Source organism: Propithecus coquereli, unplaced genomic scaffold, assembly GCF_000956105.1.
Source record: "Propithecus coquereli isolate 6110/MARCELLA unplaced genomic scaffold, Pcoq_1.0 Scaffold469, whole genome shotgun sequence".
NCBI classification, from domain to species: domain Eukaryota; kingdom Metazoa; phylum Chordata; class Mammalia; order Primates; family Indriidae; genus Propithecus; species Propithecus coquereli.
Genome location: NW_012150496.1, coordinates 666,754 through 736,159, shown reverse-complemented (window position 1 = coordinate 736,159; position 69,406 = coordinate 666,754). Strand labels below are relative to the sequence as shown.

General features: G+C 56.6%; 1 protein-coding gene across 5 annotated transcripts; it reads left to right on the top strand.

Moving 5' to 3' along the window:
* The first annotated feature begins 14,969 nt into the window (after positions 1–14,969).
* CRHR1 (corticotropin releasing hormone receptor 1) lies at positions 14,970–60,405 on the top strand. Of its 5 annotated transcripts, XM_012655233.1 has the most exons (13): positions 14,970–15,293; positions 34,768–34,855; positions 43,807–43,926; positions 48,655–48,740; positions 54,957–55,063; positions 55,805–55,925; positions 56,124–56,277; positions 56,542–56,602; positions 58,597–58,669; positions 58,924–59,009; positions 59,229–59,364; positions 59,534–59,575; positions 60,068–60,405. In XM_012655233.1, exons 1-13 carry the CDS (start codon positions 15,261–15,263, stop codon positions 60,206–60,208), a joined length of 1,248 nt encoding a protein of 415 aa, XP_012510687.1. In that variant the 5' UTR covers positions 14,970–15,260; the 3' UTR covers positions 60,209–60,405. The 5 variants fall into 5 exon arrangements, with proteins under 5 accessions (XP_012510687.1, XP_012510689.1, XP_012510688.1 ...); XM_012655235.1 differs by lacking the exon at positions 43,807–43,926; XM_012655234.1 differs by lacking the exon at positions 59,534–59,575.
* Positions 60,406–69,406: the final 9,001 nt, after the last annotated feature.

Sequence of the window (69,406 nt, the reverse complement as noted above, 5' to 3'; positions counted from 1 at the left end):
TCAGCAGCAGCATCTGCAGGGCAGGCAGGGGTGGCAGCCAGGCCAGGCCTGTGTGCCCAAGGCCTGGGGAGGGGTTGGAGCTGCCAGACCCACACCGAGCTGGTAGTCCCCTTCTCTACCGGACCACATGGAACTCTCCCAGATGAGAAGAGGGAGGAAGGGAAGGCCTTATTCTCTGGCCCCCTCCTAGACATTCACAGTGCGATGGGCACAGTGAAGGCTCTGAGCAGTCCTGCAGCAAGGGAGGCCTGTTTAATTTTAACTCACTGTTTCCCAAACCTCTACTGTCATGTAGCTTTTTTTTCCTTGAGGGCACTTAACTTATATCTTGGAGATATTAGAGTTTTGTGGGGTGCAGTTAGAAATGCTGAGGTGGACTAGGGAGTAGAGTTTTGGCACTGGAAGGTACTGAAGAAGTCAGTGAGGTCCCTCTGGAAAACTCCTACTCACTCTTTGAAGCCCACTTCAAATGCCCCCAATTCTCAGTACTGTTTCCCTACTCCTCCCTCAGGGGGAATTAACTAGTCCTTTATTTGTGTCTCCATAACCCTTAGATACCACTTTAGTCCATTTCTTTCACATGGAGTTGGTTGGTTGTGCCTGTCTCCGCTGGACAGAACGCTCCCTGAGGGCAGGAACTCTGTCTCCCTGGCACCTGGCATGCCATAGGTGCTCAGTGCACATTTATCGATTGAATTTAGTCCAACACCCTTATTTTACAAAGAAGTAAGCTGGGATTTAGGGAGGAGCCAGGCCTTGTTCTTGTGTTCCACAGCTGGAGGTCCTCAGTGGGATTAAGCTTGCTCGGCTTCCTTCCCTCCCCCATCTCACTTCCCCTACTGGCACTTCCTGGGATCACCTCCCAGATAAACTCCCTGCCCTTGAATCTTCATCCCAGGGTCTGCTTCTGGGGAAACCCAACTCAAGGTGGGGTGAATTGGTGCAATCTATCCGGAGAAAGATTCGGCAGTAAGCATCAAAATTATAAAAGTACATGTTCATGGGCCAGCAGTTCCACTTTTGAGAATTTATCCTATTGATACACTTTTTTTTATTATTAGATGGGGTCTCCCTATGTTGTCCAGGTTGGTTTCGAACTCCTGGGCTCAAATGATCCTCCTGCCTCAGCCTCCCTAGTAGCTGGGACTATAGGGTCGTGTCACCACGCCTGGCTTAGGTATACTCTCTAATATGTCAAATCAGCCATGAACAAGGTTATTTATTGCAGCACTGCTTATAAGAGCCAAAGATTGGAAACACCTAAATGCCCATCATTGAGGATGAGGTAAGCAGACCATGGTTCATCCAATCAGTGGAATATTATGCAGCCATTACAAAGGAATGAATGGGGATACCCTTTATGGGCTGATTTGGAGCAATCTCCAAAATAAATTGTTAAGTGGGAAAAAAAGCAAGGTATAGAAGAGCGTGGTTGTGCAAAACAAAAAGAATATACAGCCACAATTGCTTGTTTGTGTGCATAGACTATCTCTGCGAACGTACCAAGAAACTGACAACCCTGGAACCTGTGGAGAGAGGAATTAGGTGGTTGAGAGCAGGGCAGGGAGGGAGATTTTCAGGATATATCCTGTGCACATTTTGATTTTTGCATCCTGTACAAGTTCCGCATTATCTATTTAAAAACACAGTATATACGACTTAAAAATAATTATAAAGAATAGCCATATACCTGGGTGCCCGCTGTAACTATCAATCCAAATTTAGCTTGTCTCAGGAAAGTTGAACCCGTGGCCAGCGGCGTTCAACCTTCTATTTCTCATTTAGCATTCCCATAAGGTGGTTCTGCATCATTACTCCGGGTTTCTAAATAAGGAAAGTAGGCCTGAGTCCAGCCTTCCCCCAAGATGCTAAGAGTCCAGGCCGTCCTTCCCCTAACCCTTACCTGAGACATCAGAAGTTTCCTGCATCTTCCTGACACAGAGAAGGTTGCAGCCCTTCCCTGACTGAGTGTTTGAAACCCAGACCACTGTTTTTGTAGAGGAGGAGTCGAGGTGGGGGCTGGATGAGACGACCTCTCCACGTGAGCTCTTTGTGGGTGGGCACCGTGTTCTATTTCTGTTTTCCAGGGGCCTGGCGCAGCACCTGGCACATTCGTTGGCTGGCTGGCTGGCCAGATGGATGGATGAATGTGTTTTTGCCCCAGAATTCCAGGCACGGAGGAACAAAGGGAAGTGGGCCCCCTCCTTCCAGCTCCTGGGGTCCCAGTCAATGAGGATTGGCGAGCAGAGCTCTGGAGTTGGACACATTCAGCTTAAAATCGCAGTTCTGCCCTCCTTGCTGCCGTGCGACCTTAGGTGAATCTCTTTACCTGAATCTCAGTTTCCTCATCTATGCAATGGGCACAGAGACACCCCCCAACCCCAGCAGAGGATTAAATAAGATCCTGTGCCTGACACACAGTGGGCTCTGCTGGGTGTCTGCTCACCACCCCGCTTCTTTGGGAAGAATGACCATTGAGACCAGACATTGTGCCCTCTTTGCCTGCAATGCCCTCACATCAAGAAGGTCCTCCTAACTGGAAATGCTCCTGCTGCAACCCAAGCCCCTGGCCTCCTATGCTATTGTCCCGGACTAGAGGAAAAGCTGCTTGGTCCCCGTAGGAGCCTTTTCCAGATCTGAAGCCCCAAGGAAAGTCAAGGTTGAACCTTGTCAACTGCGGGGCAGCCTCCTCAGCCTCCATCCCCTCCCTCCTCTCTGCCTTCTGCTGGGTGCAGGCACCATGGCGAAAGGTCAGCTGTGAGCTGTCCAGGGTCCCAGGGCACAGTCCTGCCTCTTCTCCACCCGACTCCCTCTCCCTCCACCCAAGGAGTTGGGGAAACAGCTCAGGATCAGATGACAAGCAGATTGAGCCCCAGGCACCACAGCAGCTGACAAGTTGCGTTTTACCATAAATCCCCACAATTAGACCCTGCAAACAGCGTGGTGGCTTCCCTGATATACGGCAGGGAGTTAGCTTACTGTTCCGGGCAACCAGTTGTTGGGCTAAAAATGGTTGGCTTGTAGCTTCACCTTTCCCTCCCCAGCATCCGTCCTCCACCGTGCAGGGAGGGAGTGACCCTGGCGTCCAGGTCCTGCCCTGGCGCTGGGGGCATCAGGAGTTAACCTGGCCTTTGCTGCTAAGTGACTGTCAAGGAATTATCCCGCAGGACAGGGCTGGGGGCGGGGGGAGGCACCTCTGTGGGGGAGGAGAGCCAGCTTGAGCTGTTTTATTTTAAGTGAAGAAGAGTAAGTAAGAGGCTTTTTGAGTAGGCAGCCACCTTCTCAGAGGACTCCCAGGTTCACCTCCTGAAATATTACCTCTTCCCCACCCGCTCGTGCCACGCTCACCCCGCGGCGGCACACAGGAGCCCCCACCTTGCACTAGGAAGTATGACGGTCGAAGAGATCAGTTCTAGCCCACTGTGCCACCTTGGGCTGTCGCTTCTCTGCACATTTCTGTTTCCTCCTCTGCAAAAGGAGAGAGTAGATAGATCGATCTGTTTATGTCCTGGATTCTCAGACGTGTGCACTCTTACCATTGCAAGTCTCTGTCCCAGATGTGCTCACAAACGTCAGTCTCTGAAATGCCTACACATCGGTGTGCAAACCCCCTCACAGCCCTTGGGCAGCACATGCAGAGCGACAGTCCTTTGTCAGCCCCTGGGCGCTAATTTTTCCCCTGAAAAATAATCAATTTAATGTTACCTTTAAAGTCCTGTCTAGCTCTAAAACTTCCCAAATTCCTTTGCCTTAGAGCCACTTGCCAAAAATAAAACACCAACTATCCCTATAAAACAAGTCATTCACAAAATCTTGTCAGTCAGTCACACCTTAGTATAAATAAGTCTAAAAGTCCTTTCCAGGAAGAGAGAGAAGCATGGAGTTGGTGGTCCCTCATGGGGCTGTTGGGTTATTGAAAGCCTTACCTGGCTCCCCGTCATCCCTGTGGAAACCTCCCAAGTGGAAGCCAAAGACCTGTACACGATGTCCCCAGCCCACATTTCCAACGTCAGAATGTCCCAGTACATCCTCTGTCCCAGGCTCATAGGACTTCTCCCCGTTCCCCAATCAGATCAAGCACCTTGGGCCTTTGCTCTCAATGGTGCCTCGCCTGAAATGCTATTTCTCCTTCTCCCCTCTGCCCCCGCTACGTTTCTCTGTTGGTGGAAACCCTACTCAGCCTTAAGAGTGCAAATACTACCATCTCTTTGATGAAGTCGACCCTATTCCATGGCTAGAATGAGTCCCTCGTGTTCACCCATCTAATGGTATTTGAAACTATATGGCGTTAAAGCCGGAAGAACTTTAGGGGCCTTCTACACCAGCGTTCCCCAAGATATTTTGACTGTGACCCACAGTAGGAAATCCACTCTGTTGTCACCCAGCATATTCACACAGAGACACACACATGCACGAAACACACGTAAACACACATGTACACACCCACACACATGAATAGACACGCACATACGCATACATGCTAACACACATGGATACACATATATATACACAGACCCCACAACTGAAAGAAGTTTCTTCACGGAATACTCGCCTCTACTCTGTGCGGTGCTCTGATTCGGTCACTCTGTTTCGGTTTTCTTTTCTTGAACGCTGGTTCTAACTCACTAGCTGTACTTCCCCATCCTGTAATGGGCTGCAAACACAGTTTGGAAAGTACTGACCTAGTTCAACCCCCTATTTGCAGAGAGAAGCACCAAGGTGCAGAGAGAGAAGGGACTGGCCCGAGCTCTTGCAGCAGCTCGTGGAAAGAGTTCACTTCTGTCGCTTCGGGGGCGACCTCCCCTCTTTCGCACACAGACTTGTGACGCTGCGGCCGCTCCCACAGTGTTGTGGCTCCACAAGTGCCCAGCACCCTCCACCCACCCCAGGGCCCCGCCTATGGTAGGTGCCCAATAAACGCTCCATCTGGTGACTGCATGACAAGGAGAAATGTTTTGGAAGTCAATGAGCGCTCTGCCACAGGGAACGTTCCTACATTCAGCCGCTGCAGCCTGCAGACAGGTCGGCTGGAGCTCATTAGTGGGGCTGGGCTTTCCCAGGGCTTAGGAATTCTGAAATTCACAGCGGAGCAGAACCCCTGCAGCTGAGTGGAAGGGGAGGGGCGGGGCGGGGAGGCGGGAGGCTGGAAGAGAGCGGGTCGGCAGGGAGGGCTGTTGTGGGGAAGGCAGGTAGGCAGGGTGATGGCGATGGTGACTGTGAGTGTCAGGACGTAAGGGGAGCTGCGGCTCATTGAAAATCTGAACAAGCCGCAAAGAGCACGGAGCTCCGTCTCCTCCTGTCTTTCTCGGAGAAGTGGCAGGGAGGTCGGGGCGGGGCGGGGACGTGCTGATATACACAGGGAGAGAGGAGAGGCGGTGGAGATGCAGAAATGAGCAATTTCAACACAGCTCTGTCGAGTTAATATCAGGGGTGGTGCTGCTCAGAGATGGCCAGGGAGCCACTTGAGGCCTCTACGACCCCCTCCCGCCCCACCGCCGCCCCCTCCACCCATCAGAGCCCAGTCGCCCAGGAGTGGCACCTCAGCATGGGGGCCAGGCCCCCTCAGGTCCCAGGGCCTTGTGGGAGATCAGAGCCGGGGTGACAGGCTGCCCCGAGGGCCAAACACCCATTCATTAAGAGGATGGGCAGCTGGTTTGCCACGCTGTGTCCTGGGACAGAGAAGGACTTGGAGTGGCAGGCACAGACTCCACAGGGGGTTGGGGAGTGCTGGTCCCATCCCCCGTGGCCACCCCTCTGCTCCCCCATGACGAGTGTGATTGGCACAGACACAGGACGTAGCAAGGGAGACAAGGAGGGTGGCCTGCCAGGAGCAGCGGGCCTGGCCGTTGTACTCATTCATTTGACAAGTGTCCACTGAGCTCCTGCTACGTGCCGGGCCCAGAGCAAGGTGTGCGACAGTGTTGCTGCGAACAAGACAGGGCTTAGGGTGCGGGGGGCTGGACAAGGGTGTTTTGAGTGGCAAAGGAGAAGCCCACAGAGCTAGCCTGGGGGCACTGGTGAAGGCTTCCTAGAGGGAGCGAGTTTTAAGGCAAAATATCCAAAGATGAAGTCGAGGGGTCTAGAGTCCAAGTGAGGAATTGGGATGTGACAGGTGGCCAGGGAAGCCCCTCGACTCTGTGGTTCGGTGGGGTCTCTTCAGCCCCGTGTCTGGGCCTCAGCTTGACAGCATCAGGAACTCCATTGTTTCAGCTGCCTCTAATGGGAGGCTGACTCAATAAACAAACTTTCCAGAGCCTGAGTCATACATCAAAATGCCAATTTGTTTTTCTGTAATGGAAGTATATTTGGCAAGCCAAGCCTTGTCAGCAGCCTGCTTTAAGATCGGAAACCCAGAGTGTGAGCCTCCGTGTCACTTCCCACCAGCTGAGGAACTCAGGCAGACCTAATCGTCCATATGCTTCAGGTTCCTCATCTGAAATAAGGATAATGATGGCTACTTAACTACAGAGCTATTGCATGCAAAAGTGCTTCATTTATCTGAAAGAACTGTACACATTAGTGATTTCTGAAATTTGTGTTTATGTTTTATAGATGCTCAATGCATAAAGGACAAAATTCCGAAGGATGCAAGTTGACCAGGGAGTCTCTGCCCTGCTCCTCACCCTGCCTCAACCCTCAGCTACTCCATTCCCCTCCTTGGAAGCCACCACAATTCTCAGCCTCTGTGTATGAATTTTTTTCACAAAGATCCTTTTATGTTATAGCAGTAACTTGCAATGTGAAAAAAAAACCTGAAGAGAACAATAGGGAATCCAATGAACACGTTTTCTTTCTCCCAAGCCCCAGAGGTCACTGTGGTCCGTGGTCTCTCATTTAGAGGATGACTATTGTCGCTGGTTCTGGAGGTACCTTTCAGGGGCCTCCACAGCCCTGCAGTTCTCCGGGCTCACAGGCAGAGAGAGCCTCCCTGTGTACCCACATCCGCAGACACCAAGGACTTAGTGGGGACGATGGCCCACTCCCACTTGTGGCCAGATAATTCAAGAAGGGCTGACTACAGCGACTGTTGACAAGTATATGCACAGGGTGGGGAGACCTCAAGGGACCATGCAACACCTTGAGCTAAAGAGAGCTGAGCTGTTAGCATCCTTAGGTCCAACAGAACAGGGGAAGAAGAGGTTACCAGAACCCTGAAGGACAGTCGTGGGGAGACGCTGCCATGGGAGCTGCAGGGACCTCAGTCAAGGTCCACAGCCAACCCATGGCCAAGCCGCAGGGAGAGAGGGGAGTGGGGTAAATACCCAACCTGGCCCTCCTCCCCCAGCCTGGCTTCCTATTGGCCCAGCTCTGCTGGAGTGGGAGGTGAGGAGGCCCATTGGTGCCGCTCACCAGTCAGCCCTGGGCACAGAGCGGATAGGAGGCGGAGGGCGGAAGTGGAGGGGCAAATGGGCAACCCCTACACGGGCTCCTGACCTCCTCTGTCACCAGCTAATGCCCATCCTCCCTTTGCGTCCTCCTGCATCCCACCAGGCTGTTTCCGGCCAATGGGCCCCTGCTGCAGTCTCACACTAATGCCTCCTTTTCCTCCCCCTGGCCTCAGGTGCTCCTGGCCTGCAGGTGGGACCCGCAACTTCAGCCTTTGTCACCCCCAGGCCCTGCTCACATGGGGATGGAACTGTCCTGCTGGCCCCAGGCCAGTCCTGTCATGCAGGAGGGACCCGGGAAGGGGTGAGCACGAGGCCTTTCTCTTCTGGAATGAGCTGCCACTGTGTGGCCAGCGGGCTGGGCTCTGGTCAGCACTTCTCTGGCTCAGGCGTGCCTGGGAGGTGCTGGCCTCCGTCCAGCAGAGCTACCGGGGCCTGGCCAGATGGCAGGCAGCACAACCGAGGCTGGCTCTGAGCCACAGGCCTGGCTGTGGACATTGGGCCATGGGTGGCCCAAGGGAGGCAGCCTGCATGCCCTCAGCCACCTAGGGTGGGGGCGGCACGCCCAGCCCCACCCCAGTACAGCTCCCTGGACCTAGGCCTCAGGTCCACTGAGTCTGGCAGGGGCGATGGGCAGCAGCCATGCCTGAGGAAGCCAGAGTGGACAGCAGGAAGCTGACAGACAGGAGCCTGGGCTCAGCCTGGCTCTGTCCCCAACACACCTGGTCTTGGGAAAAATAGCTCCATCCTCTGAGCGGAGCCCTTTTTCCAAAATGAGTTCTCCTATGGAACTCCGCCATATAAAACTGGCGGAAACAGAAGTGCAGCCCATCGCCCCCTCCTCCAGCTCCCCATCCTCTCCTCTTCCCCTCCTGCCATCTCCAATATCAGTTCCCGAGCCATCTCCTTGGAATCTTGGGGTTCCACAGAAAATGATCTGGAAACTGTGGTCTGTGTGCTCCCTAAGTGGTCCCAGGCAGCTCCCACATGCCATAAATTTTTTAAATGCATATAAAAATAGACAAAACGTTATCATAAACCACCATGTACCCATCACTCAGATTCAACAATTAACAACTCACGGCCAATCTGGTTTCACCAATATCCTCGCCCACTTCCTCCCTTCCTGTATTATTGAAAGCAAATCCCAGACATGGTGTCATTGCATCTGTAAATATTTCAGTTTGTGTCTCTAAAAGATAAGGACTCATTTGAAATGCATAATCACAATGCCATCATCACACTTTTAAAAATTAACAACCGTTCCTGAAATCATTAAATATCTAATCGGAATTCATATTTCCAATTTTCTATTTATAGGTTTTCAGCGTTTTTTTAATTTGCTAGAATCAAGGTCCAAATGAGGTCCACATAACATTTGTAGGTGGGTGATATGTCTCTTCCATCCCTCTTTGTCCTGTTCTGTGAGTCAGAAGTGGCCGGTGAAGGTCAGAGCGGCCCTTTGTGTGGGCTTCCTTGGGGGCAGTGGAGACATTCCCAAGAGCCTGGAGGGGGAAGTTGTTCCGCCCTGAGCCCTTTTTCAGGCCAGTGGGGTTGGGGAGGGAAGGAGTGGAAGGCTGGGCTGAGGCTGGTGCTGTGGGTCCCCACCAGGAAGCTGTAACTGCCTGCCTGGGGTGGGGAGGTGTGTCTTCAATCCAGGTCCGGGGTGACATCGAACCCCAGAAAAGGGAGGTGCCTTACCGGTAGTGAGAAGGACCCAAAAGAGGATGGGTCATAGAGAGTGGGCTGCCCTGGAAGCAGGAGCTGTGGGCCTAAGCGCCCGAAAAACTGCACATTGACTGGGAACACTTCGTGGGGCACCTACCAAGACATGGCTTTGCCAGAGGCTGGGACGGAGGAGATGAGCAGGAAGCAGTCTCTGCCCTCCAGGAGCTTGTAGCTCTTGTGAGCAACAGGTAAGCACATTGCATATTTAACCTCTGGACTTCAGTATACCTATATACCTCTCCATAATAATGGAAATAATAGCACCTTACCTGTTAGAGCAGCTGGTTTCTGTGAGAACCCTTCTAGCTCTAAAATGGGATTTTATGAATAAGAAAAAAATGGACAAACTCTACCCATAAAAGAGGTGACGGGGAGAGCTGGGCACTAACATGGGGGGGGGTGAGGAACATTCACTGAAGGCCCCAGAGTCTGAAGTCCTGGTGCCACCAACTATCCCCACCACAGGGATTACCCCAGTGCCTGCCCTGGGGCCCGGTGTTTTAAAAATGGTGGAGTTCAGGAAATACAGAGTGGGCCCCCTGGCCTTTTTGTGATTTTCAGACAGAATGGGGTGTCTAGGTTGGGATCATAACCTCATAAACTCACAGCCTGAGTGAGTTTCTGCTGTCCATGTTACCAAACTACCGGCCAAGCCGGGTTTCCTCAACAGCAGCACTGTGGATATTTTGAGCCAGATAATCCTTGTTAGGGGGGCTGTCTTGTGCATTGTAGGATGTTGCAGCACCCCTCCCCTCTACCCACTAAATGCCAGTAGCACTTCCCCAGCTGTGGCAACCAACCCCCCTGGAGGGGGCACCAAATCACCCCAGGGTGAGAACCACTGGTTTAGGCTAGAGGGATGCTACTCTTCTGTAAAGATAAGTAGATTTGTGCCCTTCCTTTCTACTCTGCACTTCTGGCTGGCACTTCTAATCTGTTTTCACTTCCAAAATGTTCCGAAGGTGCCTTCCTATTCACTCAACCCTTCTTATTTCAATGCACCTTTAAAATGCTTTCTTAAAAAATAAACAAGCCAACTTCAATGGCCCTCTTGGCCATGCTTAATAAATGCAGAAATATGGTAATTGTGCCAAGGGTAAGCACACTGCCCTTGATTGATACAGATGCAGACTGGGGGAGAGGAGGAGAAGGAGCCCTCGGTGGTGGCTGGGCAGCCCGCCCTTGCCTGCTGTCACTGCCAAGCTCTGTCCCATGGCTGGTCTCCACTCCTCTATTTTGCCCATCCACTGAGAAAAGAAAAAAAGAAAGACTAGTCTTAGAGCATCATTTTCCTGGAGCCAGGGCCTCCTGTGGGTGATATCCCAGCTCCCTGGAGGGCTAGGCTCAGGTCGCCTCTCTACGCTACACTGGAAAAAGTCCAGAGCAGGAGCTGGGGACGGGGGGCTCCAAGCCTGTCTGTGCTGAAGCCAGCTGTGGGAGCTTGGGCAAGGTACCATCTGAGCTCAGCGTTCTCACCTGTAAAGCGAAGCTGTTACTATCTCCTTCATGGGATTGTTACAAGGATTGAGAAAATGTAAAAGAGCTATGTAGCACAAACTGTCATGAAAATTCTTATTATTAATATTATTATTATCTGTTGTTCCAAATGAAAGAATGAATAACATCATGCCCCTTATCCAAGGGCCTGGAAAATCCACAGCCCGCCTCCCCACAACCCCGCCCAGCCCCATCTCTGCTCCCATCAGACCAGTACGTATTCATGTATTCTTCCAACTGTGTCTCCGAGGGACCCTCCTTCCTTAAAACTCTCCCTCTCCGGTCTTCTCCTGTCCACACCTCCTTCCTTCAATACCCAACTCCCAACCCGCCTCTTCCAGACAAACCTTTCCTCTGACAAAAGGGGTGGGATCGAATCCAGATCGCCCCGGAGCAGAGTTACCTGTTGTGACCTCCACAACCCTATATGGAAGTTAAGCACAGTGCCAAGTAGATCTAGGTAGATAATAATAATGACAATGATAATGATTTTAATATTTAATAATAAAAACACCAAACATGCTTGAAGCACTTACTACATGCGAGGGATGGTGCTAAACCCTTTAATATTTTAATTCATTTATCGAGTGCTGGCTGGCCACGTGGGATTGAACAGCTGCCTTTCTGCCTCCAGACCCCAGCACAAGCACCGCCTCCTTGGTAGACTCGTCCGGTTGGTCTCAGGCAGGATTCATATTCCTGCCTCCATGCCCACAGTGCCTGGTCTATTGTTGACCTAATTTCACTAGCTCTTAATTATTTATCAAAGTGGCTGTCTCCCATTGCAGCCTGTGAACACCGTGAGGGCCGGGGCCCCATTATATTAATCTTTATTAGCCTTGGTATCCAACAGTGATTGGTACACAGTTGCTCCTCATTAAATATTTGTTGAATGAATGCACAGATGAATGGGGTAATTAACACCACATCCCCCAATGTTCCTGGGATTTTAAAAACTGCTCCCTCCGTGAGGCCATTTTCTTGGCCTCATACTTGGGGAACATTCTAGACCAATGCTACTCCAAGCACGATCTACAGACTGGCACTTGTCTGCAAAGTATTTGTTGCCAGTCTGTGATGAGGTAAGAAATTGAGAGCAAGCATTTAGAAATTTTAAGCCATTTGACAGAGTAGTTTTTATGTCCACTGGATCTACTAGTGTTTAAAACTGGGCTTTCATTTTGCATGTCTATTTTCTTTTCATTTTTCTAATAATTGATCCCTGCTATATTTTGCAACACATTAGAAATTTAACAATAAACAACTGGTTCTTTGCCACAAGTAGTTGGAGAAGGATGGTTCCAGACCAATGGTCCCCACAGGCAGGAGGTGTCTACTCAGCCCTCCCTCCCCGGGTCCCACCCGTCATGGCATCATTACATCCTGACATCATTACGTCATTCCATCAAATCAGTCTCTCCTGCTGTTGGAAGGATATGCGAGTGTCTTTTATTCCTGTTTGAATTCCTCACATTTCTCCTTTCTTCCAAATCTAGCAGGTTAAATGAATGAGTGCTGACTTTGCTCTGGGCCTAGACAAGAAGAAAAGAGGGCAAAGGAAGGCTTGGGTCGGAAGAGAGTTTGAGAAGGGGAAAGAATGCTGCGCCGGGGCAGGAGCCTGTCCCCAGGAGGGTGCAGAGGCTGCCTGGGAGACACCCGAGCTCAGGGGGCTGTGGGGAAGGAAGGGCATGACAGGCCTCGGGAAGGGAGGGACAGGACAGACTCTGGCATCTTCTTCAAGCCCAGCGGAAGACAGCTGAGCCCTAGAAGGTGAAAGGAAGTAGTTTTAGGACAAATGAAAGGGGATATTACATCTTTTTACAGAGGGAATATTACACACCAGACTCTCATAACCCCCTGAGGCCGTCAAGGCCAAAACTATAAATGCATAGGTCTAGGAGTTAGGCAGAAGCCCCTGTCCCTCCACAGGGGGTGGGGCGTGGAGGAGGGGAGTGGAGGTTAAGTCAATGGAATCAACACAGACAGGATGAAATGTGCTAACTGTAGATGCCACTTCAGAAAGCGAGGTCTGACTCCCAGGCCAAAAAGCAGAAAGAGCAAGACTTGGTTACGGTTGGATCGATGGTATTAGCATATTTAAAGATCATGTCAAGGGGAGGATGACGGGGCTCAGAGAGACAAAATCTGATGGTGTTTATTACGAAGAGAGAAACACGGAATCTGAAAGAAACACAGAAGCTGGTGCTATCTGGTCCCTAGAGAGCCCCTCCAAGGTGGGGCTGGGGAGGCCTGGCCTAGCCTGGGCAAACCTCCCTAAGGACCAGCCAGCTTCCTGCCCTCCCACTGCACAATCCACCACTGCTAGTGACCTTTTAGTCAGGAATTCTGCTTCCCACAAAGAATTTGCCTAGAGGGAGGGACCAAGCCCCCACACCACTTGATCATCTGCTCCAATGAGGATAAGGATAGTGGTGGTGACCATAGCTAACCCCCATTAAGCTCTTGCTATATGCCTGGCTTTATTTCCAGCCCTTTACAAATATCAACTTGTTTAAACCCCCCAACAATCCTAGGAGGTGTTGTTCCTACCCCATTTTACAGATGAGAAAATTAAGGCACTGTTCAATAATCTTACAGGTTTATACAGCACGTAAAAGCCAGGATTCAAAGCCAGGCTGTCTGACTGTAGAACCTGTGCTAATCGGACTACCCTGCATGTGACTTTTGTTGAGAACAGTAAGTTGGCAATCTGGCTGGTATGTCCATCACTTCTGGGGTTGGTTGGGGTGAGTCGGTGCCCGACTCAGCAAGACCAGCTCTGGAGCACTAACCTCTAGGGGTTTTGCAAGACACAGGACTGTGTGCTTCACCTAGAGAGCACCACCTGGTATGGCTAAGCCAATGTGACCAGCTGGCTTCCAGGGCAGTGCCCCTCCCCACTTCGGTGGTGCTGCAAACCCCATTAGGGTCCAGCCCTGCAGGCACTGCGAGCTGGGAATCAGGAGGGAGAGGACTATACTCGCCAGCTGTGGGACTTTGGATAGGTCACCATCCCTCTGTGTGCCTCAGTTTCCTCATCAGTGAACTGTGAGGGGGGGGGATTATACGGCCTACTACAATAACTTCAGCTCCAAATGAGAACCAGTTGGACCCATGAACGCACTGAGTCTTGCCCCATGTGCTGAGAAGCGGGTGGAAGGGAGGGGGTGGGGCGTGCGGGACAAGGAATCCCGGGCAGCTGGGTTCAGTTGATTTCAAAGCTGGCTGACCGCCACCCTGGGGCCTTGCTCCGCACACAGTGCTCTGGCCTACTCTGGTGGGGCTGCCATTGGCGCTGGGGGCCTAGGCTCTGCAGGGTGGAGTGAAGATTTCTCTACTTCCCTGTAACTCTTTTTCCTTTTCAGCCCCGGCGGGAGGAAAGAAGAGGGAGGAGACAGTCCAAAGTTCTGTCCACCTGGAAGGGCTGGTGGAGGTAGGGGCTGCTTCCCAGAGCTGCTGCGGGTTGGGGAGCTAGAGAGCCAGCCCCAGGAAGATCCCATGGTCTGGCGGGGCGGCCAACCCCCGCCCTGAGGGATCGGCCGAGAGGGGGCGCTGCGGCCTCCTGCACGCCCTGCCCGCCGGTCCTGAGCTGCGTTTGCTCCGCTGTAGCGCAATGCGCGCTCCGCTGTCCCTTCGGCGGCTCCCAGGGCAGCGCCGTCTCGCCTTTCATCTCGGGGTTCCCAGGTGCAGCCCCTTGCCTGGACTACACTGGGCAGGCCCTCAGTTTGTAAAATGAATGAATGAATGAATAAATGAATGAACAAATGCTTCTGCAGAGCTTTCGCGTCTCAGCGCCCACCGGGCGTGTCAATACCAAAGGCGCTGGGGGTCGGACCCAACACCCGGCCCGACTGAAGTTGGGGCGAAGGGAACCTCTGGCCGGCAGCGGGGCGGAAACTGCCCAAACGCAGGTCCCAGCTTCACCCGGTTTCGGCGGCAGCTCCGCTCAGTCGGGGTCGCCCTATTCCCCAGCCCCCAATAGCTTCGCTCTCATAAATTCACCTGAGCCCCTCCAAGTCCCCCCAGATCCCTTGGACTTCCTGGGCCCGGACCTCCAGCTGGGAGGGAGGCTGGAGGCTGCATCCTCTCCCGCCGCTCCCTCCCCCCATCCCCGGCTTCTCCCCGGGCTGCAGGGGCCGCCACCGCCGCCAGCGCGCCCCGCGGACTGCCGCAAACACGGGCGCAGGGACAGGGATCGGCGCCGCGAGGGTGTGGGGAGCGGGCCGGGGAAGGGGAGGGAACGAGGAGGCGAGGAGCGGGAGGCAGCCGAAGGGCGAGGCGCGGAGGAGGGATCGAAGGGGAGGGGAGAGGGAAGGAGGGAGGGGACGCGCTCGGCGAGGGGGCGGGGAGCCGAGGCGGGGAGCCGCGCGGACAGCCGGGGAGGCGGCGGGGGCGAGCCCGGCCAGAGGCGGCCGCGGGCCCGGCCGAGTCGGGAAACGGCGGCCAGACTTCCCTGGGAAGGGGCGAGCGACAGCCAGGCCGGGCCGGGCTTCGGGCCGGGGAGCGCGGAGCTGGGCACCTCCGCACCGGGCGGCTACAGAGGAGCCCGGCCGCCCACCCCGTGCCGCCCGAGCCCGCGACCGCCGGCTGGCCCCTCTGAGATGTCCGAGGGACCCAGGCATCCAGGACAGTAACCGAGCGAGCCCGAGGATGGGACGGCACCCGCAGCTCTGTCTCGTCAAGGTAAGAGCGAAGCGGTCAGCCCTCGAGCGCGAGCGCCCCAGCCCTGGCGGGCGCGGGACAGGGGTGGGCTGTGGGTGTGATGGGGGAGGGGACGCCGGGGAGGGCCATGCGCGGGTCCGGCGGAGGCGGGGGTATAAGGGACAGCCTAACTGCCTCTCTTGGGACCTTTGCAGCCAAGGTTGGGTGGGTAGGGGGAAACTCAGGTGGAAAAAACATCGTCGTGGCGAAGCTGCCGGGATGTTGGCGGAGGAGGGGTCCGCCCACCGGTGGCCGGCTCTGTGCCGAGGATCGCTCTAGGCTTTGGGGCCGAAGCTTGGTTCCAACCCCCTCTCCCTGCAGACCCTGGCCCCGGGACCGGAGGCTATAAAGGTGGGTTCCCCACCCAGCCCCGGCACCCTCTTGTCGGCTCCCCGACTCCGCACGCCCCGCCCCAACCCCACGGTCCTGGGAGCTCCTTCCCGCCCCTTCCTCTCCACCGCAAGCTGCAAGTCCAGGGAGATTAATGCCGCCCGCGCCTCTGAGCCCTTGATCAATATCGCAATCTCCGGGGAGGAGACGGTGCATCCGGCGGTGGTTGCGGTCGCCCCGCCGCGGCCGGCCCGCCCGCGACGCGCCGCAGCCCAGGAGCGCAACGCCGCTCTCCAAGCCCCGGCACCTGCGGGTCCCCGCGCCGCGCAGCCGGCCGGCTCGCTCCTGCCGGGGTCCGGCGACTAGGATCGGCGCCGGAGTTTAGGAAAGTCGCCAGACCGCACGTCCAGTGTCTGCCGGCCCAAGTTCGGGGGCTGTTGGGGGCTGCCCGCCGGCAGTGTGAGCCCCGCCCGGGGTCTACAGTCCGGCCCGCCGCTGGTGCCAGCCGCCACTTGCCAGCCTCGGCCGCTTCCCGGCGCGCTGGGGTTTGCTGGGTGCAGGCGCGTCAGCAGCGGCCGCGGGAGAGGCGGGGGCCTCGCGTGGCTGCGGGGGAACCCCTCGCCGCGCCGGCCCGGGGACCGCGTGGCCCGCGTCTCGGGACTCCGCAGGCTCGGTGTGGACGGCCTGAGCCACAAACATAGACACCAGCTTGACCCGGTTCAGGGCATTGAAAGCGATTACATTCGAAGACTTGAGTGGATTTGGGGGAGGGGCGCGGATTGACTGAATTTCATTTTTCCGTCAGTTATTAAACCAACCGTGCGTACGCCGGCTCGGCTCGCAGAGTGGTTTGAGTTAAACCAAGATTTGAAAATGCAGCTGCAGCTGGTGGGTCAGTTGAGACGTTACAAGTTCCTGAGGCTCTCCCCATCCTCGCTCTCCCCGGGTATTTATAAGTTGCTTTTGAAATAACTAAGGATTGGTCCCATCAACCCCATACCCCCTTCCCCACCCATTACCCCAGGGCTGGGGGCGAACCCAGAGATTATTTTCTGGGTGGTCAAGAGACAGGCTCGGAAAGTGAGAAGAAAAACATCTACAGAGACTGAATAGATGGCATTGAATGGGAATATTTTCCAAAAGGCTCGTGTGCACCGAACCTCGGTCTAAATTCACAAACCAGTTAGACCGAATTCAGTCTTTTAAATGGATTCAAAGGATTGAACTGTGGGTGTTTGGGGTTTTTATTTTATTTTTTTCAGGTTTACGTGGAAATAGATCAATGTTCTTTCTCTGGCCTTTCTTAGAATTGTGTGCAAATCTCTGTTTAGAATTACCGCGTTTTCCTAAAAAAAGAAAAAGTCCTTTTTTTCTGTTGTTCTTACTAGATGGTGGGGTGCATGCCTTTTATGTCTGACCTAATAAACTCAGTAAGTGCTTAATAAATATCAAATGAGTGAGGCGCAGTGAGTGAGTGGACAGCTAATGCTGGTTTAAATAGTTGCTTTTTATTTATGTAGCATGTACAATTTGGTAAGCATTGTTCTGCAGGCTTTGCAAATATTAAGTTATTTAGTCCTAATAACAGCCCCAGGAAGTAGGAATTATTCCTGAGGCACAGAGAGGCTCAGTAACTTGTTCAAGGTCACACAGCCAGTGAGTGGTAGAGCCAGATTTCAAACCTAGGTACTTCAGCCTAGGCTTTATTTCCTAAGGCTTTTACCAGGAACTGTTCTAAGTCACTTAAATCTCACCCTAAAGTTATGCCAGATGAGACTCGGGTAGTTTTGTCAGTGTGAGAGTATGAATGTAGGGGGTTAGGGTTGATCCAAAATTCAGTTCTGTCCTCAGCCAGTGTTGGGAAAGGATCACACTGTTCTGGTGCAGGGTTCTGGGGCAAAGTGTGTGAGAGAGAGATGGGTCTGTGTATGTGCACGAGTGCACGCATTCATGAGTGGAGAGGGGGCAGATGAGACAGTATCTCTATCCCCAGGGGAAGGGCAGGGGGTTGAGCACCTGGGCCACCCACCTACCAGCGACCAGTCCTCTTAGGGAGATTGAGTGTGGCTGAAAACGGTGGGTGTGGTATCTGTGATGGGTGGAGGAGGCAAGGCCTCGAAGTTTCTTACAGAGTGAGTTCTGAGGAGGAAGCCAGTTTTTATCGCTATTATTATTCTTATACAAGCAATTTAACAGCATTAGGCAAAGTTTGGAAACCAGAAGGGAAAATTATTACAACCTCACTCTCCTAATCCAGCTACTGTATAATTCAATTTTAAAATAACCCCTTGCAGGTCTTTTTCTTAAGTGAAGATCTGGGCACAGCTGTGGCCAGTGGGCAACCCTCTGCCCTGTGTCACAGCCCAGGTCTGTCCCTTGTTATTCCTGAGCCCCAGGAGGGAGATTAGCAATGCCTGCGTGTTGCCCGTGAGTGGATGCACTTTGCCATCTCTATATCGGTGCATATTTGGGCCATTTCCAAGTTGTTTCTTTGATTAAATAATATGGAGCCAGGTTTTCGAGAGGAGCCTTGGCAGGAGGCATGAGGAGGGCAAAACAGTGAGCCCAGGGTTGAGCTGTGGGCTGCTGTGGCAGGTGGGGGACAACTGGCTTGGTGACAGACCAGGAGCAAGATGGGGAGAGGGGCTGAAAGCCAGGCCAAGCGCTTGGGATTTGAAATCCCCAGCCACAGGGAGGGGCAGGACTTGGTCGGTCTAGATCTCAAGGAGTGTATCGATTATGGAAAAGCAGAACACTGACCCAGAGCCAGTGAGGACAAGCTCAAGTGGAAAATCCACTTCTCACCCTCTCTAACTTTTGGCTCCTTGGAGAGCATCAGCCTCCGGCTGAGTTCAGCCACACAGAAGGAGTCTGGGGGTCAAAGGTGCTCCTTGACCCCACCCGGAGCGCCCATGAGCTCTGGCCATGGTGTGACCTAGAAAAGGGGCTTAGGCACAGGGCCGATAACTTCAGCAGCTATTGGAGCAGAAAGACCATCAGCCTGGGAGTGGGCAAACCCAGCTTTGTCCCAGCTCTGCTTCTAATCCGCTGTGTGACTTCAGGAAGGTCACCTTTCTCTCTGAGCCACAGTTTCTCTGTAAACAGGGGCATGGCACTAGATTCCCTGTTACCTATTATGTCTCCGTGAAAGCTCTGTGTTTTCAAATACTCCTTAGGGCCCACCTCACAGATTTGGTTCCCAGCTCTGCCCAAGCTGAGGGACCTTGGGATATGGTACTCAGACCTAAGTACTCTCTCTGGGCTTCTGTCTTCTCCGCGATGACATGGGGGCAGTACCTAACTCGTAAGGTTGAGGGAAGGACAAAATGAATTAATACGTGGAAAGTGCCTGGAACAGCACCTGGCACAGTTTGCCTTCAGAAAAAGTTGCAAGGTGGCTGCTCTTCAGAAGAAATGAGATAATGCCGCAAAAGCGACGAGCTGTTCTTGGACCCTCCATACATGCATTTTTGCATTTTTTTACCCTTTATAGCCCTGGGCCTAATAATCCATTGTACACAGTAGGTGCTTAACAATTGTTTGTTGACTGGATGGGTGGTTTTATTGGTGCTTCCTCCATTAATATTTTATAATTGGAGAGAACTCATTCCCACAGGATGCCGATGTCTTGTCAAAACAGAAGGCTGAGAGATGCTCAAACCACCCTAGCAGAACAGCCATCTCTGTCACAGAAAAGACTAGAACTCCCCCTTAAGCCCACTGTGGTTATTAAAAAAGAAAAAAAGAAAGCAACACGCAGCCAATGCAGCACCTCAGTGATTTGGAGAATCCCGTGAGAGTGGGGCCTCAGCCTATGGCCCTCCAGCCCTGTGTATCGCTGTGTGACCCGGTGCCTTTCTTGTTTCTCCCTCAGTGAGAAGTGGGGTGGCGTGATCTCTCCCAGCTCTGGCTGTACCCTAACCACTCCACATATCAACAAAAGGAAGGGTGAGCCCTTGAAAGTTAAGGCCAGGTCGAGATTTTAGCTGCAGCGTTAAAGTCAAAGAATGAATTTGTTAATTACGGATGATTCCTGTCCACTTAGCTTCAGAGAGGTCCCTGTCAGCAGAGTCCCTTGGAAATAATGCTATTGGGTCTTTTTAAATGCTGTCTTTGGACTTGCTCTCAGCCAGCCAGCCCTCGCCCCACCCAGTGGGATGGTCAGCGTCTCCAGGTACGGATGGGAGCAGCAAGTGAAGCAAACATGGGCTCGAATCCGGACTCTGCTCTGAAGCTCTGGGCAAGTTAGGTTATCACTCTGAACCTCAGTGTCTTCATCTGTCAAAAGGGGGGCGGGTGGGAAATAGTACCTACTTTAAGGGATAATCATAATGACTTCATGAGATGTCAAGTGTGAAATTAAGCACAATCACATAATGTCTGGCACATAATAAGTGCTTAATAAATATTAGCTAGAGTAGTCACTTAATAAATCTTACCAACTTTCTCAGCCTAAGAAGGACCATCAACAGGAGGGGTGGTGAGGAGATGGGGTGGAGGAAGGGTGCCTGGTAGTATAGATGCTCCTCCTGCCCTGGGTGCTTCTCACAGGCCCTGGGGGAAAGGGCTAGAGCCACCAGCCATCAGCTGAGCTCAGAGGTCAAAGGACAGAGGGACTTGTGACATCTGTGACATGTGAAAACATTTGACAGTGAAAGTAGAGACATGTCGGGAGGAAGATACAAAACCATTGTCTCACGGATGTGAACAATTATTTTGAAAACAACCAGCAGGATTCTATTAGGGCCACGGATTATTAACCGCTTGTTTGCAGAGTGAGTGATGCCTTCTTCGACCAAATTAAAAGGCAGGGAGGGAGGAAGACATCGGAAATAGGGACAGGCACCTCCCTCTCTGTGAAATGGATGTGTCAGGATCTGGTTCTGGAAGACAGGTCTCTGCACACAGAACCACTGATTCGAATGCTTTAGCCAAACGTGTTCTTTGGCAACGGCCCACCCGGCAGCCATAAAACTGTTTCTGGGATGAATGAAGACGTTTGTGGATGCGCTTTCTGCCCTGTAAACGCAGGCAATGTCGCCATCTCCCCCGCCCCACCCCGGTGCTGCCTCAGGGAGGTGCTGCGAGGTGGGGGGTGTGGAACGTGCACCTGCCCCGTCCACCTGTCCACCGTTTCCAACCTCCAGCCAGTCTGGTCGGGAGCCAGTGTGCCTAGGTCAGAGCCCAGAAGACAAGCTGGCCAGACTTGCCCGGCTGCTTCCGTGGCGCAGAACCAGGGAGGCTGGCGTTGTTCTAGGCTGGCCAACTACAGAGTTTCAATAGGAGTGGGGCTAGCCTGAGGCACAGTGGGACCTTAGTTAAACGTTTAGGCGCAGGGAGGTCAGGGCCTTTAGGAGAATGTGGACAACTGATTGGTTAGTATCCCTGGTAGGTACATAGAGCCAAAGAGCTGGAAGGCAGCCTGCTGGGGCCAAGGGCTGGGGCGAGAGGTGGCTGCCATTTGCAGTGGGGATTTTGCTCCCCTTCCATCCACCCCCTCTTCCTTGTTTTCCCAGCCTCCTCGGCAGGGTGGGTGAAGGGCTCGTGGGTTTCTGGAAGGCCCTTCCTAGCTCAGGGGAACCCAGAGGTCTCAGCCATTCCTGGAGCAGCCCCTCCCGCTGTGGGAACAGAGCTGGGTGGGCAGCCTGGGGCAGAGACGGGGACAAGGAGTGTGGCCCGGGGTCAAGGAGTTGGGCTGTGCAGGTTGGAAAAGAAAACTGGGTCCAGGAGGGGTTTGGCTCCCTGGGGGAAGGGTGGAAGGAGAATCCTGGGCCATCGGAGGACTGTCCTCACAGGGGGCGTCCCCCATGCAGGGGAGCCCCCAACTCTGCTGTCAGGGCAAAGGCGTGGCTGGGTGCCCAGGGGCCTGCTCAGGGCGGGTGATTTTATTATAGAAGATACAGGCATGTAGGGAGACAGACAGACAGACAGTGAGACAGAGGCAGAGAGAGAAAGTGATAGGAAGCAAAAAGCCCTGCACCTTTCTCCGTCATTCTTGCCTTTTCTTTCTCCCTAGTGCCCAAGAGACCACGCGCCCCTGGTTCGGAGGCCAGAAATGGCATTTTCTGGAATCCTCTCTCTCCCTTTCTCACAAGAATTCCCCCCACTCAGCCTGTCCTTCCTGGAGCCTTCCTCAGCTGTCAGGAGAGCCCTGGGGAGCAGGGATGTTCTGAGGCCCCGCTGTGTGGCAGCTGCTGACGCCTGTCCGGGGAAGGAGCCCCCCACCCCACGCCCTCCCGCCACCCCAGGGCTGGGCACCCCTCCCCAGCAGCAGAGTACAGCAGGGACAGAGCCTGGTGCCTTTGTGGTCCTAACTGTTCCCCAGTGAGCATTTTGTCTGTCTGTCTGTCTCTCTTACACACACACACACACACACACACACACACACACACACAGACACTGGGGCTCCTGGGGAGTGAGCTCCTGTTGCAGTGTTCGTAATAGTGTCCCCTACCCGCCACCTCCTCGGAGGCTGCCATGCAGCCACCACCTCTCCTCTCCTCTCAGCACAGTCAGACCCGCGAGGCAGGTGTGCAGCGCCTGCTAGCTCGAGGCCGGGGCTGGAGGACTGACTCCCACAGTGTAGCTGGGCACCCAGGGGCCGTGGGCTCAGCAGTGCAGGTGGATGGCAGGTTGGACAGCCTCCATGGCCTTCCCCTGCCACCTGTGCCTGGCTGGAAGCCTGAAAGGCTCGGCCACCCCTTCCTCTCCCAGGGCAGGCAGGGTGGGCGAGGCTGGTCTTTGGAGGGAGTCTGGTCCTGGCATCCTGACCTCGGTCTGAGCCCCGCCTTCCCCCTCCCTCCTTCCGCCCAGCCCCTCCTGCCTCCTTGGCCCCCAGCTTCTCTTGGCCAGATGCACCATTTACTGAGCTGCTTCCACACCAGAGCCCGCACATGCCACCCCATTGAGTCCTCCTGTCCTGTTCTAGAGGTGAAAGACCCAGATGCTCGCAGAATCTCTTGCTCCTCCCCTCTGGCCCTCAGCCTCAGTCACACTGTTCTCCTCCCTGCCCTGCCCACCCCGCAATAGAATGCTCATGTTGGCCACTCCTCCTGCAGGGGCTTCTGTCCCCCAGGCTCCCCGTGACTGTCCACACCAATCCTCTTCTGTCATGTCCACCAAAGTCTTCCTGAACCATCCCCACCCCCTCCTCCAGGAAGCCCTCCAGTCTAAGTCCATCTCTCACTGGTTCTTCCTTTGCTCTCTCCTCGTCCCTTCCCCCTGGCATGAGCCCCTACCTCATGGTGGAGCCTGGACTCTCCAGCAACATGGGCCCTTCCAGCTCCTCAGTGTGTCCCCCAACAGGGGCTCAAACACTTACTAATCAGATCCCACACGGACCCCTGGTGACCCGCATCCAACTCGAGCCCTTGTTCCCACCATAGATTCTGAGCTCTGCCTGGGCTAGGAGGATTCCCTTACAAAACAAAAAATAAAAACTCTGTGTGCCCAGCACCTAGTTTAGAACTGTGCACACAGTAGGTGCACAATAGATGCTGAATTTAATGGAGGGCCTCTCCCTGTTCCTGCTCCCCACTCAATGACTGTCTGAGCACATGGAGGTGCTATGGCGACAGGAGACACAAATGAAAAGCTAGATGGGTCCCTCTTCCTCCGTGTGTGGATTTGTGACTCAATCGCTTATCGAGGGCTACGCTGCCGGCACCACGTGGTAACACTGAGAGATTCCGGCGCTGCCCTGCGTTCTGCACCACCCGCCAGCCCTGTCCCCATAGCACTGAGGGCATTTGTCCGTGTGCACACAAGGGCAGCGTTTTGCTTCACGAGGGGGTCTAGGCAGGGCTGGTGGGAGATGTCACGGGGGAAGTGTGGAGCTGGGCTCAGAGACAAAGGGGTAAGAAGCTTCTCGGAAGCTGGGGTCTCCGGAGAGCAGGCCCAGGGCACTTTAGTCCCCAAGCAGGGCCTGGGGGGGCCTTGGCAGCTGGGATTCCCTCCCCGTCACTGCCTGGTTCTGCCGCTTACGAGGCAGGAGTGGCCAGGCAAGGCAGAGGTGCCGAGAGGCCTGCATTCCTGCTGCCTCGTGGGACCCTGTCCCTCCACCCCCATCCCACCCCTCCAGCTCACCATGGGTGGTGGGGACAGGGGAGGGGTGGCCTGTGTCGTTCTTTCCCAACTGCTGGCCCTTGTGGCCTGACTGCGAACGCTGCCGTAAGGGAAACGCAGGGCCTGGGAGTGGCAGGGCTTGTGTTCGCCCCGAGGGGCAGGGCACCCCTGAGGAAGGAGCACTGTCCCGAAAGCTGACAGGGCTAACCCCAGGCAGGAGGCCTGGGGTTAGAGCCGGCTCTGCCACTTGCTGACTGGGTGATCTTGGAAAAGTCACACGACTTCTCTGGGTCTCCATGTCCTCTTTACTGGACCTTGATGCAGATGGCTGGCCCCACTGAAGCTCCATGAGGGGACTTCCTGCTTTCATGGGTGGGAGTCCCCAAGCCTCCCCTTGGCACTAAGCCCAACCATCACTCAAGACCCTCCTCCTCCAGGAGGCCTTCCTGGATGAGCCAGCCGTCCTGCTCTCCTCCAGCTAAAGCAGGGCTCTCGGACCGCTGCGTGGAGAGACATGTGGATTTTTCCAGCCCGTGGCAGCCTGGCGTGTAGTCCGGACAGTGCAGATTCACCTGGCGAGTCTGACAGCGTCTGGGTTGGTCTAGACCCTGTTCAACAAGACGAGTCTATTGACAACTTACTTGGATGTCACAGCAAGGACAAATTCACATCAAAGTTTCCAAATGCTTACTTTCTGTTTTTGCACTTGGCGAGTTGTAGACCAGTAACAGTTTGTGACTGGCAAACGTGACCAGTTGGACCAGTCCCCACTACCCTGTGAATAGCGTTGGTCTAAAGCCGTCCTGTGGGGCCAGAATTCCCTGCCTGGCCCCGTCCCTGGTTCACTCTCCACGGGAGCCTGGTGTGCTCTGCACAACCAGGACGTCTCCATGGCAGGATGTGACGTGGCTGATGTTTCTGGCAGCCCAGGCTGGGCTGACTGAAGTGGGAGCAACCCATGGCCATGAGGGAAGAAACCCCCACCTGATGGCAGGCTCTGGGCCGGCCCCTTCCCCCCTTCTCATCAACCGCACCTTGGCACCAAGGTGAGGGGAGGACTCTTGACCTTCGGTGGGTGGCAGGCCCTAGGGAGGGGAATTGGGCCCTGGGGGCAGGTGGCTCCAGTGGAACCTCGGCTGGGTGAGCTCTGCTCGCCGTGGGAAGAGGCTGCTGTTCGAGCTCTTTCTGTGCTGCCTGGCTCCGCACTTTGGCTGCATCACCTTCCTGCACTGCCAGCATCTCCCGTGTACACCCCCCGGGGGGAGGCCTGGAGGAGCTGACCCGGCAGGACCAGGACAGCAGCGAGGGATGGAGCCCCCATCTGTTCAGCTGGCCGGGAGAGAAGTCATCCCCACCAGTCCCCTGCCTTCAGACTGTGGGCAAATGACTGGTCCAAGGGCATCTGCCAGACAGAGTGTGATCCAGGGGCTCTTCCTGTCTTGAAGGCTCCTCCCTCTTGTTCTCCCATTCTTTCTAAGCCCCCCCACTCCCCCACCAGCTTCCTTCCCCCACCCCCATAATGGGCAGGCAGGTGGATGTCTTCAGAGCTGAGAGGGAGCTTTGCGACCCTCCAGCCCAGGGTTTCCCGACCCCAGCACTGTTGACATTTGGGGCTGGATAATTCTTTGCTGTGGGGACTGTCCTGTGCATTTTAGGATGTTTAGCAGCATCCCTGCCCTCCACCCACTAGATGCCAGTAGCACTCCCCCAGTTATAGTGTCTCCAGACACCGCCAAACATCCCCTGGGGGGTAAAGTGGCCCCCAGGTGAGAATTACGGAGCTAGTTCAGTTATCCTCAGTTCTGCTGACACTTTAGAACCCTCTGGAGAGGATGAAAAACTATCAGGACTCCTGAGCTTCCCGCAGGCTTACTGAACCCAGGTCTACAGGTGAGCAGTGAGAAATGGAATCTTCTATAGATCTCCCGGGTCAGATGCCAAGCACTGTCTGGAAACTTCTGGGTTTATCTAATTCACGTTTTATAGGCAAAGAAGCAGAGAACAGCCACTGCCTATTTTATGGACCATGATATTATACTCCTAATTCTGCCCTGATTCTCCCCGTTCAGTGAGGTTTGGTGGTCCGGCAGCCCCCTTTAAACCAACCCTTGGTGGCCTTGGAAGGCAGCTGCTTCTCTAGAAAAAAACAGCCTCACACCCTTTAGCCTGTCCTAATAAAATAGAACTGAATTCGCAGCCGTGTCAGACAGTCTCCTCCTTCCTGGCCCTCGTTTAACCCCTTTTGAAACGAAGCTCCTTTCTGCCGACACCAAAATCCCCTCACTTTACACTTGTCAGAGAGCCGCTGAGCTGAGAGCACAGCTGATAATGTCACCTGCGTGGCTGGTGTCTCCGCAGCTGTCCCCACACCTTGGCTCTGTCTCCCACCCCTTCAGGGACGGTTTCCGGTGTCCGGGAGCCGCCCACCGCTCCCAGCCACAGCGCACAGTTGTGAGTGGCTCCCAGGGGCAGGGGCTGGATCAGACCCCAGGCCAGGCTCCTGTCCTCTGGAAGAACCAAACTCAGCCCTGCCTGAGTCCCTGACAGGGTCCTGCTGGTGTCTGTCCCCCAGTTCCCAGCCAGGAGCCAGAGTTCAAGAGGCAAAGGAAGCCCGTACCCACGTGTCTCTTGGAGGATCCGTGCGTGTGACAAGGAGGACGGAGGGAGAGGGAGGCAGGACAGGCAGGGAAACAGGCCGTGCTGCCCGGGGCAGGAACGCAGCTCCAATCGCCGTCGCTGCTGCTGCTGTGGTCACGACCGCGGGCAAGCCACCATCTCTGTTCGCCTCAGTTTGCCGTTTGTACAGTGGGGAGACCATAAAGCCTCCACCTTCTTGGGGTTGAGAAAATTCACAGGGCCTGGCACTGTGCAAGCCTTCGGTAAAGCTAAAGAAAGAAGGGAGGGAGGGAGGGAAGTGGAGGCCAGGGAAGATGGAAACAGGCAAGGAGGTTAAGACAGGGAGAGAGAAAGATGGGTGGGAGGGGACAGGGAGGCCGAGAAGGCAGGAGCTGTAAGAACATATCAATGAGTGAGCCCAAGAGCAACTCATACCAAGACGGGGAGAGCATGAGCAGCAGGAAGGCAGCAAGATGGGCACAGTAGCTCCTGGGCATCCCCCGCCCCGTGCCCAGCAAGCCCGCACCATCAGTGGTGACGCACACCCCACTTGTGTAGGTGGCAGGTCATGGGGACACGGGGTGGTGGAAAGTGGGTGTGTGAGCCCTGGGTGGGCAGAGGGCCAGTCAGGGAGCACTTCTGGGCAGAAAGGCCAAGTCTCGAAGGGAGCACCGTGCACAGATTCGAGTAATAGTGATCACCACCATTTGTGCTCACTGTGTATTGGCCTCGTGCTGTTTTAAATGCACCATATTGTTGAATATGAACTTTGGGTTATGAATATTTTATCCCTCTTAGCCCCATTTACAGATGGGAAAACTGAGGCTTGGAGAGGTTAAGCGGTTTGCCCAAGGTCACACAGGTAATAAGGGACAGATAAAAGATTCCAAGGTGGATTTCTCTGGCCCCAAAGTTAGAGGTCTGATTTTCTGCTCTCCTGTAAGTCCTGGAGCCAGAGCACAGTCAGATTTGAAAGGAACATAGAGCACACAGAGGCCTCCTCCTTCACAGATGAGGAAACTGAGGCAGGCAAGGGAGCAGGGAAATGACTTGCCCACAGTCACCGAGCAAGTTCGTCAGAGTCAGAAGAGGATCCCAGTCCCACATCCCCCACCCTGGAGTGCCCGTTCCTTCAGGGCACCCTTCTGGAGCCCACGGCGGGGGTCACTGCAGGAAGCAGGACCACGGGGAGGAGGGACCTCCTGCTGGGTAGGAGAAAAAGAGAGAGGAAGATGGGGACAGGAAATGAGTGTGTGAAAATATCCTGGTGGGAGTCGTTGTGGGACCCCATGGTCAAATGGGGCGGAGAGGGGGAACCCACCTGTTCATGTGTTTGCTCCATCAGCCATTTGTTCATTCAAGAAACACATGTTGGGGCCTACTCTGTATCAGGCCCCACTGAGCGTACAAACAGCCAAACACAGGCCCTGCCCTCAGGGAGCTTGTAACCCAAGCAAACAGTGCATCTGGGAGCTTGGAGGGGCACGTGTGAACTTCGGTGGGGGTCTCATGGCGCTCACTGTCCCTGGGGTGGGTGAAGCAGTGGCCCACTGGTCCAGCCCTGCTGTGAGGCCTTATTAGGGGGCAGAGGAATGAAGGAGCAGGGAGGGAGGGCAGGGGGCAGGGCCCAGGGTGGAGCAGGGGTGGGGCAGGGCCCAGGGCCCCAGGGAGAGGGCCCAGGCTCGGGGACCACCCAGCCTGCCCCGCCCTTAACTGTAGGCAGGAGATTTTCCTTTCCATTTTTTCTACTCTGTACCACAGCAATTTAAGTTAATTAAATGGAACAATACATTATTTCTTGTCTGCCTGGAATAATCTTTCACTGCTCACCCACTTTAGGGGGAAGCACAAGCTCTTTGCCTTGAGCTGGGGGACACGTAGTGGCTGTCACAGGAAGAGGCTGTGACAGGAGGACCAGGCCCTGGTCAGGACAGGGAGAAGAGGCTGCTCCGGGGAACAAAAGTCTTGGGTGGTTAAGAGGGCTGAGCAGGGACTCTGGGCTCTGGCGCCCTCTGTCCCTAGTCTAGTTTTACTCTGGCTGGTCTCCAGAGCACCTCTGTGTGGATTGGAAAAATGCACCCACTGAGGGTCCCGCTCTGCTGGTGCACAGCTCCCAAGTCTAGCCCCCTCTCTTCCCCCGGCTCGGCACCCCTGTGCCCTGTGGAAACCGCTCAGTCGCGTGCAGGGCCTGCCCTTCTCCCGGACTCAGTCAGCCCGTAACTGCAGACAGAAACCTGCAGGCACAGGCATGTGTTTGTTGCACGTGTTTTATTTCTGCAAACCAGATCCTAGTTTTTAAATGCAGCGGGGGACCCAGCTTTTTAAAGAAATCTTGATTTACGAACGCTTCTCTTTTTCACAGTTAGATTTTCTTCTCTCGGCTTTGCTTAAATCTGGCTACACCTGAACACAGCATGGGACAAAGGGGAGTCAGAATGGTCAGAGGGCCGGGCGCGGTGGTGGCTCACGCCTGTAATCCCAGCACTCTGGGAGGCCGAGGCTGGAGGATCACTTGAGGCCAGGAGTATTGAGACCAGCCTGAGCAAGAGCAAGACCCCATCTCTACAAAAAATAGAAAAATTAGCCAGGCATGGTGGCGTGTGCCTGTAGTCCCAGCTACTTGGGAGGCTGAAGCAGGAGGATCTCTTGAGCCCCAAGAGCTGGAGGTTGCAGTGAACTATGATGATGCCACTGCTCTCTAGCCCAGGGTGACAGGACAAGACTATATCAAAAAAAAAAAAAAAAGAACGGTCAGAGATTGGGGTTGTGGTGCATGCAGACTCCAGACCCCAGGAACTTGGCCAGCGGATGGCACCACGGGCCGGGAGCCTTGCCTCTTGGAGGGCTGCGATCTTGGCCACACTGGGGAGTCAGGGCCTGCCAAAGTCTCCCAAGCCAGGGAAGGCAACAAGGCCCAATTCCATCCCTGGCCTACTGAACTGCCTCAACGGCCCCCCCGGACTCTGAGCTCTCGCCTCCCCTTTTGGGAAACGATGACGTTGGTAAGCTCGGGTAGTCCACTGCTCAGGAGTCGACCTCGGCACTCCAGGCCTGCGGGATCCGTCTCAGCTCAGCGTCCAAGCCCCTCTACCGGCCCCACCCCCACAGGCTCAGGACCCTCCCCTGGCCCAGAAGGCCTCTCGCTCTTTCTGACAGTCCAGTCATGTCTGCTCTGCCCATGCTCCAGCCCACTGCCCCCGGGAAGCCTGCCCTGCCTGAAGCTCCGCTGTCCCCTGCGCTCAGCTGTGTGCACCTTGTCTTGCTGTTGTCCTGTGTGTCCGTGTGTCTGTGTGTCTGTGTGTCTCCTTCTCCAACTCTTCCGATGTCCTTTCCTTGTTTCCAAATCCTGTACTTAGCTGTGGGATCCCTGAATGTAGAATCCCAGTCCAGCAAGGGGGTTGGAGACATCACTAAATCTGGTGGTTTTAAACACACAAAAAAACAAGTTTGTTTTTAAGCTAAAAAACCCTTTCCCGAAGGAAAGCTTATAGAGAAGGCAGAACAGCAGGACAGAGCAGGGGGAAAGGCCAGGAGGGGAACATGGGGTGGGAGGGGGGAGCCCAGCCAGGCCCACCCTCTAGGTCACGGGGAGGATCCCACTGGGGCCCAGAGCAGCCAAGTTGTGACAGTGTTCCTGCTGACACCTGTAGGGTGGTCGCATCCCCGTGATGTGGGTAAGAAAGACCCCTCTGTCCCTGCTTCACAGATGGGGAAGTTGAGTCCCGGAGGGCTCAGGTGACTCACCCAGAGTCGCACAGTCAGCGGCAGGACTGGGCTGGGAACCCAGCAGAAGGGCGAGGAATCTCGCTGCAGGATCAGCCTGGAACCCCCGGCCATGACAGGAGGGAGGCAGGGCCCCTCCTCCTTGCCCCTCGGGAACTTTTAGGAACAAGGCCCCCGTTGCCACCCCTGCCTCCCCATGGTGGCTCTTCAGGACTCCCACAAAGGGTTAATCTCCGAATTATCCCATCAAAGGAAATTGCACTTTTGTGCCTTTAAGACCAAACTGAGCTTCCGGTGATGTGGTTATTTATGGTCTCTAATAAGCATTTTCCGGGTGTGATTAACCTTTATGCCAAAGTCACACTGGGAATTGGGATGGCAGCTTCCATTCCAGTTTTGCTCTGTGCTGGCTGGGGCGTGGGGTGCGGGCAGCCCCCAGAGCCCAGCCAACGCCCCGCCCTGACCTGGGCCTGGCCGAGCCCAGGTGAAGCCCACCAGAAGGTGCCACCCACTCCTCCATCTTCCATCTACTTGAAAAGCAGACACGGATCACCTGCGTACCGGATCCTGGCTCCCACTCTGCTGCTAAAAACAGTTCTGTGACCTTGGGCACCTCGACTACCCCTGCTTTGACGTGGGGAGCGTGAGACCTGTCCCGTCTGCTTCTCCTTCTGCGTCAGGGACCCACGGGATCCTGGGACAGTCCTTGCATGTGCAGTAACCGAGCTGCAGCACCCGCTTGGCCCCAGACTTAACCTTCAAGGTTTGGCTCTTTGGCCAGCGGAGAGATCTGCAGCCGAGGTGCAAGTTTCATCTCGGGACTCGGGGCCGCTGGGCGGCGTGCGGAAGCCAGGCGTCGGCTGGCAGGTTAGGTTTTCTCTGCTAGCTGGAAAGTGGTAAATCTCACGAAGTCCCAAGAACTTGGTGTGTCAGACGGTTCTGAAAGGACAGCCGGCGGCTGGGGCCGGGGTGCAGGGGAGGAGGAATTGCGGGGTCTCCGCACTGCCTGCCTCTCCCATTAAGGATTTCCAGTTTTAAGAGGAAACAAACAACTTCCTTAAAACTCTGGGGCCTGTTCCTGCCAGTGCAGCCATTGCCTGTCGGTGGAGACAGAAAACCGTAGCGGACATGGAAGAGGAGATCGGCAGATGATGGCAGGAAACGCGCAGGAAAACTCCGGGCTTCGCGGAAGCGTGACTCAGGAAGGAGCCAGAAGCCCTTGCAAACCTTCCGCGGAGCAAGAGCTGGGGCGGGCACAGGTTCTGCCACAGAGCCGACCTTTCCTGAGAGGAAAGGTCTGTCTGGGAATTTTAAGGAGCATTTTTCTTTGCATAATGCAACACCGCTCCTCTGTTGGTAGGAAACGGCTTTGTGAGCCATCACATTCAAGAAAGAGATGTAAGTGTCAGGGTTATAGGCGGCCAAGGACAGACCAGCCCTTTGCCTGCGGCGTTCGGTTTGGTTTTATGATGAGTCTAGATTTGCTCTGCTCTGCTGTGAATCCCAGGACGTTAGGATGCGAGAATAATAACTTCTGGCCTGTATATTTACCATCTAATTAGAGCCTTGGATTGTAAGTGCTTTGTACGGAGGTGGTTTCCGAGCACCCGGGACGGGTCCAAGGGCTCCGTCTGTGAGCCGCAGGAGCACAGGCGCCAGCGTGTGCGCGGAGGGCGCCAGGGACAAGGGGCACATTGAAGGGGTAACTGAGCTGCTTTGCTGTGGAGGGCTGGGCAGGTGCCACCAAGGGGAGGGGCCCTGGAACCGGCGTTTGAGGACGGCAGAGTTCACCAAGAACAGGGCAGGGAGGGGCAGGACACCGCAGGGGCAGACGTGCACGGACACAGGCGGGAGATGTGAGATGAGGAGTAATCAGTTGTGCATAGAACGTGAGGTGCCTCCGAGGGGATCTGAAAGACCCCAGCACGGCTTAAGGATTAGACGGGGAATGGTGGAATGCCAGGCGGTGCGGCTGATATTTCCTCATAGGGTGTGTCCAGTTTCTTTAATTTGCTTGCGCCTCTGGGAGCCCCAGTTTGGGGTGTGTGTGTGTTGGGAGGTGGCATGGGAAGGAGGGGGATGAGAAGCAGGGGGCAGGGATTCCTAGTGCCCTTCTAGAAGGGGCCTCTGGCCACGGCAGCGGCGCCGCCCCTCTCTGAGGACAGGGCAGAGCCCGGGTCCCTGCTGACTGTGCCAGAGAGCAGAGCAGCTTTGTCAGGAAGACACTTTGCTTTCTGCTTAGCTAGCGAGAGTCATGGCTGGCCTGGTGGCTTCCTCCTCTCTCTACTTCTGCGTTTTCATTTGGAAAATGAGGTAAAGATATTTCTTTATCTCTCCGGAGACTGTGAAGTTTAATTACTGATTAATAAAGTGTTGGAAGTTCCTTGGGGCCAGAGCGATGAATGAGTTTGTTATAATCACTCCCGAGTCCGGGAGCGAGTTAGCCAACCCCAGCGCTGTTTTCCTGAGTGTCCCGCGTGCCAAGCAGGGGATGGGGGTGCAGGGCTTGGGGTGTCTTTAGAATCTGGGGCTTGGTCCAGTGACAGCAGAGAGACCCTTGTGACAGCAAGGGAATGGAGTGAACACCACCACTAAGAACTCGGGCGGGCACTGAGGGGACGATGCAGTGAGTCGTGGGGTGGGGGGGCTTCCTGCAGGAGGAGGGGGCGGGACCAGGCTCTGCCTAGAAGTGGGGACTCCACCACCCCTGGGAAAGGGGTGGGAGAGAGAGGGCAGCGTTTGCCTTCAGCATTAGGACAGGAGAGGGAGGGAGTGGGTACTGGCCAAGGGGGGTGGCTCGGTGGGGGTGGGGTAGGATGGGGAGGACGTCCTTGGCAAGTGAGCAGGGAAAGCTGGCCTCTGGAAAAGGACAGGTCAGTTTGCTTCTAAGGGGAGGAGTCCAGCTTGGGAAGAGCAGGGCCCGACTAGGGAGAGGCCAGTGAGACACTCCTCTGCAGTGGCTCATGCCCATAATCCCAGAACTTTGGGAGGCTGAGATGGAGGGATTGCTTGAGGCCAGGAATTCGAGACCAGCCTGGACAACATAGTGAGACCCCATTTCTTAAAAAAAAAATTTGCTTTAAAATAGTACCTATCTTGACTACTAAGTTTTTTGATGCCCCCTTAACTTTTGCACTCACCCCACAGAGTCCCAGCGCTGTGCAGGAGGGCTGCGTGGGCTGGACATCACCCTGGTTCCAGCCTTGACGCCAGACTAGCCACTTGCTCACTGAGGGACTTGGATGAGCCCTGCCTCTCTCCCAGTCCCATTTTCCTGCTGTGTAACCCTAAAACAGAGCTAAGAGTCAGTGTCTGAAGTGCTGCAGTGAATTTTGCAGATGGTATGGGAGCAAGTGGGGGCTGAGACCCCCTGCTGGGGGCCCCAGGAGAGGGCCAGAGGGAGGGGACCCCAGGAAGAAAAAACAGAGGAGCAGGGCAGTGATGAGGAGAGCAGCCTCCCGTGAGGCTCCCTGCCTGGGAGCTCTGCTGGCCACTGAGCACTCGGGTCCCCACAGCAGAAGGAGGTTACAAGGCTCCTCTCTCCTGCCCCTCACCCATGCTTCTTGACCCCTTGCCAGTCAAATCCCAGGGGAGACTGCCTCTCCTCCAACCCACGACTAAATAAAAACCACCAAGTTCAAATCAGTTGACATGTCCTTACTGAGTACCTATTGTATACCAGAAACACAATGTCATTCATTAATTTATTCAGCAAATTTGAGTACAATGAACGAAACAAAATCCCAACCCTCACGGAGCATGCGTGGCATCATGCAAGCCTGGGAGGGAGGACGATTAAACCTGTTTTTACAGGTGAGGACACTGAGGCACAGAGAAGTCAAGTAACCTGCCCAGGGAAACACAGTGAAACTGGGGGCTGGACATCAGCTCTTTTTCTTTTGACTCTAATTCCACAGGGAAGGTGGCAACCTCAAGGAAGGGGACACAGTGATTGTGTAGGGGGTGTTAGTTGAAGAAGAGGCAGGCCTCCAGGCGTGGGGCCCACGCCATCTCCTCCCAACTGGGCTGAAATTCTGGAGTCAGAGTGACGCAGAGCCCTCAGGGAGGTTAAAGGGCAAAGGTTCTCCCTGGAACAGGGCAGCTATTTTTCTAGACACATTTGTCCCTGACCTCTCTGTGCCTCAGTGTCCTCATCTGCAAATAGGGACAGCCATGCCAGCCCCCGGGAGAATTAAGTGCCCTTGCAGATGTAAAAGGGCTTGATAAACAGCGAGGCACAATTTGTAGTGACTGGTAATTAGTCAGGCAGGACGAGGGCCGGGGAAGCAGAGCAGGAACAAGAGGCCAGCTCTGGGGGAAGGGGGCGGGGAGAGGCAGGTGCTCTAATGAGGGTCTGTGAGCCCTTGGTGTTCGGCGGGCTACTGGGGGGGCGTGTGTGTGTGTGTGTGTGGGACACGGTCGGGCCATGCTGAGGATCCCATGGGGTTGGAGGTGGCTTCCTCCTGCAGCACCCCATCCCCCGGGGATAAAATTCAGCTCAGGCTCCTTCCCCTATCAGTGTCCCTTCCAGGCCCTTCCATAAGCGGAGCAACTCCAGACCTTCCAGGCAGAGGGAACCTGCAGGGAGGAGGGAGGAGACCGGGGGCGAGTGTCTGGGAAGAGACTGGATATGTGACAGGGACGGGAGGGGAGGCAGGAAGCTGCAGTCCAGACTGCTCATGGCATCAGCCTAACCACGTCCTTCACCTCCCTGTGCCCACAGGCCCTTCTCTTCCTGGGGCTGAACCCCGTGTCCGCCTCCCTCCAGGACCAGCACTGCGAGAGCCTGTCTCTGGCCAGCAACACCTCAGGTGAGTCCCCCAAACCCCCCCATCAAGATTCCAGGTCACCATAGTGCCCCCTGCCCCAGATCTCCGAGGGCCTGCACACAGACCATGCCTTAAAGGACAAGAAGCAGGGAGATGTTCTCTCCAGGGCTCTGAGCAATTCTTCATGTCTCCATGGGTGCTGTGTTGAGAAGGATCCTGAAGTTGGGTGGGAAAGAAAGCTGCGATTGGTTAACAGCATCTGCTGTGGGCACAGGAGGAGTCTGCAGCGTGTGTGCCAAGTGGCTATCTTCCCTGCTTTAGGGTGGGCACCAGGGGATGGCATTTCAGCCCTCGCTGCTGGGCTGTGACTCAGGGAGGCGCAAGGTGAGGAAGAAAGGCCACTGCTTTCTGCTGCTAAAAATGCCCGGAGCGGAATACTGCCCGGTGCTAACCATGTGCCAGCTGCTGTTCCAGATACGAGATAAGTTAACTCAGTTTTCACAGTGTCCTTCGGAGGTAGCTGCTGTTGCCCTCATTTTACGCATAAGGAAACTGAGGCACAGAGAAGAACTAGTAAGTGCCAGAGTCACTGGCACAGACACAGAGTGGGGCACAGACATCCCGGCTTCTGGGTGTGGCCTCCGACACCGTGCTCTGCGCCTCCCGGACAGAAAAGACTATGTAACTGCAAATATTACGAATACCTGTGTAACCTCGCCACTCCCAAGTGCTTTTGTAGAATCATCTTATTTCATCCTCACAGGAGTTTAAAACCTGACATTTGCACAAATGAGGAAACTGAGCCACAGTTGCATAACTCCCCCAGGACCGCACAGCTAGTACGTGGCATGGCTCGGACCCAAATCTAGATCTTTGGGCTCCCAAGGCCACGCCTTTTCTAACTTCCGGTGTGGTCCTGGGGACGGCTGCTGCCAGGCAAAACCGGAGAGGCCCCCTACACCTGAGGATCTTTGGGAGGCTCGTTGTCTTTGGGAATTTATCTTCCTCTTCAAGTCTCTCCTTAAGTCATTCCAGCTCATTAATTGAGCACCTACTATATAGCAGGCCCCATGCAGGGCACGGGGTGAGCAAAGAGGGGCTCCCAGTCTGGTCCGGGAGTCAAGTCTGCACATGCATGTGCTATGAGGCAGAGTGCAAGACGTGTACCAGTGGAGAAACAGACACAGTGTGTTCGCAGGGAGGCGGAGGCGCTCATTCCTGAAGCTGGGCCTGCAGGGGCGGGAGGTTCCCACAGCTGGGAGCAGCTGCTACCCGGCCAGCTGTTCCTTCACTCGAGAGGCCTGGGGGTAGAGGAACGAGCTCAGGACTTGGAGAAGGCAGACTGGGTTCCTGTGCTGGCTCATAGCAGGTGTTCAGCTGTGTCCTGGCTAGGGGCAGGGTGTCCTGGCAGCCGCAGGGATGCCCTTAACCCCCTTGAGCCTCCCTTTGCCTAACCATAAAGCTGAGGGCGGGGGGGATACCTGCCTCGAGGATCCGTTACGAGATTAAATGCACTACGTTTCATGGCATTTCACAAACCCGCGTGCCATGCTACTGCTGGTTATTATCACTGTTGGCGACTTCGGCAGGTGTTTAAAGAGCTTACTGTATAGCTGGAATGAATAGAAGGTACTTGGCCATGAATTGCTCACTACAATGGAGGTGGCAGGGAGGTTGGGACTGGAGTGGTGCAAATCCAGGAAGGCTTCTTGAAGGAGGAGGTTTCAAGGTGAATCTTAAGAGAGACTCGGAGTATGGACTGGCAGAAAAGAGCCAGTGCTCTGAGCCAAAGTGAGAGTTGACCAAGGACCAGTAGGTGGGTTTCGTGGCAGGCCCAGGGAGGGGTGAGGAGGGAGTAATGGTAAGCCTGGGGAAGTCCTGGGAGCCCAGAGCATCTGGCTGCAAAGTTGGTTAAGCTGGGCCATGGGGAACAGGGAAGTAGGTTCTTAAGCAAAGGTCTGGCGTTCTAGGGGAGAGAGATGGGGGGCAGGAGACCTACTCAGAGGCTGAGCCTGGCAGGAAAGGCCCTGCCCCCAGCCCCCACCCCCATGCCCTGGGGCTGGTCAGGCTCCATCAGCTTGCTTGTGCTCAGGAGGAATGACATCCCTGGGCCATGCAGTTGTCACTTGTCCTTGGAGGCAGCCATCCATGATGAATGGTGTTCATTCCCTGGTGATCTGTGCTCCGTGCCCCCACCCCAGCCAGGCCCAGCCTTCCTGGCTTGTGGCACACGATCCATCACCCTCCACAACGGCCTCTGATTATGGGCCATTTGTCTTCCGACTCTGAGACCTTCCCAGACCGATGGCACTGGTAGAGACAGATGGTGAGGGTGGGGCGGAGGGGCCAGGACAGATGGATGGGCGTCTGGCCGGGGCAGCTGGCACTGAGCCGGGCCTTTGGGGGGCCTTTCATATACATGCCTCGTGCCAGGAGCAGGGAGAAGGTGGGTCCCCAGGGCTGAGGGCCCATCACGTGGCAGATCATAGGCTTGGCGCCTCCTAAAATCATGGCATGAGCATGACAATGCCAGGAGTTAATAGAATTATTAACTAATAACATCATAGATAAATGGAATCAGAGTTGACAAGGACCTGGGGTCATCAGTTCCCATCTCCAGTGGTAAGGCAGTGAACGATAATAACTAATAGTAGCTGGGATTTATCTAGTGCCGACTATGTGTTGGACGCCATTCTAAGTGCTTTCATCTCATTCAGTCATCACAACAATATAGTGAGGAAGTGTTTTTATCCCCATTTTACAGAAGAGAAAACTGAGGCTCAGAGGTTAAGTAACTTGCCCAAGCACATACAGTTACTAAGCCATGGCCCCAAGATTTAAACCAAGTGGGCCTAATTCCAAACTTTACCACCAGAACCACGTTATGCGGCCACCCAGAGAGCCATGGTGCCCAGGGCACAGCAGTCAGTCATCTAGGGGTGCACTGTCTCCCCTGCAGTTTCCCATACCCATGTTGGGTTTGCACATGGCCCCAAATTTTCCTCAGCGCTGACTGTGTGCCTGGCACTGTACTAGGTGCTAGGAATGCAAAAACGGAGCCCACAGACCCACGGGACAGGAGGCTCCCATCCACTCATCCTGGTAGATCACACACCCTACAAAGGCATCTTTCTTCTCCGCCCAGCTGAAGAGGAGGCAGCTCAACCACGACGACGTGGTGGAGCAAAGACCAGGACTCTCTGCCTGCCCTCTGTCACCCTCTCCATGCCAGGTGACCCAGGCAGGGGCCCTGCCCATCCATCTCAGCAGTGCATTTGTCTGGGTGGCAGGAATGTGTGTTTCAGAGGCTGTCTTTGGGCCACCTGGCTGCTTCCCTCTGGGCAGCCTTGGCTGAGTCCCTCTCTTGGGTTTAACCCAAACAGGGGGATGGGCTTCCCAGCCGCAGCGCTGTTGTCAAGTGCCCGCCTACCTCGTGGTTCATTCAGAAGCCCCTGAAGGGAGACCCAACGTAACTGGGACAGGAGCCAGGTGCCAGTTTCCCTCTGAAGCGATCTGCCGTAGAAGGATCTGCTGAGCACATCTGGACCCCAAGCCTGGTGGGAAGGGACTGTACAACCTACTTGGGGGAAGAAACCAGTGTCCAGTTGTGCACAAGCATTAAATAGGCCACCTTCAAAGGGTTCTTGTCTGTTCATTAAAGCAGGCCCCCCGGACCCTGGCTCTGCAGGTAGGAGCCCTCACATTGCTCCCTCCTCCCCTTCCCTCCATGTGCAGTGACTTGGGGCAGTCTGACCGCAGTGCTCCCGCGAGCAGAGTGTGGGCGCCGTGCATTGGCTCTGCGCAGGTGTGGGGAAAGAGGGAGATGTAGGACTGGTTTTATGCATTCCTTTAGCCCGTTTGACTCCCCCCAGTGCATCCGCCACATGAAGGCCCATGGTGACCAGGGTACCCCCACCCCCAACCAGGCAAGACCCTTAAAGGGATCTATCTGCCCTAAGAATGAGGGATTGAGCCACCGAGTGATAGGAATGTCAGTTCCTCAGACACACCGAGCACACGTGTGCCTCAGGGCCTTTGTACTTGCTGTTCCCTCTGCCTAGAACACTTTTCCCCTGGGTGTACACATGGCTCCGTCGTTCCTTTAGGTCTCTGCTTAGATTTTGGTACTTTAGAGACTACCAAACTAAAATAGCACCCTGTTGGTCTTTGTCTCCTTTCACTGCTTAGTTTTTCTCCATGGTATTTCTCAGTGGTTAACAGATGTGTGTGTGTGGGGAGGGTTGCAGTCTCCCCACTAGAATGTAAGCACCATGAGGGCAGGACATTTACTTTGTCCATTACTGTATCCCCAGCCCCTAGAACATTTCTTAGGTCGTCAATACAGTTGTCCCTTGGTATCCATGGGGGATGGGTTCCAGGGCTCCCCTGGATACCAAAATCCTCAGATGCTCAAGTTCCTCATGTAACATGGCATATTATTTGCATACAACCTACATATCCTCCTATATACTTTAAATCATCTCACATGACTTACAATACCTAATGCAATGTAAATACTATGTAAATAGTTGTTAAACTGTATTGTTTAGGGAATAAGGACAAGAAAAAAATAGCCTGCATATGTTCAGTACAGACACCTTTCTTCCTCCACATATTTTCTATCTGCGGTTGGTTGAATGCCCAGATGCAGAACCCAGGGACACAAGGGCCTCACACTTGTTAAATAAAGAGCAAAGTCGTTAACCCTCCCCACCTATACCTTCACTGACCGGGAGGGGCCGGCTCCCAACAGCAGCCCAGCCTTAGTGCTGCTGGCGGCTAAATTGGCTTCGCTGTTTGCAAGGCTGGCTTACTTTGGTCCAAACTGTTCCTCATCCCAGAATCATGATATCAGGGTGGGAAAATATCACCCCCGCATCCACCCCCCAGCCAGGAGAGCAGAAGAGGTTGGCCGTTTATAGCAGTGGGACCTGGAGGGGATGTTGACGCAAGAATCAGAGTCGTACTGCCTTGACCTTGAGGTCCTTGTAGCCACCAGGCTGAGTAACACAGAGACTGACTTCCTGCCTTCTCCTCTTCCCAGCCAGGAGATCGATACCCTCCCTGTCCCCAGCACCTTGGAAATGATCTTTTCTGTACGTCTTAGGACTTCCCGTCTGCCTCTCCCTATTCTACCCTTAGTGACTTGTCTCTGGTTCCTCTTTCTCTCCTGGCTCTCTCTCCTTGCCATCTTGGCTCCCCCGTCCCCCGCTTTTCTCCTGCTCAAAGAGTAGCTGCGTGGGTTGAATGAGCACAAATTTTGTAATGCAAAGCGCCCCTCGCAGTGCAGTGTTCCACAGATGGTGGTACCCCCTTCCCCAAGTCCTGCACATCCTTGGAAGTTCCCCTTCCCAGGCCCCGGGACCGCTGCTCTCCTCCTTCCCCGCAGGGCGGGGAGCCAAAAGCCTGTGTGGGAGCCGCGGACACCGCACGCAGGCAGACACCGCACACCGCACGCAGGCAGACACCGCACACCGCACGCAGGCAGACACCGCACGCAGGGCGCATTGCGGGAAGGCGCCGAGCCCGCGAGGCAGTCTCAGGCAGGGAAGTCCAGTGGGCAGCGCTGACTTGCCTGAGGCCCTGTCCTGCTGCCTCCTCCCTGCCCTCCACCTCTGGGTCCCCTCCCTTCTTCCTCCACCCTGCCTTCACTCCTCTCTTCTCTCTCTGCCCCTCCCTCCTCTGCCTGCTCCACAAGACCACATGGCCAACCCCCCAAGTGCACATTTAGCAGCACTTCTGCACCTGAGCCCGGCGGCCGCTCCGGATTGGCCCTCGCACCTCTGGCCCCGCCCTGTCTGGCTCCACCCCTTCCCCAGACCCCGCCCCATCCCTGTGCACTTGGCTTTTGCTCTGAGGGCAGGGGGATCTCTGTCTCGGGCTTTTTTCCTTTGGCTTCTCTTCTTGGTTCTTGTAGCGTCTCCCTTTCTTCCTGTCTCACACAGACTTTCATTCCCTCCAGATTTCTGGGCTCTTAACATAGAGGTTGGCGTCCGCTGCTGTGTTCCAGCGCCACCTCCACGCAGCCCTCTGTGAGCCGCAGGGGGCGGGCAGGAAAGAGGCACCCCAATGCGATGCGGAGCGACCCAGGGGCACAGGGTGGGTGCAATCAAATACTGGGGGGCAGCTGCCCGGATTGGGGCCAGCTGTGGTGCGGTGGGAGGAGCCCTGGGCTGACGTCAAGAGACCAGCGTTCAAAATCCATTTCTGCCTCTTAGTGTCTTTGGATACTTAATACCTTGGAATAAGCCGTTTGACTGCTTGGGCCTCAGTTTCCTTATCTGTAAAATAGGGAGAATTAGCATCGTGGGTGCTGTGGAATCTGTACCACAGACTAGGGGCAGGTGGCGTTCCTGCCCTCTGTTCTTTGCAGAAGGGGAGCTGGGGAGCTGTCCAGGGAAGGGAGGAAGGAGGACAGAGGCCACAGTGACTGAGAAGGTGTGTCGGGCACCGTTCCGGCCACTGCTCATAGGACATCCCGTTTAATCCTGCCAGCCTAGCTCAGTAGATACCGTGAGCGAATGAGTGAGTGAATGAATGAGCAATGCACTGAAGAAGGTATGGCAGTGTCATTAAATGAGGTGGCATGTACCAAGCACCTGGCATGTGCCTGGCACAGCCAGCCCTTGATAAATGCTGCCTCTTTCCTGCTGCCTCCTAGATTGTCCCCACTCCTTAGTGACACACAATGTGGTATAATCGAAAGAGCACTTGAGTTAGAGTCCAAAACACCTGCCTGTGAGTCTTGGTTCTTCCACTCATTGACTCATGACCTTGGGAAAGTCACTTAACTTCCCTGGGCCTCAATTTCCTCAATTCTGAAAAGGACATAATGGCATTGCAGGGTGTGCAAAGAGCAAATGAAATAGATGAAGAAGAGCTTTGAAACAACAGAGCGTGGTTCGTAATGTTACCCTCCCCTCCCTGCGGCCACGTGCTCCTCCGGGCTCAGCGCTGTCAGCACGATCCAGGACAGGTTCAGATCCCCACCTGGCAGGCCCTCGCACGGATGGCCCTGCTTCGTCACTCTGCTGCTTCCACCACTGCTCTGTGATGACGTTCACGGAGGTTCCACCGTGGCACAGCACCGGGGCTTGGCCCTCTCTAGCCGCCTGGCCTGCTGTCACCTCCTGTCCATTAAGCCCCAATCCAGATTTCTTTCTCTTTCAATTAAGCCACTTGGCTTTAAGGCCTCTGCCCCCTGAGCCCTGATTTGCAAGAACACCCTGTGAATAGCTTTGATTAGAAAGAAAAAACAGCATTTGGTACCAGTGCTGCTCGGCACTGCCCTGAGTCCAGCAGGGAACGAAAGCCAATTTAACCAGGGCTGTTTCCTGAGAGACTGGGGACGGGCTAATGTGGGGAGGAGATGGCAGGCCGGCCTCAGCCCAGGCCCAGAGAGGCTGCCCCCACTCCCCCTGGCCCACGGCTCTCCCTGCCTTGTCTGTGCATTCTTGTGCCAATTCCAGATTATTAACCTGGGGACACTGGGTCTCAACAGGACTGGTGTGCCAGCCTCATGCCGACAGGGGCATCAAAAGGCAGAGAAAGAAGGGGCAGTCTCAGGAGGAGCCCCAACCCCTCCCTACCCTCCTGAAGTGTCACTGGGGCCTCCACGCTGTCCCAAAACACACATACACACTCTACTCCAAAAAGCAAATATTTGGAAGGGAACTTTGACATCCTCTTTCTAGTTTAGCTTGTTTATATCTCTTTTGAATCACAGACCCCTTGGAGAATCTAATGAAAGCCATGGGCCCTTTTCTCCATTAATATGCATGTATATAACAAAATTTTTATTATATTCAGGGTGTCTGTGAACCCTCGAAGCTTCTAGTAGACTGAGATTAAGAATTTCTGATCTAGGCCAGGCGCGGTGGCTCACGCCTGTAATCCTAGCACTCTGGGAGGCCAAGGCGGGTGAATTACTCAAGGTCAGGAGTTCCAGACCAGCCTGACCAAGAGCGAGACCCCGTCTCTACTAAAAAATAGAAAGAAATGATCTGGACAACTAAAAATATATATATGTAGAAATTAGCCGGACATGGTGGCGCATGCCTGTAGTCCCAGCTACGCGGGAGGCTGAGGCAGAAGGATCGCTTGAGCCCAGGAGTTTGAGGTTGCTGTGAGCTAGGCTGACGCCACGGCACTCACTCTAGCCCGGGCAACAGAGTGAGACTCTGTCTCAAAAAAAAAAGAATTTCTGATCTAATTCAACTATGTTATTTTATTATAGATGAAGACACTAAGGCCCAGAGAGGGCAAGTGACTTGCCTATGGTCACACAGCAAATTAGTAGCAGAGCCCAGTCTGAAGCCATGGGCCCAGACTCACAGTTCAGTTCCCTTTCCACTCCCCCAGGTGGTGTCTTCCTGCCTTTCCCCTGCGTAGTGCCCTTGGTGAATCCCGTTTCAGGGTCCAGCACAGACGCAGGACAGTGTTTGCTCAGCAAGTGTGGTTATCAGGCTGCCTGGAAGATGGAGCAGCTTCACTTAGCTGGTTCTTCCCTGCAGGGCTGGGGTGCATGTGGTTTGGTTCCAGAGATATGTGACAGGGCCGGGTCAGTGGTTGGCTGGGCCTGTTCCAGTGTGTTCCTGTGACCTCTCAGAGCTCCAGGCTATCACCAAGTGAGGGGCTAAGAGAAGTGTCCTCAGGCTACAGAGCAGGGGACCTGAAGCCTGCCCAGCCTTCCTTTAAATGCCAGCCATGACCTTAGCTTTTACCACCACCTCCAGCCATCTCTGTTCCTCCTCTGCTCTGGAATCCACACTGGCTCCCTAGTGCCTTAGTAGCAAATTCCGATTTCTCCCCCTGGTGTTTCCCTGGCCTAGGATAAGCTCATTTCTGCACTGAGGTCATTGCTCTTGTCCTGTCCCTAGCTGGTGTGTGAGTGTGAGCCAGTGGGGAGGTGGGTAGGACTCTGGAATGTACTCTGCCTGCCTGGGGCCTGGGGTGGGGATCTTGCTCTGCCTCACCAGCCGTCTCTCCTCCAGGACTGCAGTGCAACGCGTCCGTGGACCTCATTGGCACCTGCTGGCCCCGGAGTCCCGCAGGGCAGCTGGTGGTTCGGCCCTGCCCCGCCTTTTTCTATGGTGTCCGCTACAACACCACAAGTAAGGAAGAAGGTGGCAGGGGGACCATCTGCTGGGAGGTGGGACAGGATGGGGAGAGCTGAGAGGGGGGGAAATAATAATAATAACAACAATAACGATAATACTAATACCTCTGTGGTATAGCTGCTTTGCCAAAGGCTAGCTCTGGGCTCCACCTTCTGTGCTCGTTAGTAGTGATTATAACCACAATTCTGGGTGACGCTATCACCCTATCACCCGTTACATAACTAAGGCCTCTGCGGCTCAGAGAGGTTACAGAACTTGCCCAAGGTCACCAGCTGGAATTTGCATCCAGGTCTGTCTGCCGCTTTCGTCTGCAGGTGACAAAATGCAGACAGATTCGTCTGTTTGAGGTGCATCAATACCGTGGGGTAGGGCAGGATCATGAGAACGGGCCCAACTTTGAGAATGAGAACTCCGAGCTCAGAGAGGCTTTGAGACGAGCCCTGGGGGACACAGAGTTATAGATCCACGGGCAGGGGCTCAACTTGCATCCCAGGTCCATAGGTGGGGCGGGGATGGGGCAGGACTGACCCAGGGTCTGTTCAGATACTCGATCCTCACGTAAACACCTCTCTGCCCTGAACACCTCGCTCTCCTGAGGCCTGAACCTCCGCTGTCGGGCTTTGCAGCTCCCTGCCACACCACCTGCCAGGCTAGGAATTAATTTGCTCTCTCCTGTCGGTGACTCGATCCCTGCTTATCAAGAGAGCAACAGCTACCCTCACCTGTCCCTGGGGTTGGGGTCTCCTTTGTGGGCCCTTGGGACCTGCGCACCTGAGTTCAGAGGCCCAAGAGGGCACGAAGGGTGACCATAGACACCAGATGTTTTGCTCCGAGCTCACTGTGTGACCTCCAGCACATTCCCCCTCCCCCACGGCCCTCCAGCCTCTTGTCTGAAGATCGAGAGGGCTGGATGACATGCTTCTAAGACGTCTTCCAGGTGAAAACGCCCAAATTCCTTCTGCCGCTCAACCCCTTACCGATGGATTAAGAGGATTAAGGCTGGGGGCTACGGCCAGGGAGGCGTGGGAGGACCCGGCAGGGGAGGGGGAGGTCAGAGCAGGGCAGGAAGCTAAAACAGCCAGATCAAGCAGCCTCCTGTGTCTGTGCCACATCCTGGCCATGGGAGGGACCTGGAGAGGGAGAAGAGACACTGGGAGGGGCATGGGGACCAAGGGGAGGAAACGCAGAAAGGAACAAGGGGAGAGGGACCTCCGGGTCAAGTCAGTCCAAGAGGAGAGTTTGGGCCAGCCTCCAATTAGTGGGGCCCATTTTACAATATGGAAATTGAGGCACAGAGGCCAATACCCTGTCCAAGGTCACAGAGCTTGGAGACAGGGTCAGAACCCGGGAACCAGAGCCCTCCCACTGCTCCACTCATGATGCTGTGGCCCGAGTCCTTCTAGAGCTCCCAGGAAGGAGGCAGAGTCAGGGCTGGTGCATCAGGGGCTTCTGGAGGAGGCACCAGTACCTGTCAGTTCCACCTGCACAAGAATTGTCACTGCTGATCCTGCCCTCATTGCCCAATGCCACTGCCTCAGCGGAAGGTTCTAGATCTGACCCTGTCACACTCTCCCTTGGAATCCGCCCTTCTGTGACTCCCCATTGCCTCCGTGGTCAGGCCCATGCTCTTGAGTGGGGCCTGCCAGGCTCTCTGTGGTCACCGCCCTGGCCAACCCCAATGAGCTCCCTCCACGCCCGTCCCCAAGGGTTACTTGACCTGCCCCAGGTAGGCGTTTTCAGGCCTTATTGCCTGGGCACGCGCCACTCCACACGCTGCCTCAGGTGGCAGCTGGGAGTCCTGGGTTCTCGTCCCAGCTCTGTCTGTAACTTAAGGAGCCCTGGGCACGGGCCTCTCTGGGCCTCAGTTTCTCTGCCTGCAGGTGACAGGGGTTGCATGAGGTGTCTCTGGGCTCCCTCACTTGACCCTCTATGATCCCAGGAAAGGAGCTGAGGCCAGGGTCCCTCGATGTGGGGGCAGCACGTCAGGGCAGGGCCGGACACGCCCTTCCCAGCTGCCCCCCCGACATCACGTCAGGGCAGGGCCGGACACGCCCTTCCCAGCTGCCCCCCCGCACCCGGGGATAGAGACACGCCCGGGCAATCAGTAGCGAGTGGGAACCCGGAGCTGTCCCTAATCATTAGTCACTAATTAATTCATTCACTGACGAGGTGCTGCCAGGACTTCTAGGCCTTTTCCTTAACGCCCTCCCTCCTGCTGCATCCGATCTTCAAAGAGACGGGAAGCATTTCCAAAAATATCCCTTTTCCCGTGATTCTCCGGGAGGACTGCTCAGCTCAGCAATTAAAGGCAGGGAGGTCGCATCCTCCCTGGCAACGATTCCCCGCTTATTGGGCCTGCTTTCTTTGGGGTCACCCCCTCCTGCCCCTCAGAGGCTGCTCCATCTTGATGACCCGGCCTTGGGAGGGACTCCCGGCTAACCACCCACATGTGGGATGCCAAGGGGGGCGTTGGGCGAAGGCGGCTCCTCCTGCAAGCTCCGCCGATACTCCCTTTGAGAGGGACAAGTGACATGTTCTGAATCTCATGCAAGGTTATATAAATACAGCTCGAAGACAATAATAATAAAAAATAACAGCTAATCCCATATGCCAGGGACAGTCCCAAGCCCTTTGCTTATGTTAACTGAAAGTGCTCAGCCTTCGAGGTAGGAGCCATTATTAAGATCGTTCTAACTCACAGGTAAGGAAGCTGAGGGCTTGTGTGATTTGCCCGAGGTCGCGCAGCTAGTGGAGGTGGTGCCAGGGTTTGACCCTGGCTGTCTGGGTCTAGGGGGCGGCTCTTAGCACCACTCTGTGCTTCTCCTCTTAAGGCAGGAACTGCCCCGGCATCCCCCTTCTCGCCAGACCTGTGCCCCAAGACCCTCTCTCTGCAGACATTCCAGAGCAGCCTGTGGTCCCAGGCACTTCCTGTGGCAGAGGCTGGATTCCCCCTGCCCCAGATCCCCCTGCAAACCCAGCCGCTGAGCCTCGGCCCTCTGGTAGCTCATCCCTCATCTAGCAATTAGGAGAGAACGCGCAGCCTCTGCGCCAGCTCTGCCCAAGGGCGCGAAGCTGCCTGAGACTCAGGTCCGCTGACAGGGAAGCCGGGCAGAGCTTTAAAAATCCATTCGGCCCGATTTCCCCGCTGGCAGCCGCAGTGAGAGCAGCGCCTGGGCAGAGGGGCCCGGGAAGGGCAGGGAGGGGGCGAGACAGGAGGCCTGGCAGCCTTCCAGCCAGGCTGGGGGTGGGGGTGGAGGGCAGCCGTCATCTCCCTCCTGTCATGGTGCTGCCAGCCAAGAGGCAGCTCCCAGGCCGGAGGGTCCGGCCCCTCCCCTTACAAGGGAGGAGAAGGGGCGGGAAGGTCATTCCCCCAGCCCAGCAGGGCAGCCGCAGCAGCAGAGCCGGGCAGGACCCTGGCCTCTGGCTCCCTTGCAGCATTGCACCCCCGTGGCGCTCCAGAACCCCCAGCTGGGACTCTGGCAGCTTCCCCAGCCCTCTCCCAGGCCCGAGTCCAGCGGGAGCCTGTAGTGAGGGAGGCTCCAGGGAGGTGGCTCAGGGTTCAAGTCCTCTCCAGCCAGTGCCGCCTGGACTCAGCGCCAGAATTAACTCAAGGAGACATGTGGAAAGCCACTGATGCCAGAGCAGGGTACGGGATAGGGCGGGGCGACCTCCACCAGCAGAGAGACAAGGTGGAATTTAGAATTCCCTCGGTCTCTTCCCTGCTGGGTTTTGGGACCCTGGTGCCCAAGGGGCTAGGCAGGAAGGAGGTGAGGGACCCTCTGGGCAGCTCTGCCCTCCCAGAGCCCTAACGCCAGGCGTCGTGTCGGCCCACAGGACCCCCTCCATCTCCTTGCAAGGTGACAGGTTCTGGGCCGCAGTCCGGGCTGGGGCTGCACATGCCCCCACCCCCACGCCCCTGCCTCCTTCTCCAAGCGCCGAGGGCAGGCCGGCAGCAGTCCTGGCGGCTCTCGGTGATGAGATAGATACCTGCCCCGTGAGACCCCCTGTGTGATATCTCCCAGCACACTCCTGCGCCTGTCGTTTCCTGTCCCAGAGACCTCCATGGTGGATGTTCCCATCCCATGACCTTCCGACAGGAGGCCCACATAGGGAAATGCCACCACGGGGACCTTCCCCAAACCTGCCCTTCGAGCCCCCCCACGTGAAGCTGCCATGTGAGGACCTCCCACGTAGACCTCCACTATGGATGGTCCTACCCGAAGAAACCCTGTCATAGAGATTTGCCACGTGAGCTGTCACCACACACCCTTCCGTCATCGGATCATGCCCAGCCTCGTGAGAGTTGACTCATGAGATCTCACCATTCTTTCTCCTGTCAGGCAAGACCCCAAAACGGGAGACTGCTCAGAAGAGCACCCAGCACGTCATCTGCCACCACATAAGGGCTCACAGGGAAACCAGCCCGAGGAGCTGGGCAAGCCTGTCCATGGGCCAGTCCTGTGGGCCCGATTGTGCCAGCTTGGGTGGCCAGAGCCGTGGCCTACAGGCAGGCATTAGGGGAGCCACTGACACCCGCTGGGGACAACACCCAAAAAGAGGCAGGAGGATAGAGCAGAGAGGAAGCCCCTCTCCCCAGCGTCACTCCACAGCCCCCAGCCAGCAGGCCCCTGTCCCGGCCCAGATGGACGGGTAGATGGGCATGTGAACGGACAGACAGATGCCCGCTGCTGCCCCCTCACTGCCTCTCTCTCCTTTTCCCAGACAACGGCTACCGGGAGTGCCTGGCCAATGGCAGCTGGGCTGCCCGCGTGAACTACTCCGAATGCCAGGAGATCCTCAACGTGGAGGTGAGGTGAGCGGGCTAGGCTGCCCGCATGAGGGGGTCCAGGGCCCAGGGCAGAGTTTCATGCTCGCTGCGTGGCCGGTCGGTGTCGGGGAGCCAGAGGCTGACGCCGAGAGAGCAGGTGCCCTGAGGGAGGGCTGAGCCACGTCCTTCCTTCTGCTCATGCTCATCAGGTGGCTGCATGTGCTGGGCACGGGACCATCCCGGGGCTGCAGAGTCAGGCCAGACACAGTCACGGGCTCCCCACCCGCTTCCACCGCACGCACCTGAGGTGTGTCAAGGTCCAGCCACGGGGGCTGCATCAGAACCAGGGATGGGGCTAGCAGTGCAGTTTGAAAAAGACCTTGGAGATCCTTTTAAAAATGTAAATGTTTCTGAGTAGATACTGCAAGATCCAAAAGGTGCAAGTGGAATACAGTGTCTCCCTCCCACCCCATCTCAAACACTGGATTCCCTCCCCGGCTTGCCAATTTCCTAAGTGTTCTTGCAGAGACATTCTCTGCATATACGAGTAATTATATATATATATATATATATATTCCTTTTTGTTTTTACCCAAATGCGGCATATTATTCATACCGTTCTACACCTTGCTTTTTTCATATAATCATCTATCTTGGAGATTGTTTTATATCAGTACATAAAGAGCATCTTCATTCTTTTTTACATTTGCATAATATCACATTGTGCCATAATTTATTTAACCAGTCTTCAGTTATTACAAACAGTGCTGCAATGAATAATCTCTTAAGGGTGACATGTGGCAATGGCATGGATAGATCTGTCCTTCTGGCGTTGCTGCTGCCTCCCCTGTCCCTTCCGCCACACCTCCCGCCACTTTCTCAGTGGGTGCTGAGGAAGGTGAGGGTCAAAGGGCAGGTGTCCCGGGCTGTCCGAGGGCCTGGGCTTCTGGGGTGTGGAAGAGAGTCCTGAGAATCCCATCCCTGAAGATCTGAGTTGGAGGGGACCTGAGACCCTCCCTCCCATCTTGAGGTTCCCAGGCTTGCATGGGAATCTCACCCAGAGCATGTGTGCGGATACAGGTCCCAGTGCCAACACCTGAGAGAGCAAACTGTCCAGGAAGGACCTGGGAATCTGCATTTTATTATAACAACTGCCCCAAGGGAACCTTCTGATGGAGCCAAAGTGGGAAACTCTGATCTAGTGCAACCCATCCATCTTACAGATGGGGAGACTGAGGGCCCAGAAACGGGGAGTGACTCACACAAGGTCACGTGGCCAGAGTGAGGCAGAGCCTGGAACCTCGGGCTTTGGAGCCCGGGCTCTGCTGTGCCCGCTGCCAGGAGCCTGGTGTGAAGCAACAACTCTCCCCGACCTGTGGCGCCCACCTGGCCCTGAGCGCTTTGGTCAGCTCCTCCCCAGGCATCCTGGCCTTTTGTGGTTGAGCTCTAGGGGCTCTGCTGTCTCCTTCCAGAAGCTGCAAAGATAGGGCGATGTTCAGCCTAAAAGAGTGACGAGCTGTTTCACGGTGCTGCTCTGGCAGGGCGGGCGCAGGGTGGGGGCTGCCTGGCATCTTAGATCCCTCGGGCCAGACGGTTGGGTTCACTGAAGGCGGAGGTGGGTTGGCTGGGCTGCTTTACGGTCCAACCTGAGCAGAGACAGCCCCCAGGTTGCTAAGCCCCCACCCAGTGGGCCAACCTGGGAAGCTGGGGAAGAGGTGCCCTCCTGGGCTGGGGAGGGAAGTGGGGTTCCAGGTCAGGCAACTTAGCTGGGCCAGAGGAGATGGCCTTGGGTGGGGGCGGGGTGAGGAACCCCCGGCCTGGCACGCAGCAGATGAGGTGGGAGGAAAGGAACCACGGCTGTGCTCAGACAGGCAGGTCAGTGCTGTCGGCGACTCGAGACCACGTTCATGTCCACAGAGGGACGGTGTGGGGGAGGCACAGAGGTGTGCGGCCCCTCCATCGCACCCGCCTCTGCTCTGATGGTCCTGCGGGGTCCGCAGAGCCTGAGGCAGATGTATTTCCAGCTGGAGGTCAGGCCACCAGCTGCCCTCTCCCCACCCCAGAGGGGACAGAGGTGTCTGTCCCCTTGTTAGATGCCACAGCTGCTGGCAGCCCCCTCCCTGCATCCGCCCCTCCCGATGGTCAGGGCAAGGTCTTCGAGGTTCACCAAGTCCCTCCTGCTCTCACGTAAGCCCCTCCCTTCCAGCTGGCTGGCGGGCGCACTCAGCAGCCCCTGCTTCCCCCAGTGCCCGTCCAAGACTCAAGGGCAGTGGCTCCGCTGCTCTCGGCCTGCCCTGCAGCTGCCACCCTAGCCCAGACAGGGGTCTTGCCCGCTCCCCACCAGCAGGGTTAGGGCAGGGGAGAGAATTAGGTGCCCCCAGCCTCATCAGCCCCCTCTTTGGCAATGCAATGGGAAGAGCATGGGCTTGGGGGTTTGGATTTCAGCTCGCACATGCTGTGCGACCTTGAGCAGGTAACCACTAAGTCCCCTAAAATGGCTGAGAGTTGTTCAGATCTCTGCCTCCTGGTAGATGGGAGGGTGGTGCTGACCTGTGTCTTGGCCTAAGGAGGACATTCCATCTGTCTGCCACCCCTCTGTCTCTCATCTCACCTGTGAGGTCAGGGGAGGTCGTATGTGCACCTGGGGGCAGGGGTGTCTGGGTAACATGCTCACCCCCTTCCTCACCCACACACCCCCGCCACTCCCTGCCCACCTCTGCCTGGCTTTGCCACCTCTCGCTCTCCCCCGTAGCCCCTGCTGGCCTGGTGCCTGGCACTCTGGGTAATCAGTTAATTTAATTAGTGAAAATGCCATCCCCTTCTGCCAGCCCCCAGCCTCGGCAGACCCCTGCCCACTCCCAAGACTCCTCACCTCATCCCGGAACTGCAAAGAGGAAAGTAGCCAATTAAGTGAGTAGCAGGTTTCTCAGCTCTGGGCCTGGGCTAAGCCCTAATTAAGCACCAGCGCCCTGGGGTATTGCAGTCTGCCTGTGAAATGGGACTTGAGAGGGCACCCTAAGGCCAGGCGCCCCGGAGACCTGCCCACCACCAGGGGACAGGCCCCCGGGGCCTTGCTTGGCCCCGGGGGTGATGGCACTGAGCCCCCAGTACCACCCTGCACCAGCCCCCACCGCCTGTATCAGCACCCTGCCCCCATCTCCCTGCACGGTGATAACCTTCCCCAGGGTCCCGACTCCCCACCCACACTCACACTCTGTCCTCCTCCCCCACGCCCTGCCAGTACAGAGGAGTCAGGGCCTTGGGCGTATCCTGGAGGACACCTTGGTGGGATATGAAAGGGACTCCTGGTGGGGGTCACTGCTCACGGTGTGGGGAGAAGGGAACAGTGGTTGGGTGAGGGCTTCTGAAACACTGAGGTGTTTAGGGGTCCTCTGTGCTTCTTGCAAAAAAGACTCTAGGTCAGTGGGTCTGGGGTGGGGCTTAAGGTTCTGCTCTTCTCAAGGTTTCCCCCAGTTCTGAGATGCTGACGTTGCTGGTTCAGGCACCGCACTTTGAGGAGTCAGGGCTGGAGTACCGTGGAGGCCGAGGGGAGCAGCTTGGGAAGCCTGGATGGAGAGGGCGCCCCGCAGAGTGGGGGGAGCAGGGATGGGAGTGAGATTGAGGCTGCGGGACTCGGGACGGGAAGGGGCCTTGGGGTCCGGGCCGGGAGGTCTCAGCAAGGCCTCGGGGCAGGTCTGACTCCACCGCCATCTGGGGCCACGTGGTGTCTTGCAGCGTTTGCTCAGAGCCAGCCGGGCACCGACTGCTCACCAGATTCTGGGCACTGAGGGCACAGCAGAGTGGCCGCTGCCGAGCACCACACTGGGCCACCTTCCTCGGGGCTCCTGCTTGTCTTAGGTCTCCAGACTGGACCGGGACAGAGTGCTGGTCAGGTCCCCAAGGACCTGCTGTGTCCCAGCTGCTCCTGCAGTTGTCAGTGGCTGTCTCTCAGGGTGTCACTGGGTGTCCCTTCGGATGTTGCTGGCTGTTCTCTCTGGGTGTCACTGGCCATCTTCGGGGGGGCTGATGTCTCTCAGGGTATTGCTGGCTCTCTAGGTAATGCTGGCCACATCTCTGGTTGTTACTGGAAATGTCTCGGTGTCACTGGGTGTTGCAGGACCTATTTGTCTGTCAGAGTGTTGGTGGCCACCTCTCAGGTTGTTCCCGGGCATCACTGGGGTGACACTGCCATCTCTCCAGCTGTCTTCTCTGGCTCTGTCTCTCAGACAGCATCAGCTCATGTGCCAGGTGAGAGACGGGGCTCAAACCCAGCCTGGGCCAGTAGGCTCAGGGAGTCACACAGAGACCTTGTCCCGCTGGAGTGATCTGGCCCGGGTCCCCCTGTCAGGCTCCGTGGAGAAACACCCTCCTGAGCCTCCAGGCCCCCCGAGGCTCCTGAGCCCAGAACGGAGCAAGACCTCCTCAGAGAGGGCTTCTGTTTTCAATTCCTGTTTGTCCCTCAAGAAATGGACCATGGGGACAGGGAAAAGAGGGATTTTAAAGCCAGGCAGACCCGGTTCGAGCTGCTGGCTGTGTGGCATGGACCAATTATTCAGCCAAAAAAACAGGGATGAAAGGACCAGTCTCAGAGGGCAGTTGTGACGTCTGTAAAGTACCTGGCACGGTGCTCAGCACACAGCAGGTGCCTAATCAATGAGTCCTCCCACCCCAGCCCAATGACCCAAGCACACGGCCTGGCACGGGTGAGGTGGGGGTGCTGGCAGTGGGTGGCGGTGGAGGGCTCCCCACGCCCCTGCGCCTCCCGTCCAGCCCGGCCTGTGAACCATGCGCACTCCACAGATGTCGTCATTACCCAGGGGCTTCTCAGTATGGATTCGGGGAAAATTTAATAAAGGAAATGAAATGCCAGCTCCAGACAGCCTGTGGTGTGTGTGTATCTTCCGGAGCCTCTGGATTGTGGCATCTGCCCCCAGGCGCCTAGGAACCCTCCCCATTTGCATGGGCGACGGGTACCCTTTGCTCCCTTCCCCTCTCTCTGTCCCTCTCTCACCTGACTTCATTGACACCTCCCTGGGTCCCGGCCCTTCCAAGGCCCGAGTTGCTAATGCGATTTCCTCCCAAGTTCCAGAAAGCCCCTGATGGGAAAACCAGTTCCCAGCACAAGGTTTGGCCCCTGCGAGACCTGAGAAGGTCTCCGGTGAGGACGCCCCTTCCGAGGGCGCAGCAGCCGGGGCAGTGGGGCAGGGCAGGCTTGGCCCCTTCTGCGATGCCTGATGGATAGGGCTGGACCCGACCCCTGGGGACAGCTCTGACTTGGGTGGATTCTGTGTTCTGACAGGAAGGTCCGCAGAGGGCCAGGAGCTCTTTGGTGGCTCTCGAAGGATGACGGGGCTGCTGTGAGCTCGTCCTTCTCTGGGCACTTGTGTGTCGCCAGTTTCTGTGCATTGTCATCCTCAGTCCCACCCTAGAGCCGAGAAAGGGAGAGGAAGGGAGGTGCCAACGGGGACCCCCCTTCTCAAAGCCAGCCGCTTTCCAGCATCCGTGCTGCCTCCCCTCGCTCACACAGTCACGGAGCCCGCCTCGGGTTCCTGGGCCCTGTCTTCTCGGGACCTAGGAAAGGGTGGATGGCGGCTTTGCTGTCGGGTGCAGGAGCCTGAAAAGACCTGGGCACTGGGGACCGGCCAGTCCCCCATTATGGGCTGGGGACCTGTTTGTAGCCTTAGCGTCTTGCCAATCTGCGTGTGCAGGTAAGAGGCAGTTTTGAAGTTGGGTGACCTTGCGCGGGTCAACCTCCCTCTGGGTCTGTTTCCTGCGAAATCAGGTACAGATGCCCTTTCAGCTCTTCCCGCAGGGTTGCTTTGAGGTTTAAGAAGATAACAGACACGAAAATCCTCTGTAAGTGGCTTCATCACTCTTGGAGCTTAAGATGATTAGAGAGTGGAGGGCAGCAGCCTACATCAGTATATTAAATTAAGAAATAAAATCGGGGAATTTGTGATAGTCCTGGGAGGGCACCCCGTTCACTTCACGCAGAGGCCCTGCCCAGGGACGGCAAGGGCCTGGGGGTGAGTCGTGCATCCTGGGGAGACTTTGTCGTTGCCGATGACTGCGGAGGCCAGCAGAGCGATGCCTGACACACAGCAGGGGCTCCGCACAGGAGCACTGTGACGATTACCCGCTCCATCCTGCTCTGTCCTGGCCACCCCTGGCGCTGTCCTCGTAGAGCCGCTCACATCCCGTGGGCAGGGGGTGTGGCTGTGTGGGAGCCTCACCTCTCCCCCTCTCTCCTGCTCCAGAAAAAGAGCAAGGTGCACTACCATGTCGCTGTCATCGTCAACTACCTGGGCCACTGCATCTCCCTGCTGGCCCTCCTGGTGGCCTTTGTCCTCTTTCTGCGGCTCAGGTGAGAGGGCCCTGCACTGCCCCCTCCCGTGCCCACCCTGAGCAGAGCGGAGAAGTAGATGCAGGGGCCGCTCTGGGGAGGGGGATGCTGGAAAGGGGACGCCCTGCCCTCCCTCGGTGGGAGGCTGGCATATTCAGGAGTCTCTTGGGACCATTGGCAGAGCCGCTCTGCTCCTCCCCAGTAGCTGCTGGGGCAGAGGGTGGGCGGGGAGGAGGCCCAGGCTCACCTTGTGTCACCCACACCCAGGCTGGGCTGCACCATTTCGGGGTGACCAGGCAGGTGGAGCCCTGGAAGTGGAGGCTCCATAGAGTGGCACCCCCTTTTAGGTTTGAAAGTGCCTGGGCCCCAGCACTGCTGAGGACGCAGGTGGTAGGGTCGGGACAGGGGGCAGTGGGAGCAGGGCTAATGCTCTGACTCTCCATCCTGTGACAGCAAGGAGTGGAGGGCACCCTGGGGGCAGCTGGCATCAACAGGTAGCAGGCAGCCTTGGTCCAGGGAGCACGGGCCGTGTGCCAGGCGCCGCCCCTAGGAGCTTACGTCTGAGTGGGACGTAAGCTGGTGGGAAGGGCCCCGTGGGGCATCACGAGAGCCTTGCTGCCACCTCCCCATGTGACTTGGCCAGTCAGCCCTGCTCTGCCTCAGTTTCCCCATCCCTAGCTGTGGGCTGGAGCAGCGCTGGCGGCCTGTGCCTTATCTGCTCTCCTCCTGTCACTCCCGTCATCCGCCCGCTCCGCTGCCCAGAAGCATCCGGTGCCTGCGGAACATCATCCACTGGAACCTCATCTCAGCCTTCATCCTGCGCAACGCCACCTGGTTCGTGGTGCAGCTCACCATGAGCCCCAGGGTCCACCAGAGCAACGTGGTGCGTCCCGTCAGGGAGCAGGGGGGCCACACCCAGGTCAGAGGGGGGCCCGGGAGGGGGTCCCCTGCAGGGGAGGGGTGGGCCCACAGGCCAGGGACAGGATCCCAGGGTGTGTGTGCCCCGTCCTGTCCAGAGGAGGCCCCAGGCCTGGGTGGGTGCTGCCCCTCCTCCATCATCAGCTCTGGTTGGGGGTGGCAGGGCTGGTGCAGGCTGGTGACAGCCGCCTACAACTACTTCCACGTGACCACTTTCTTCTGGATGTTCGGCGAGGGCTGCTACCTGCACACAGCCATCGTGCTCACCTACTCCACCGACCGGCTGCGCAAGTGGATGTTCATCTGCATCGGCTGGGGTGAGCGGGGCCGCCTCCCGCCCCCGCCCGCCCTCTCCTCACCCGGCCTCAGGCCGGCAGGCTGGGGGCCTGAGATGGAGCCCGGGTTGGGGTGGTGGGGTGCGCCATGGCCCTCTGCCCGTCACTGGGGGTAGGAGGCGCGTGATTCCAGCTCAACCCCAGTAACCCCTGACCCCCCTGACCCTGGACTGCACTGGGGTCCTCTAGGCTTGGCATCCCCCAGGCCCTGCAGAGGGGCTCTATGACACCCCCTCTCTCCCCCAGGTGTGCCTTTCCCCATCATTGTGGCCTGGGCCATTGGGAAGCTGTACTACGACAATGAGAAGTAAGTCACCTGCTTCTACTTCTCACCCTCCAGGCCCCGGCTCCCCGCCCAGCTCTGCTGACACTCCCTAGGACTGGGCCACACCTGCTTCCCCGTCAGGACCATGGTTTCTGCATCTATAAGGGGAAGGAGTTGGGGGCAGGACTCAGTCCAAGGGTCCCTGCTCTCCAAGGGGGCTGGACAGGTGGGATCCGGTGTCCTTTATCTGCCTGGAGCTCACACGAGAGGCAGTCTGGAGCCAGACTGTGCAGGCTCTGAGTTGTGGCTCCATCATTAAATAGCTAATTACTCAGTGTGCCTCAGTTTCCTCATCTGTAAAATGGTAATAGTGCCTATCTCAAAGGGTTGTTGTGGGGGTGACATGAGTTAATATATATTCAGCCTTTAAATAGTGCCTGACACAGAGTAAATGCAATTTAAATGTGTTCTGTTAATATTAAGACTTGTTTTAACAAAAGATTCCGTGAATTTGATAGAAACTGATCCAGATGATCTCAGAGGCTCCTTCCAGCTCTGAAGCCCTGTGGTGCCTTATAAAATGGACTCAGGTGTCCCCAACCACCCCTGAAAACTTGATTTCTGCTGCAGTGGTTCTCAACCTTGGCTCACATTGGAGTCACCTGGGAAGCTGTAAAAAGTACCATTCCAATGTGCGTCGGAAATTGAGAAAGATCGAAAACCACTGAGAGAGAGGGAAAGAGAAGGTGGACATAGATGGGCGGGGGAGGCACCAGGATCTTTTTTGGCCACAGAAGTGTTCTCAGGAACCCTCCTTCTGACTGGGGGTCCAGGCAGCCTCCATCACGGTGGTGGACCCTCTCCTCCCCCACAGAGGAGACGGGGACTCCGCAGCCTCACGGGGCTCCACGTGGAGCCGGGAAGATTATCTTCCGTACTGATGAAGCTGCTCTCACCACCTGTGCACAGTGGGCAGGTGGGGGTCCCCAGCTGGGCGGGGAGGCTGCGCCCCAGAACAGGAGCTTCGGAAACCCTGGCGATGGTGCCTGTGCCTGCGGGTGTGTGTGTGTGTGTGTGTGTGTGAGTACAGGAGGGGTGGAAGGTTCAGAAACCCGCTGTGTGCGTGCATGTGTGTGCGTGTGTGTACACACGCACTCGTGCACGGTGTCTTGGAGGGAAGAGCGTTCCTGGGCTGGAGGAGAAAGTGGGTCTGAGCGGCTCCGACGCCCCACCTAGTGGTGAGCTGCTGACGGCACAGCAGAGGCCTGGGTGTGAGAAGCCAGAGCTTGGAGACCAGAGGCCCACGGCCTGGACCGGGCCCTCAAACAGCTGCCTTTGGCCTACATGGTGTTTTCAGAAGACTTGATTTTGTAGCCAACCTTTATAAAGTCAAAAGGTTTCACATAAAAATCCCAAGTTCTGGCTGATGGAGGCACCATGAGATCTCGCCACTGCCCACAAGGACACAGGGCTTCCCGTCCCCACCCACTCCCCAGACCTCCCTGGGGCTTGCTGGAGGGAAACGTGGGAAAATACAAAGCGATGCTGCCACCCGAGACAGGTGGGACCTGTGCAAGTCTCCCCGTCAAGGTCGATCGGGCTGATGTGAACGGACTCAGGCAGATTGCTAACTGTTGGGTGTAAGGCTCACTGTTGGGTGCCACTGTGCGTGCTGCTCCCCCACAGCACCCCAGGGTGTGCTGAGCCTCGGCCACCGCCAGGGCACCGCCAGGGGAAGGAGGCAGCGGTGGCATGTGGGGCCCGTTCCTGGCCGCAGTGTCTCCCTCGTACCCTCCCTGCCGCAGTGCCTGCTTCCAGCTCTACATCTCTGCACAGAGGGTGCTGTCCTCCCGCAGACGGGACACCTGAGGGACTGCAGTGGGATCGAGTGGCTTGACCTGCCAGGGTTGGATTCGGGGCACCCACATCCTGGCTTCCAGCCCCAGTCCCACCCTGGCCGAGCATCGCCCTTCCCCCATGCCACCGACGTGGACCCAGATGACCCTCCTCCGCTCTCTTTCCCTCTGACCTTCTAGGTGCTGGTTTGGCAAGCGGCCTGGGGTGTACACCGACTACATCTACCAGGGGCCCATGATCTTGGTCCTGCTGGTAAGAAGCTGGGTGGGGACAGGGGACAGGGCGCAGTGGGTTTGGGGGGTGCCATCAGTGCTGACCGTGGACAGAAAGACCCCTCTACCTAGAGGTGGGCGGCACCCAAAGAGGGGGCAAGGGCCAGGCCTCCGCAGGTACCAGTGAGGAAGGAGAGCAGCTGGGGCTCCGAGCCCAGGACCGAGAGGGCTGAGGCCTGGCCACCTTGCACACCTCCACGCCTGCACGGTCCCGCTCATGTGCTCACATTGCAGATCAATTTCATCTTCCTTTTCAACATCGTCCGCATCCTCATGACCAAGCTCCGGGCATCCACCACCTCTGAGACCATTCAGTACAGGTGACTGGGTCCTGCCTCCCCCACCCCCGGGGGCTTTGGGGCCAGGGCCCCCCCAGGCCTGGCAGTCCCTCCTGGCAGTCCCAGCTCCCCCGCCTCAGACACTCCTGAGACCTGCCACTCCCGCCTCCCTCCCACAGCCCTGGCCCCCCTCACTGAGCCAGAGGCAGCCCCTCTGGGCTGGGCTGTGACTCTGGGCCCCGCCCCCCCGCCCCACCCCAGGAAGGCAGTGAAGGCCACTCTGGTGCTGCTCCCACTCCTGGGCATCACGTACATGCTGTTCTTCGTCAACCCCGGGGAGGATGAGGTCTCCCGGGTCGTCTTCATCTACTTCAACTCCTTCCTGGAATCCTTCCAGGTACAGCCGCCCTCCCCTCCCTCCAGCCCTGGAGGGGCCAGGCCTGCACCTCCTCGGTGGGGCTTCTCCCAGGCAGGGGCCTGGAGGGCAGGAGGCTGGGGGAGGCTGGATGGGGCTACACCACCTGCCCTAGGCCTTGCCTTTGACCAGCCTTGTCCCTCCTCCTCAGGGCTTCTTCGTGTCTGTGTTCTACTGTTTCCTCAACAGTGAGGTGAGGACGGGGGCTGGGCTCAGGGTGGCTGAGGCCCGTGGGGACCGGAGACTGCCCAGAGCCTCCTCCGGCCCTCGGGTGCTGGCTCCCTCCTCCTCCTCCCAGGTCTGTGGTGGGGGCCCTGCCACCTGCCCACTCTGCTCCTTTGCTCTCAGAGGCATTGCCTGACACCCCGGCTTCAGTCTCACCGAGTCTGGGAACCCCAGGCAGGGCTGAGCGCAGGGGCAGGGAAAGCATGCGGGTCAAGGGTAGGGATTCCTCACGGCAGAGGCCGCGTAGTGCCTTTGCGTGGATTAGAAAAAGGTACCCCTTTCTCGGGGCACTTGAGAAAATTGTCCCAGCAAACATGCAAATTGACGATGTTACCAACATTGAGTGTTGCCAGCCCTGTGGACCCCTGTGCCCTGCCCCCCCAGACAGCGGCCTGTGCAGCTCAGGGGAGGGAGGGGCGCTGAGCCCCAGGCTCAGATGTGCCCTGCCTTGTGCCCACAGGTCCGCTCTGCCGTTCGAAAAAGGTGGCACCGGTGGCAGGACAAGCACTCGATCCGCGCCCGGGTGGCCCGTGCCATGTCCATCCCCACGTCCCCCACCCGTGTCAGCTTTCACAGCATCAAGCAGTCCACGGCAGTCTGAGCTGGAGGGCCGTGGAGCGGCCCCCCGAGAGCTGTGGCCGGGGAGGAAGGCCAGGCTCGCTGACCACCTGTCTGTGGAGGCGACCGCTCCTTCCCACGCCCTCCCTGCCAGGAGCAGCTGGCCCGAGAGCCTGGGAGGGCCGCCTCCACCCTCCGCCGAGCAGGGTCTAGATCATGGGAGCAGCAGAGGCTGAGCCGCAGGAGAAGGGAACCGGGAATGAATGGAGACAGAGAACCGGAAACCCGTAGCAGCACACACGTCCCTCCAGAGCACAAGAAGGCCCGCTTGGTCCTGCGGCTATTCTAAGAGACTGTGGGGAGGCTGCTGCCCCAGGGGCATCATGGGAAACTCATGACAGCATCTGAGTCACCAGAAGCTGCCTCCAGGGATGCTGCCCGGCAGCTCTGGGAACCCAGGCCATGTGCTCAGGGGCCTGGAGACATCATCAGACATTGGGCCACTTCACTAGAAATCACTCCCAACCCTCCAGAGCTTCATTGGCACTGTGGCACTGCCACCAGACATGCCCTGCCTTGCTGCCTTGCACCCTTCGATGTTTACTACCCTGCAGGCCAGGCCAGTTTCCCCTACTCCACCGTGGACAATACCCTGACCCCCGTCACCCCGCCCCGGCTGTTTTCCTATTGTGAGAAGATGGAGGCTGGGAGGGGGGCACAGCAGACTGTGAGCAAGAACCACGTGTGCCCAGCCAGGGCCAGTCCCCCTCTGGGGTGGGCAGAGAGCTTTTGGGGGCCTGCAGCTTGCCAACTTCAGTGCCCCGGCCTCTGGGGCAGGATCGCTAGCTAACAAAAGACAGGAGAAGGCCCCTGTCTGCCCAGGTGCCCTGGAGCAGGACAAGTGGCTCTTGGGACAAGCCCCTGGCTGGCAGATCACTTACACCCCAGGTGTGGACTGGCCCAGCCCCCACCGGACCCACCCATGTCCAGAGTGACTGGACAGCCAGCGGGGCTTGCGAGCGGCCCCTAGAAGATGCAGGTTTCAGCTGTGAGGGGGGTGGCTGATGTGAAAAATAATATTTATCTTTTCAACCAGCATTGTAAAGGCCTAGACTCTGCCAGGGCAGGGTCGGAAGGGTGCCTCGGAGAAGGGCCATTTTTCAGCCTTGAGGGGCTGCTGTGTTGCTGGGAACTGACACCACTTACACCTGGTCAAGGATGGGAGCTGGGTGAGCCCCTGAGGGCTGGGAGGGGCGAGGGAAGGGGACTTAGAGGAAGGAGGGGGGTCCGGCCAGGGTCAGTTAGCTAGGGGTAGCTCTTTGCAAAGAGGGCAGCTACCGGGAGAGACAGGCCATGGATTAGGGTCGCAGGGGAAGGATGCCATGGGGGGTGCAGCTTGAACAAAGGAGACAGGAGTGTGTCCCAGGCCCGGGGAGGAGCAGAAGCAGGCAGTGGAGTAGGAAGCTGGGGTTGCTAGACAGGCCTTGAGTGTCAGCTTGGGGTGCTCCAGAAGCAGACCTTGGGATGAGGGTTCTAGCACACACTCGAGGGAAGGGGAGCAGAGGGAGGGCTGGGGGTGCTGAACAGGCCTTGAGTGCCATCTTAGCTTGGGGTGCCCCAGAAGCAGACCTTGGCATGAGGGTTCTAGCACACACTCGAGGGAAGGGGAGCAGAGGGAGGGCAAGTGAGGGTGAGGCTGGGCTAGGAGGGCCGGCCGGAGAGGGTGGGCGGGTGACACCACAGCACTGCGGACAGGGGAGCCGGCCGGCGCAGACAGGGTAGAGAGAGGGTGAACCTATCCACCAACTCCCACTAGCTGCTGGTCGAGGGCTGCTCCCAGGGGCACGTTAATTCCCCTGCATCTCCCACATCCACGTGGGCCACAGAGAGGGCGGGGAGAGTCCCCAGGCGCAGCAACGTGCAGGTTGGCGGAAGCCAGTACGCGCTGCATCGTAAGGGCGAGGGGTGTGAGTGGGACAGCAGAGCTCTGCACAGGGCCCCAGGGCAGCCTGGGCCTTGCCTCTGGGTCTCTGCCCAGGGAGGAGGCCACGCAGGGTGTGCGTGCCCACGTGCACCCGCCTGCACACAAGGACATGTGGCGTCAGGGCACCAGGAACAGACTGACGCCTGTGGTGCTGAAAGCTCCTGAGGGAGGGGAGATCCTGGGTGAGGGTCTGGGTCCAGGGGAGCTAAGGGTGTCCACATGGGGTCCCCCACTCTGCCAGTTCCCAAGCGCTGGGCCCTTAAACGGAGAGAGGTCCAGGGCATGGCAGGACAGAGGTAGGCGGATGGCTTCCAGAGCAGCTTGGGGCGAGCAGGGAGAAGCCCAGTGAAGGTCCTGGTGACAAGAGGGACCAGAAGTGGCTGGCAAGTCTCAGATGGCCACAACTGAGACAGCTTTGTCAACTCTGCCCCTCACCCAGTGAAGGAGAAGTGAGAGAGCGAGGCTCTCCCTGCACAGTGAGGGCTGGGATGGGGGTGCAGCCCAAGGATGGAGGGGTCTGCAGCAGGGCTGGGGTTGGGGGAGGCAGAAGGGGACTGCACAGACAGGGGTAGAGATGGGGTCAAGCTAGGCAGCACCCCCTCGCCTGTATGTGCCTACAGATGCTCTAACCCTGTGGTCCCCAACCCCCAGGCCATCAGGAACTGAGCCACACATGCAAGGGATGTAGGTTGCGGCTCCTTATGAGAGTCTAACGCCTGATGATCTGAGGTGGAACTGAGGCGGTGATGCTAGCGCTGGGGAGCGGCTGCAAACACAGATTATCGTTGGCAGAGAGGTCTGACTGCACAATAAATGTAATGCGCCTGAATCCTCCTGAAACCATCCCTGCCACCCACCCAGTCTGTTGAAAAATTGCCTTCCATGAAACCGATCCCTGGTGCCAAAAATGTTGGGGACCGCTGCTCGAGCCAACAGCACCCTCCAGGCACCCCCTGTGCTCTCAGCACTGTGCTGGGCCCCAGCGGGGGCGGGGAGCCAGGACACCTCCAAGGTGAAGTTGGCGGTTGTCGGAGAAGCTGGAGGGGCTGTCCCTGGGCAGGCGGGGCTGGTCCAGAGGGAGCCTAGGGGCCCCTCCCATCCAGCAACTCTAAGGGCAGAGGGGCTGCTTCAGAGCACAGCTGGGAACATCTGGGCCCCAAAGTCTGCAGTCCAAAGGCCGAGAGCTTAACCTGTCCGTGGCAGATGTGTTCTGGGCTTCAGCACAGGGGACAAGGCAGGCCCCTAGAACAGGGTTCTGGGCCATTCTCTGAGATTCAGCTTGTGGGCGGGGGAGGCCCCTCTGGGGGTGACTGGGGCATGACTGGCCGACAAACACACGTCACTACACTGGGGGGGACTGCTGCAGGGTGGGGGTCCCTGGAGACTTTCCCAGACCCCAGGACAGGCCCCTCCCTCACACCTGGAAGGACTTTTCTCTACACCATACCCAGAAGCTACAGTCCCCTAAAGCTGCCCCACCTGAGCCATTTCTCCCTGAGACCCTCCCTCACGAGCACAGAACAGCAGTGGGGGAAAGGCCACACTGTTTTTCCAGTTTGGGGTCCCCCTAACCCCCGAGTGTGACAGCATAGTTCCTGCCCTGGGGTCCTTGGCCTCCCCCCCAGGCCTCCTTCTCTGCTGCTGTTGGTTCAGCCGCCCTGGGACCACATCTGGGGAGGGAGTCAGGTCTGGGGAAACCATGTGTTAGGGAGCGAGGTGGGTTTTGGAGTCCACGTAATGATACCTTAATTGTGGGCATTGTAGACTGCCTTGCCATCCACAGACTCCTTTATACCATTTATTACCTAATCCTCAGCTAGCTCACGGAGGTAGGAACCAGCCCATTTCGCAGCCGAGGACCCCGAGGCCTAGCAACTCCCTGAGACTGAAGGTCTGGCCCCAAGCAAGGGCTCTTGCCACCCCTCGGTTGGCTGAAGTCTCTGGGGTTTCAATGTCGCAAGGCCAGCACCCACCAAGCAGCTCTGCGGCAAGAGGGCAGCAAGGAGGCCTCGGGGTCTAGGATGGATCTGAGACACGTTCCACGTGACAATGGGACTGGCCCAAAGGTGGCCCAGCCAACATCCCAGCTGCTCTGAGCCAGCCAGGTGGGAGCAATGAGGGGTCCACATACCAGCACCTCCCTCCCCAGCTCCTGACGTCCTCCAACCTCCACTCCTTAAAATGATGCTTTACTTCAAACAGTGCAGCCCTGGGCAGGCTCTGCCCAGCCCCTGCGAGGGTGCCAGTGGCCCCCGGCTCCGGGGTATCCCAGACTTCCAACTCAACTGCCCACACGTGGCCCAAACAGCGGGGGTTGGTTTCTGCAGTTCACCCACAGCAATACTGACCACTATTGATTGCTTACTAGGCGCCAGGCGCTGCTAAGCCCTCCACATGGTAATCTCATCTACTCCCCATACTGCCCTATGAGGCAGGGTGCTGTTATCCCCATTTAACAGGTGGGGAAAATGAAGCCCAGAGAGATTAAGAGACCTTCCGAGGGCACCCAGCAGTGGCATGGCCAGATGAGAAGCAAGGGCAGCCTCGCATGTCCTCCGTGATGCTCACCCCTGTGCACATGGAGGTCTCTGCAAGGTTGCCCTCCCTGCCCCACTGCCCCCTCTACTCCCCTCCCCAGGGAAATTCTTCAGGACCCCATCTGTGGGCAACAGCATTCAGAGAGGAGCCAGCTGCAGGAGTTGGAGCTGCAGAGCGTGGGCCTCGGGCAACCCACTCCCTGAACCCAGCCTCCAGGCCAGCCCCGGCTGCCAGCCTCCCCTGTCCTCTGTCCCAGCCCTGTCCCAGCTCCACCTTGGGGCCTCACCCCTAGTCCACCAAACCCTGTAGGTCCTGCTGGCAGCCCAGGGTCAAGAGAGGTCTGGGCTGTGTATATTTTTCAAAGCTCTCAGCGAGTTGGAAACACCAATGAGATATCATTTGGAGATAACTCCAGAGACCACCTTTGGCAGCCAGACTGCAAGCCTGCCCTCTTCTGTCCCTCCGAGGCGTCCTGGCCAGAGCCCCGCTGCCCAGCCTCATTGCCCATGGACCAAGGCAGGTGGAGGCAGAGGCAGGGGCAGGGGCCTCTTAGGTCCTAAGGAGATGTTGGGGATGGGCAGTGGCGGAGCACAGCAGACATCGGCGAGGGTGGGCATTCTGGGGCAGATGGGTCAGAGGGGAGGGAGCAGATGGTGGTCTGGCCCCTTGGCAGGTCCTGGAACACGTGGCTGGGGAGGTGCTGGGCAGGGAAGCGAGGGCAGGTGAGGGGGCCAGGTGAGCCGGGCACCTTCCCCACCCTTCCCAAGACCAGCTGCCCAGGTCTGCTGCCCTCGCTGTCCTGTGTAAATGAAGATAAATGCTCTGATGACCACCTAGGTCCCCAAACAGAAGGCAGGGACATTGCCCCTTGCCTGCCCTGTGCAGCTACCCTGAGAGCCAGGCCACAGCTATGGCCTGTGCAGTGGGGAGGAGCAAGGCTGCGGACGCAGGGGTGCCACCGCGGCAGTGGCTGCATCTGGAGGCTTCTATGGGGGGTGGGGCAGGGCTGCAGAGTCCTGGAGCAGAATTATGGCCTGGGCACCAGCCGCTCATGGGAATGCACCCGCCAGGGCACAGGCGGCACGGAGGAGGGCAGTGCTCAGGCTGATGGGGCGGGGAGAGGAGGGATCTGGGAAGCAGGGCGTGCACAGAGCCCTGGAAGCCTTCAGCGAGCTGGGTCCCAGGAAGAGGCTCGGAGGGAGCGAGCCTTCAAAGGGGAGATCAGGGGGAAAAGGCAGGAGCAAGCTCTGTCTGGGGTGCCCGTGTCTCCTGACCCCCAAATCAGGGCACATGCTGATCTGACGGGGTCCGGAAGAGCTAAAATGAGACCTGTCCTGAGGACAGTGCCACTGAAGGGGACTGGCATTGGTCCTTGTTTTTTTTTTTTTTTAATTGTGGCAAAATACACACAGCATAAAACTTACCATTTCAACCACACCAAAATGCACAATTCCGTGGCTTTAAATACATTCACAAGGTTGTGCATCTGTCACCACTATCTAGTTCTGGAACTTTTCATCACCCCAAATGGAAACCCCACAGCGTCAAGCAGTCACTCCCCAGTTCCCCACCCCAAGCCCCTGGCCCCTGCGAATCTGCTTTCTTTCGCGATTTCATGTAAGTGGAATCAATCATATACTATTTGCCCTTTGGTGCCTGGCTTCTTTTACTCGGCGTCGTGTTTTCAAGGTTCCTCCACATTGTGGCATGTGCGAGAACGCCATTCCTCTGTGTGGCTGGAGGACGCTCATGGCACAGCTACAACACGCTTTATCCGTTCCTCGGTTGATGGGCGGCTGGGGTCTTCGCCCCTATTCCGGGTGACTGTGAGCAGAGCTGCTACGGGCATTCGTGTACCAGGTTTTGTCTGAACACCTGATTTCAATGCTTTTGGATCCATACCCAGCAGCAGAATTGCGGGGTCACATGGTCACTATGTTTAACGCGTCTAGAACCCGCTAAACTGTTTTCCACAGCGCTATGTGACTTTGCGTTCCCACCAGGTGTGTATGACGGCTCCGGTTTCTCCACATCCTCAACAAAACTTGAAATTGTCTGGGTTTTGTGATAGTAGCCATGCTAGCAGGTGTGTTGATCCTTGGTTTTTGAAAGACCCAAGACTCCCAGTGTGGAGACAGGCCCTGAGAAAGGGCCTGCACATCGGCCGTCGCCAGGGCGCCGGAAGAGTTCTGTTATCACAGCCCTCGGGTGGCCCTGCTGTGCCCGGCATCCGTGTGCTTGGATGCAGAGAGGTGCACCCAGTTAGACACGGCTACGCTCCGTGATAAGAACCTCTGAGGCCAGGCCTCCCTCCCCTAACCACCCCCCAGATCAGCCTCCCCTTGGCAAAGGGAGCCCTCCGAAGGGGCAGCCAGCAGCCCCCTCCCTGGACCCTGCCCACTGCTGCTCCCACCGGCTGGTGGGTCGTTCACAAGTCAGTCGTGTTTGTTTCCTAGCGTGTGTCTGACAGTTCACTTGTCATTGTAATTACAGTTTGTAATCTAACTGAATGTTAGATTAATGAATGAATAGGAAGTGCACAAACAATGCACATGAGAAACATGAGGTTTCTTATGGAAATTCAGTTGAGTGCTTTGAAAGACACCAAATAAATGAGTCACAAAAAAATTGCTGACAAGTTAGGTGTGGGTGAGGCCAATGCAAAGAACTGGGTGGGTGAGGATTGCCGGGATCTAGATGGGCTCCTCCTGCTGACCGTTTTATGAGGGCCTTTAAGCGCACCCTGCACTGCAAAGAATCCAGAGCTGATGCTGGAGATGGTGCTCCGTCCGTGTGGATTTCCCAAGGAAGGTGACTCCGAATTGCAAGGGACGGACCCACAATGGGAGAGAGCTTAAGAAAGATCAGTGACTGCAAGCTCACTCCTTGGAAGTTAAATGACACATGTATTATGGGTTGTCTTGCATCCCCAAAAGATATGTTGACGTCCTGACCCCTGGTACCTGTGAATGTGACCTTATTTGGAAATAGGGTCTTTGCAGATACAATCCAGTTAAGATGAGATCACTAGGGTGGCCCTAACCCACTATTATTGATGTCCTTATAAGAAGAGGAGAAAAGACACAGACAGAGAGAATGCACAAAAACCTAGGCAAGATTTGAGTGGTGTAGCTGCAAACCAGGGAGCCACCATGGATTGTCAGCCACCACCAGTAGTAGGAGGAGGGAAGGAAGGATGCCACCCAGAGTCTCAGAGGAAGCATGGCCTACTGACACCTTGCTTGATTTTGAACTTACTTAGCTTGGGCTGCTATGATAAGATACCACAGACTGGGTGGCTTATAAACAACAGACATTTATTTCTTACAGTTCTGGAGGCTGGGAAGTCCCAGATCGAGGGGCCAGCTGATTCAGTTCCTGGTGAGGGCTGTCTTCCTGGCTTGCAAGCACCCGCCTTCTCGCCGTATCCTCTCGTGACCAACACAGGGATCATCTCTCTTGTGCCTCCTTCTATAAGGGCACTAATCCCATCGGGAGGGCTCCGCTCCATGGCCTGATTAGGTGCCAAAGGCCCCACCCCCCAATACCATAACACTGGGGGTTAGGCTTCAACATACGAATTTTGAGGGGACACAAATATTCAGTCCATAGCAGACTTCTGGCCTCCAGAACTGTAAGAATAAATTTCTGTTGTTCTAAGCCACGCAGTGGCAATAACATTGAAGGTGAGGCCTGAACAAAAGAACAAGCAATGGGTGGCAGGGGCTGCACCCTTGGGCAGAGCGGCAAGGCTAGGTCTGGCGGCAGGGCTGGGGCCGCGTTGGGGGTGGGGTGGGGGTGGGGGTGGGGGAGCACAGTATTGTGCAGAAATTCTCTGGCTGTGGCTCCCACCTACCAACCACCAGCTCCAGAGCCCTGGGCCATGGCCCCAGGGAGGGGAGCCCTGTCCCAAAACAGTGGTCAGGTCAAAGAGTCACTGTGTACTGCGAGAAACTGAGGACACTAGGCTGCTCTGCTGGTGGCCGGTGGCAGAGCACAACTCTGGCAGAGGTGTTGTCACCGTATCAAAGAGAAAAGGAGGTGAGCGCCAGCCAGCGAGGCAGCAGAGGACGACAGGCCAGTGGGGAGAATGTGGGAACAATGGGACCCTCCCTTCTGGGTCCAGGGTTCCAGGGTGCCTCCCACACGCACCAGTTGCCTTGATAACCCCATTCCTCAACCCCACCCCATCATGGGTGGCCCAGAGAAGCCTGGACAGGAGGTCCCGGGTGACCTGTGAGAGAACAGGTGCCACAGGGCTGGTGGAAACCTATCGAGCCAGAACCTGGGGCTCCTGACTTCAAACCCAGCTCCCGCCATTACTCAAGTTCTTTTTCCGGCTGGAAGTCTGCCTGCCTCAGGGCAGTGGCTGGGAGAGTGGCTCTGAGTCCAGCTTGAAATTTGGGAGAGACATCAAGGTCCAGTCATTCAAGCAGCACAAGAGCCCCCAGACTTCTTAGCTGTGTCAGTTTGGGCTTCTCTGAGCCTCAGTTTTACTCATCCATAAAGCGGGTGTATTAGGATGAGGTTAACCTGCTATAACAAAGAGACCAGTAATAAGTCAATGGCTTAAGAAAGACCATGTCTCTCTCTCTCCAGTCCATGGTGACCATCCCATGGCTACTGCTCCATGAAGACGTCCAGGGACCCAGATCCTTTCACTTTCTTTCTCCCCAGTCCTTAGGACATTGTCCTCTTCGTCATAGTCAAACCAGGTTA

Excerpts from the sequence above, each read along its gene's own strand:
- CRHR1 (XM_012655233.1), top strand. The coding sequence starts at position 15,261 with ATGGGACGGCACCCGCAGCTCTGTCTCGTCAAG. Across the intron at positions 48,741-54,956 it reads AGGAGATCCTCAACGTGGAG|AAAAAGAGCAAGGTGCACTA; the intron begins GTGAGGTGAGCG and ends CTCCTGCTCCAG. Across the intron at positions 55,926-56,123 it reads GGGTCCACCAGAGCAACGTG|GGCTGGTGCAGGCTGGTGAC; the intron begins GTGCGTCCCGTC and ends TGGGGGTGGCAG.